The sequence below is a fragment of the Palaemon carinicauda genome, chromosome 31 (assembly GCF_036898095.1).
Source record: "Palaemon carinicauda isolate YSFRI2023 chromosome 31, ASM3689809v2, whole genome shotgun sequence".
Classification (NCBI taxonomy): Eukaryota; Metazoa; Arthropoda; class Malacostraca; order Decapoda; family Palaemonidae; genus Palaemon; species Palaemon carinicauda.
Window position 1 is genome coordinate 61,406,581 of NC_090755.1, and position 67,074 is coordinate 61,473,654.

Here is a 67,074-nt window from a genome sequence, read left to right on the forward strand (position 1 = left end):
TAGGTAAAAGTGAGAAAGTTTTCTATTTTGCTGAAATATGTAAGATAAAGTTTGGACTGCAAGTTAAATTGAGTTTGAGAAATGTAGATGTCACGAAGATCCTGCCCTTGGATTCTATTATCATCATTACAATCATCATAAAATAGTCCAACTAGATCACTACTGAGCTAAAATCATAGCTCTCACAGGGTTGGTCAGTTTTTTTTAATTCCTTATATCTTATTCAATCTATTGCAACTTCTTAAAATCCTAACGATTGAATAAATTCTAAAAGTTGGAGATGATAACGATATATGGTGTTTATTGCTATAGCCCAAGCACTGAGACAGAATCATTCAGCGTGTAAAAGATGAAGATAAGCACTGTTAATAGTCCAGAGATATATGAGAAATTACATATAGTACAAGAAATTGAAAGGTAAACCTCAGAACCTTTTTTCAATACTGAAAAGCTTTTTTTTTGTTATGAATGTTAAGCTATTTAAAGATATAAAAAATGGATCCGATTAATGTAAACTTTGAAGGGTGGATCCAATGAACATAAAGCTTTGAAATCTGGATCCAATGAATATAAACTTTGAAGGGTGGATCCAATGAATATAAAGCTTTGAAATCTGGATCCAATGAATATAAAGCTTTGAAATCTGGATCCAATGAATATAAAGCTTTGAAATCTGGATCCAATGAATATAAAGCTTTGAAATCTGGATCCAATGGATATAAAGCTTTGAAATGTGGATCCAGTTAGTATGAAGCTTTGGAGGGTGGACCCTATGGACATAAAGCTCTAAAAAGATGGATACAATGTATAATAAAGCTTTCAAATGTGGACCTAATGAAACTTCGAACGGTGGATCCTATGAACATAAAGCTCTGATGAAAAGTGGTTCCCATAAATATAAAGTTTTGAAAGGTAGACCTAATTAATATAAAGCTTTAATAGGTGGATCCAATGGATATAAAGCTCTGAAAGGTGGATCCATGAAGAATGGCAAGTAAGCTGAATTATATTGATATCATAATGCTTAGTCATGAATAGAAAGGAATGTCAAGTACTTTAAATGGATCGCAGATCCACAAAACTAATTATAGCTTATCTAACAGACTAAAGTTTCAATGTTTTATATTTATATAAAGATATCTTTAAGAGACTTATGTTCAAAACTGGTATAAACATTAGTGATAATACTATTGCTTTTTTATTTCCTTGAGAATGAAGCCTTGTCGTGAACATCCATATTAGGGCAAAGTGGTTTACGATTAGCTACTCTCCTGATGCTAACGAAAAGCTACCATTCTCAATGAGACAAAATCCTGGATTGAAAAATCTTGTTTCCGAAATTCTAATTCTAGTGAAATCTTACTTCTTCATAGTATAAAATAATTTCAATAAATTGGGTATTTTAGAAAAACCTCAAGAATGGGACACTAGTATATCTACTTCATCAATCCTTCAGCAATTACCGTAACTAACGTGAGTAATTTGAAATAAGATCAACTTACATTATTGTCAGAATAGAACTTTATTTTAATAGCCCAGAAGCTATATCGAAGACTTCCTTTGTTTTATCTTAGTTCATTGAATATCTATACAATTATTTACATTGTATGTTTTGCTAATGCTATTAATGTAACTGTACATGCAATAAAATGGCTGAGGACGAAAAAAATCATAATAGCATAACCCAATACCTATACAATAATTCCCTTTCATTTACTTATTATACAGCAAATGATTAACAAAATATTGTAATTGAGTAACTGATCTGGACAGTAAAATTAACCAGGAGTGAAAGATCATTACACCTGAATCAGAATCATTCACTGGCATGAAAGAATGACATTGCATAACATTTTAATGCCTAAAGTAAACAATGTAAAATCTAAAATAATAAAATTACTTGGTTTGAACAATGGTAGACAAAGAGAGTGGATGAAATGTGAAATGCATAAATATTGTCAATTGGGGCTGAAAAAAACATCAACAGTGAGCCACACAAGAAACAATGTATAAAATATTCAATAAGGTTAAAGATAACACATTTCATATTCAGGATACTAAATTTGTTATAAAACTGGCATTTGTAAGGCCTTCTCATATCAAAGCTTGAACATGTCTCCTGAGTTATAGAAACTTAGCTTGCTGTATTTATATTGAAACTTTGGCAAGTATAAGGGGCAACACCTTTTAAAAATTCAAGAAACATACTTCTAACCTATAAATACTGGAGTACTGTACTGTACTGTACAAACAAATAACTAAATTTCGTATTTCTCAATTTGCTCTTACCGTATTTCAAAAAGATTTACCAAGTAGAGACCAATTAGACAAGAAACCGTAAACCCCCTTGGGGAGATTAAACACTGAATGAGTTAATACTATGAGAAAAGCTATTGGACAAAAAGCATGAGATCTAAATCTCATAATTCATGGACACACTGAAGGATAAGGATTCAATGCAACGTCATCAAACGATAACCAAAGAAAAAGATTAGGGGCTCATCCAAAGATGTTGACCTTAAATGAGGACTAAAAATTGAGCAAGGTAGTTAAATATTTAGACAACTAAATAAGAAACAAAATGGATTGCTGTAGATGAAAAGTAAAAAAAATGTTATTTTCCTTAGTAAAATAAATTTTTGAATATACTTACCCGGTGATCATGTAGCTGTCAGCTCTGCTGCCCGACAGAAAAAACCTACGGGCGGAATACGCCAGCGATCGCTATACAGGTGGGGGTGTACATCAACAGCGCCATCTGTCGAGCAGGTACTCAAGTACTCCATGTCAACACAGAACCAATTTTCTCCTCGGCCCACTGGGTCTCTATTGGGGAGGAAGGGAGGGTCCTTTAATCTATGATCACCGGGTAAGTATATTCAAAAATTTATTTTACTAATGAAAATAACATTTTTCAATATTAAACTTAGCCGGTGATCATATAGCTGATTCACACCCAGGGGGGTGGGTAGAGACCAGCATTATATGTTAACATTAAGAGCTAAGTATTTTGTATTTCATTTTAGCAGTTATTCAAAATAACAAACATAAAATTAATAAGTACCTGGTAAGGAAGTCGACTTGAACAATTACTCTGCCTTTTTAAGTACGTCTTCCTTACTGAGCCTCGCGATCCTCATAGGATGCTGAGCGACTCCTAGGAGCTGAAGTATGAAGGGTTGCAACCCATACTAAAGGACCTCATCAAAACCTCTAATCTAGGCGCTTCTCAAGAAAAGAATTTGACCACCCTCCAAATCAACCAGGATGCGAAAGGCTTCTTAGCCTTCCGGACAACCCAAAAAACAACAATAAAAAACATTTCAAGAGAAAGATTAAAAAGGTTATGGGATTAGGGGAATGTAGTGGTTGAGCCCTCACCCACTACTGCACTCGCTGCTACGAATGGTCCCAGGGCGTAGCAGTTCTCGTAAAGAGACTGGACATCTTTAAGGTAAAATGATGCGAACACTGACTTGCTTCTCCAATAGGTTGCATCCATTACACTCTGCAGAGATCTGTTTTGTTTGAAGGCTACTGAAGTTGCGACAGCTCTAACTTCATGTGTCCTTACCTTCAGCAAAGCATGGTCCTCCTCATTCAGATGGGAATGAGCTTCTCGAATCAAAAGTCTGATATAATAAGAAACTGCATTCTTCGACATAGGTAAAGAAGGTTTCTTAATAGCGCACCATAAAGCTTCTGACTGTCCTCGTAATGGTTTAGTAAGTCTCAAATAGTACTTAAGAGCTCTTACAGGGCATAGTACTCTTTCTTGTTCATTTCCAACCAAATTAGAAAGGCTTGGAATATCGAACGATTTGGGCCAAGGACGAGAAGGAAGTTCGTTTTTGGCTAAAAAACCAAGCTGTAAGGAACATGTAGCCGTTTCAGATGTAAATCCAATGTTCCTGCTGAAGGCGTGTATCTCACTGACTCTTTTAGCTGTTGCTAAGCTGACGAGGAAAAGGGTCTTCAAAGTGAGATCTTTAAAAGAGGCTGATTGAAGTGGTTCGAACCTTTCTGACATAAGGAATCTTAGTACCACGTCTAAGTTCCAACCTGGTGTGGCCAACCGACGCTCCTTCGAGGTCTCAAAAGACTTAAGGAGGTCCTGTAGATCTTTGTTGTTGGAAAGATCTAAGCCTCTGTGACGGAAGACTGCTGCCAACATGCTTCTGTAACCCTTGATCGTGGGAGCTGAAAGAGATCTTTCCTTCCTTAGGTATAAAAGGAAGTCAGCTATCTGAGTTACAGAGGTACTGGTTGAGGATACTGATTTCGACTTGCACCAGCTTCGGAAGACTTCCCACTTCGACTGGTAGACTTTAAGAGTGGATGTCCTCCTTGCTCTAGCAATCGCTCTGGCTGCCTCCTTCGAAAAGCCTCTAGCTCTCGAGAGTCTTTCGATAGTCTGAAGGCAGTCAGACGAAGAGCGTGGAGGCTTGGGTGTACCTTCTTTACATGCGGCTGACGCAGAAGGTCCACTCTTAGAGGAAGTGTTCTGGGAACGTCTACTAGCCATTGCAGTACCTCGGTGAACCATTCTCTCGCAGGCCAGAGGGGAGCAACCAACGTCAACCTTGTCCCTTCGTGAGAGGCGAACTTCTGCAGTACTCTGTTGACAATCTTGAACGGAGGGAATGCATAAAGGTCTAGATGGGACCAATCCAGAAGAAAGGCATCTATGTGAACTGCTGCTGGGTCCGGAATCGGTGAGCAATAAATTGGGAGCCTCTTGGTCATCGAGGTTGCAAACAGATCTATGGTAGGCTGACCCCACAAGGCCCATAGTCTGTTGCATACATTCTTGTGAAGGGTCCACTCTGTTGGGATGATTTGACCCTTCCGGCTGAGGCGGTCTGCCATGACATTCATGTTGCCTTGAATGAACCTCGTTACTAGCGATATGTTTCGATCTCTTGACCAGGTGAGGAGGTCCCTTGCGATCTCGTACAACGTCATCGAATGAGTCCCTCCTTGCTTGGAGATGTACGCCAAGGCTGTGGTGTTGTCGGAGTTCACCTCCACCACCTTGCCTAGAAGGAGGGACTTGAAGCTTCTCAAGGCCAGATGAACTGCCAGTAGCTCCTTGCAGTTGATGTGCAACGTTCTTTGATCCGCATTCCACTTGCCCGAGCATTCCCGACCGTCCAATGTCGCACCCCAGCCCGTGTCCGATGCGTCCGAGAAGAGAATGTGGTTGGGGGTCTGAACAGCCAGTGGCAGACCCTCTCTGAGGAGAATGTTGTTCTTCCACCAAGTCAGTGAAGACTTCATCTTCTCGGAAATAGGAATCGAGACCGCTTCTAGCGTCTTGTCCTTTCTCCAGTGAACAGCTAGGTGAAATTGAAGGGGTCGGAGGTGGAGTCTCCCTAACGCGATGAACTGGTCCAGTGATGAAAGCGTCCCTATCAGACTCATCCACTGTCTGACTGAACATCGGTCCTTCTTCAGCATGTTCTGGATGCATTCTTGGGCTTGACTGATTCTGGGGGCGACGGAAAAGCCCGAAAAGCTTGACTCTGAATCTCCATTCCTAGGTACACTATAGTTTGGGATGGGACGAGTTGGGACTTTTCCATATTGACCAGGAGACCCAATTCCTTGGTCAGATCCAGAGTCCATTTTAGATTCTCCAGACAGCGACGACTTGACGAAGCTCTTAGAAGCCAGTCGTCCAAATAGAGGGAGGCTCTGATGTCTGCTAAATGCAGGAATTTGGCAATATTCCTCATCAGTTTCGTAAAAACAAGAGGTGCCGTGCTTAGGCCTAAGCACAGGGCTTGAAACTGGTATACAACCTTCCCAAAAACGAACCTTAGAAAAGGTTGGGAATCTGGGTGGATGGGGACGTGAAAATAAGCGTCCTTTAGGTCTAACGAGACCATCCAGTCTTCCATCCTGACCGATGCTAGAACCGACTTTGTCGTCTCCATGGTGAACGTCTGCTTTGTGACAAAGACATTCAGAGCACTGACGTCTAGCACCGGCCTCCACCCTCCTGTCTTCTTCGCCACTAAGAAGAGACGGTTGTAGAAGCCCGGGGATTGATGGTCCCGGACTTTGACTACCGCTCCCTTTTGTAGTAAGAGAGACACCTCTTGCTGCAAAGCTAGTCTCTTGTCCTCCTCTCTGTACCTGGGAGAGAGGTCGATGGGAGTTGTTGCTAGAGAGGGCTTGCGCAAGAATGGAATCTTGTACCCCTCTCTGAGTAACTTCACAGACTGTGCGTCTGCGCCCCTGTTCTCCCAGGCCTGCCAGTAGTTCTTGAGCTTGGCTCCCACTGCTGTCTGAAGAAGGTGGCAGTCAGACTCTGCCTCTAGAGGACTTGGAACCCTTCTTCTTGCTCCCACGTTGACCTTCGGCACGAGCACCTTCTCTGCTGGAGGCTCTGCCACGAAAGGGCGGAATGAACCTTGACACTGGAGTGTCCATCCTGGGTCTAGGCACGGAGGGCAAAGGGGTGGCTTTGCGTGCGGATGACGCAACCAGGTCATGAGTGTCTTTCTGGATCAAGGAGGCGGCAATCTCCTTGATCAACTCTTCAGGGAAGAGGCACTTCGAGAGAGGAGCAAACATAAGTTCCGACTTTTGACATGGGGTGACTCCAGCTGACAAGAAGGAGCAAAGGTGATCCCGCTTCTTGAGGACCCCGGACACGAAAGAAGCCGCAAGCTCACTAGAACCATCCCGTATGGCTTTGTCCATGCAGGACATAATGAGCATGGAAGTTTCCTTGTCAGAAGGGGAGGTCTTCCTGCTCAACGCTCCCAAACACCAGTCCAAGAAGTTAAAGACTTCGAATGCTCGAAATACTCCTTTCATTAGATGGTCCATATCCGAAGGAGTCCAACAAATCTTGGAGCGTCTCATGGCCAGCCTGCGGGGAGAGTCTACCAGACTTGAGAAGTCGCCCTGGGCAGAGGCAGGAACTCCCAAGCCGAGAACTTCTCCCGTGGCATACCAGACGCTAGATCTGGAAGCAAGCTTGGCCGGGGGAAACATGAAGGCTGTCTTCCCAAGCTGCTTTTTGGACTGCAACCAATCTCCCAGTACTCTTAAAGCTCTCTTGGACGAGCGAGCGAGTACGAGCTTCGTAAAGGCAGGTGCGGATGACTGCATGCCTAAAGCGAACTCAGAGGGAGGCGAGCGTGGTGCTGCAGACACAAACTGATCAGGATATAAATCCTTGAACAGCGCAAGCACTTTCCTTAAGTCTAAGGAGGGAGGCGTGGTCTTGGGTTCGTCGATGTCCGTGTGTTGGTCGTCAAGATGTGCAGCTTCGTCATCATCAGAGAGTCCATCGTCTGAATGTTGAGGAGGAAGCGGCAAAGGAGTAGGTAAAAGCTGGGCGGCTGAGTCCGGCAGCACGGGTGCATGCGTGGCTGCACTGGACCCAACGTCATGGAAACGTTGGTCAGTCTGTGAACTGGCAACAACCATAGCTGTGTGGGGACACAAGGCGTCTACTCCTGACTGCGGTCGAGTAGCGGAAACCACAGTGGGTTGCGGAGGTTGACGCACAGCGTCAAAACACGGCAACTTAACTCCACCCTCCTGTTGTTGTGGTAACACGCGAACGTCAACGGAGGGTTCCGTGCGTCGGTGAACGTCAACATGCGTCTGGCAGGGTCGACTGCGCATGGGTGGAGGAACTCTCACAGCTGGAGTGCGGGAGCAGGCAGCCTCAGCGTCTACTGGGCGCACAACCGTGGTTGGTTGTAGGCTAACGGGTGCAGCGTCAACTTTCTCCGCACGATACTCCTGCATGAAAGAAGCTAACTGAGTCTGCATAGACTGTAGCAAAGACCACTTAGGGTCTACAGCAGCAGGTGCGGCAACAGACGGTGTTACTGCCTGTTGCGGTACCACTTTGCCTCTCTTAGGAGGTGTGCAGTCGTCGGAAGACTGCAGCGAGTCCGAACTGACCCAGTGGCTACACCTGGGCCGTTGGACTTGCGCGGAAGGGACCTTGCGTTTAAGAGGCCGTGAGACCTTGGTCCATCGTTTCTGGCGTGAAACCTCTTCCGCAGACGAGGAATGAACGGGCTCACTCGTCTTCATGTGGGTGGGACGATCTAGGCAAGATACGTCCGAAACCACGGAGGGAACGTCTGTCCGCTGATTAAAGCCTGTCGAACCCTTTGGTCGTACGACATTGCTTCTCCCCTGGGCTTGGGAGCTTGCAAGAGGTCCCGGACTGGGAGGACGACAGGCACGAACAGACGCACCCTCATGCGTAACACTAACACTTTTCACTGCACTAACCACTTCACTTCCCACTGCACTTTTACCCTTCAACTCCCTGACGTCAGCCATGAGTTGGTTGCGGTCACTCGCTAATGACTCGACTCTCTCACCCAGAGCCTGGATGGCACGCATCATATCTGCCATCGAAGGTTGTTGAGTGCTAGAAGGGGGATCAGGAGCAACCACTACAGGGGAAGGAATAGGTTGTGGGGCATGGGGAGAGGAAAAATCAACTGAGCGAGACGAACTCCTCCTGACTCTATCTCTCTCTAGCCTACGTGAATATTTCAGGAATTCTTGAAAATCGAATTCCGAAAGCCCAACGCATTCCTCACATCGATCTTCCAATTGACAGGTTTTACCCCGACAATTGGAACAAATGGTGTGCGGATCGATAGAGGCCTTCGGAAGACGCCTTGAACAGTCCCTAGCACTACACTTCCTGTATTTGGGGACTTGAGAAGGGTCAGACATCTTGAATTAGTCAAAGGGGGAATTGAAAATCTATCCAAGTCGTTAACAATAATCCAAAATTCAATAAAAGAATGCAAGGAAGTATTGAAGATAACCTCTGCACAGCGAAAGCTAATAACCAGAAATTAATACTTCACCAAATAACGTGAAAATCAATCCAGAAAGCAACAGCGTATTTAGTAGGTCTTGCCAGTGGCACGACAGAGAGAAAATTGGTTCTGTGTTGACATGGAGTACTTGAGTACCTGCTCGACAGATGGCGCTGTTGATGTACACCCCCACCTGTATAGCGATCGCTGGCGTATTTTGTCCTTAGGTTTTTCTGTCGGGCAGCAGAGCTGACAGCTGTATGATCACCGGCTAAGTTTAATATTGAAAAAAAGGAAACAATACAGTTGTAGTTGAAGAGACACTGCAAAGAACACTTAGTTCTGCATAGCCTGTGCCACATAAAATTAAAAGGCTGCTCTAAATCATATGATGAAACTCAACAGAGTTGTAATATAAACCATTGGATGTTAATTTGCAAATAGAAACAGAAGAAAAACAACATAAACAGAAAATAAAAAGTCACTCACTCAATATTTCAAAGGGGATGTGACCTTTGAACACAAAATATAAACTTTTCAATAGTATAACATAATTCTCATAACCACACCCAATGCAACAGACATATAGCTTGTAACAACACTCCCACTGGAACAAGAACTGTACACAACATAATGCAACATCTACATAACAAAGTACATCCTACAGATTATAACAACAGACAACAAATGGACACTAACTGCATACTCTGTACAGGTATTAGTATACAGTATATTATGTTCCAATAATCAGCCACAAGACTGCAAGTTATTCTACTGTTTATACAATATTAGTATTAACTCTGCACATGACAATGGCTTACTTAATCATAAATAACAGCTACAGGTTATATCTTAGTTTCAGCTGCATCGTAAATATTATATATACTGAATAGGGTAACTACGCCTACACTTTTCAGTTAAATATCACTGTAACTATAACTATAACAAAACATTCATGGCCTCCAAATGAAATACTATCTTTGATATACAACCAAAAATACCAAGGAAGACCTTTTCGTGATGTAACAGTAGTTTACATTATTCAAATCTAGTAAAATATTCAAGATTTTAGCCAACATTAGTTGTGTACTATTTGGACTGAAAATCACCTACCTGACAATAAAAAAACAATTTACTGTATTCAGTTATATCTTGAATCAAGGCATACCTCTTTGATTCTTTTACTGTACTGTACTCGCAATCAAAATGGCGATTAGGAGAGGCCACAACAGTTCAAAGTACTTGAACTTTCATATAAAGAAAGTCTCTATTATTAAAATGCATACTCTCAAACATACAAACCAGACACCATCCACAGTAGAAAACACACTAAAGACTGAAACTAAAGTATTCTCAAACTTTGATATAATCATTCAAAGACAGATGATACTATGATGCACTTATGAAAATCAAAATTTTTAAAAGTAATTTGTATATTTCCTATTTATACAAACCTGAGTCCTTTAATTGGGGAAATTGATTCAGCATGAGCTTGAGACAATTGTTAAACTTTGGATAACGAATGGTTATTCAGCTGGTGAATGATGCAAGCGGAAAATGCTGCTCTTTTCCCACCCAGATTGGCTTCACTTTTGACCTTTTGGCCCAGGACTGAGAGGGGCGGTTGGAGGGAAGCAAAATTAGAAGACTTGGAAGTTAAGGAAAAATACAAATTACTTTAAAAATCTCATTTGTTCCTATGCGACATGCATACCCGTGTCCTTTAATTAGGAAGCCTCAATGTTTAATGTGTTGAAAGTCCCTTTAGAACCAAATGGGGTGGCTCTTTTTTTTCCCTGGAAGTGTCCACTGCTTGGTCCTGTACAGGAGCAAAGTGGTGACTCCAACAACCTCATAACTGTCTTTCATATGTATGAAAGACCAATCGGGCTTGGCCTGTACATGAGTGCATGTACACGATTATAATAAAGAAACCCTTCCCTTGAAGGGGATATCAGTTTGGAATCATATACCTGCATGATGATCAATGGGTCAAAATAAATTCCATCGTCCACCCTTGTAAGGGCAGGATGGAAGAGATACTTCTTTAGATATAAAGAATGGAGCTCTGATATGTAACTTACCAGTATCAGGTTCAATTTAGCATGTAAAGATTTGACCGTTTGGTCCCCAAAAAGAGGACAGAAGAAAGAAGGAGAGAAGACAGTCATTCTACTATTCATTCCAGACTTACTTGTACATATTACCATAGATGAGATGTATTCTGTCCCATGTGGGAGCTTGGCTGGTTACACAACTATTTAAGCAACCTCTACTGGACATAGCACAAAGATGTCAAGGGATTTGTGGGTATACTTCTGTAGATAGAAGGCCGTGAAGGCGGTCTGTTTTTCTCAGACTCTGGCCTCCATCACAAGCCCCACTTTCAAGGTTCTTTTGATAGGAAAGGGGGTTATCGTGAGCTCTGGTTGTACCCGGTCCCTCGACCCTTTAATTAGTTGAGGCATACGGTTAAAAATAATTTTACGAAGCCAAAAGGAGACAGTGTTCCTTGACACCTCTTTCTTGGTCCTGCCAGTGCTATGGAAAAGTTTCTGACACTCAGGCCTGAGGTGGTAGGTCCTTTTCAGATAGCAATGCACAGCCTCATGGATCACAAAAGCATCTCCTCTCCATCACCAACCAGCACTTCATAAAGAGAGGGGATGGAGGTCTCGAACTTGGGGTCATGCGCAGCTGGGTTCTGGATTTTGGCCACAAACTCTGGCACAAAACTGAAGGAGACCTCTTTCCAACCGAGTGGGGGTGACTAAATGCGTAAGTCCATGCAACTCGCTTAGTATATTTGTCTATAGTAGGGCAAGCCAAAAAAAAACAAGTCTTGAGAGTCAAATCTGTCTGGTGGCCTCCTCAAAGGCTTGTGAGGGGTACACGTAAGGGCTTTGAGGACAAGAGTAACATCCCACTCCAGAGGTGGGCAAGTAAGCTCAAAGCTCCTCATGAGCATAGACAACTCCTGCAAAGCAAAGAAGTTTATACCCCTCTGTCAACAGACTATGCTCAAGGCCATGCGGTTGTCTTTGACAGTCATGACAGAGGTGCTTCTCTTGGCAAAGGCAGACGAGGAAATTGGCCATCTGCTCTTGAGTTGCTCCGACCGGAGAAACATCCCTTCTACGACACCAATCATAGAAGATGGCACACTTTCCCTGGCAGACAGGTACAGATGACTATTGCAGGTATCCAGACAAATCCTCTGCAGGACTTCACAAAAAGCTTTTCACTCGGATGCGATGATGGATAGCCTCCACCCGTGAAGATCCAACGACTTCACGGACTGGTAGTTCCTCTGAAGCTGCAGCTGACAGAGAAGCATGGGCCACTGGGGTAGTGCTTTCAGAGCCTCAGTTAGAAGAATTACCAGATTGGGATACAAGTCATCACAGGGATATCTGGGAGCCATCAGGGTAATCCAGAGTCCTGGCATAATCAACACCCTGTTAATTAACAGCCGGATCAGGCTGAATGGAGGGAAGACGTACAAGTCAAAGTGATCCCATAGGTGTTGGAAGGCATCTTCAAACACAGCCCACAGGTCTAGAACAGGGGAACAAAACATAGAGAGCTTCCAGTTTTATATTGTGGCAAACATTGCTCTTGCCCGGAATATGCCTTGCTGATAACTCTATGGCATGTAACACCACCCAGATGTTCATCCAATTTGTCAGCTCGTAAAGGGGCGCAAAACCATTCCCCATGCTTATTGACATAGGCTACTACGGTGATATTATCGCTCATCAAGACAACCAAGTGCCTCTTCAAATGTTCTTGGAATACAAGCAGCCTTAGGAAGGCTTCTTGCATTTCGAGGATGTGTGGATGCCTCTAATCTCAGGACCAAACACCTCCTTCGACACATTTGAGAAAAGTTGAATGTGTGGAGGCGGAGAGTTGAGTAAGACTCCAATGGTGATGATTTCCTCATTGAGCTACCGGTAAGATTACCCCTAACCTCCTACCCCATTGGAGGAGGAAGAACATTATGCATGCTTCTGCCTCTTCCTGGCTCTTGCTACAGGCTCTGCAAAGGGGTCCAAGACAGTCTGAGCAACCAGTGACAATGATGCTCTCCCCATGGTAGAAACCACACAGGTTGCTCCAACAGGAGCCACAACACTGGGAAACATTGTCGCAGGGGAGAGAGAAGGCACACACAACGCCCTGTGACCCTACAACAAAATACGCCGGAGGCACAACCACAGACACAGAGGGAGCAGGTAACACAAGCTCCGGAATCCTCAGGCAAGGGTTGGGGTGACGAGAACAATGGAAGGATTGGGATACACTGGGATTGGGGTAACGTCGGGCCCAAGGGCAATGTGCACTTTGGCCTTGGAGGCCTTCTTATACCCACCATTATAGCCAACACATGATGGCAGCACTATTTCCACAGGCACTAGAGCCACTTTACAGACCTTTGTGGCTGGAGGCGCCACCATAGTACCTGAAACAGGGGGTAGCACCACTCCTTTCACCACTAGTGTCACCAAGAACACAGGTGACACCGGCAGAGGAGGAGAACCTAAGGAGAAGTAGCCTTAGCTACAACCTCCCTTAACAATGCCTTAGAAGGCTTACCTGAAAGACCGAAGGAAGCCCAAGACATCCTTAGATCAAACTTGCTGCCAGCAGTCTGCATTGTAACAGGTGAAGAGCTTCTAACTTCTGAAGGGATGCTATAAACAATGTGGGTAACCCACAAACCACTAAGACCTTGAAAGCCCACCGAAGCAGATTCGAAAACTCCTTGCTCCTAATACATACTTCCAAGGAACCAAGCCGGGGCATATGCACTGGGCTGGCGGAAGTAGTTGTATCCTGAGGAGACTGAAGCAGTAAAAGACTTCTTTGGTGTCTTCTTGGGCAGTGCTAAGACATACACCAGCAAAGGTTTAGCTTGCTTCTTTCCTTTCAGGGAGTACACCGGCCACTGCACAGTAGGCCACAGCATTCACTCGGCACACAGGAATGATTGCGAACAGTTATGCCCGACGATTGAGAACAGTTATGGCCCCAATAAGATGCACAGAGGGAGTGTGGATCTACAGCCAGTTTACTCATAAACTGGTTGCAGCGTCCACCTTTCCCCCAGAAATCCAAGTCAACAACTGCATTCACTTCCTGAAATAGAACAAGAAAATGAGAAAGTTTGGTAAGCTGGTGGTCGTAAATGAGTACAGTACTCAAAAGCGGCCGAATCAAAAAGAGTTACTTCGGCTGGGAAAGGGAGCAGGCTCTTTACACCCACCCTTCACCAGCTAGATAACAGCTCATTATCTAAATTTTACCGACTGTCTCAAGCTCGGGCTCAATCAATCTTGCTAATTAAAGGATAAGGGTTTGTATGTCACATACAAACATCACATTGGCAAAAAACCTCTTTCTGGGCTCGAACCTGTGCCGCCCAGTGAATAAGCTCCATTTAGCACTTATTCTTAGGTAATTTACTGCTAAATATACCAGAGAAAAAATGTAAAGGAGTGCTAGGTTAACTAGCTCGCTCACCTATTGGTGTCGGTATAAAATTGGGCGTATATTCCAGAGGTCCCGCACTATTTAGATTAATCCACGACAGAGAACCCCAATAGAGGAGAGCCGTTCAACCTCACTCGGTACTACTACAATGCATCCGCTCAGAACTCAACTCCTTTTAGCACAACGTTCAAAGTAACCCGCTTTTTTCTGGTGCTCTCGCTTTTGGATATTTTCTAGTGAATTATGGCTTCTTCGTCGGTTTCCCAGGAGACACCGTCTAAGTTAAGTACCAAGCTGGATTTTACTGTGTTTTGAGCAACCTAGATCGTTTAATATTTATATTATAGGAGTTATTCTCTTCGTTCATACCGATCTTGCTTGATTTCACTACAGTTGGTACTCCTGTTTTTGAGAGCTTTTAATTTTCACTTGCGGGGTTACTATGTGTATTATTTTTATTATCAAATATTATTTGTTATTGTGAATATTCATTATTTAGCGTTTAGAATCCTCGTGGTTCAATTTTTGGGCCGATATCATTTACGTATCGCTATGGCTGCCGACCGTGCTAAGGCGGCAATGTTATTTTAGCCATCAGGTGTGTCTTTTGTGATTTATTTATTTATGTTGCATGCCTTGCCCAAAAATTTTCTATGTGTTTATTCATATATTTAACGCTATTATTATTATTATAATGAATATTTGTGCCATTACTCCGTTTGATCTGTCTGATTGGGGATCGTCAGTTGGTAGCCCTGCTGCCTCGTATCACGTGATCCTCCCCCACGCTCCCCCTCTAGCTAGGTGGGAGGCTAGGCTTCTCCCCCCTCCACTAAGGGACCGTTGCCTTCCCTCCTTTTAGAGGGGGTAGTTAAGTGTTTATGGACTTTGTCCTCCGGGTGGCCCGGCGGTTTAGTCTCTGTCTAGTCTGGTTGGCCACCGGTCTACAGAGTTGGATCCCGGTGTACCCTATTTTATATTCACTTTTCATTCTGGCTTATGTTATACGAAACCCTCCGGGTTCGATTGGCAGTTCTTAGTTACAGTTCCGCCCCCCTATTATTTTATAACATTTCCTATGATGATTATATATGACAGATCACTACCCCGGAGTCCCTAAAGGAATTGGTATTGAATATACCTTTATTTCCCGGCCCGGGGTCTACCCCACCCGGGAAATCAGACACTATGTGTCTTAATTCCTTGTTATTGCATCCTTTTTTATGCTCCCGACTTGACCGGAATGGATGGTTATACTTTAGTTTCAAGTTAGACTTATGTTTAGGCTCAGGACCTCTGGTCCCGCCCCTATGTAAGACTATTACAGTTAAGCTCTAACCTTGCGTTAGACCTATGTTAGGCCCGGGTCCTCCGGACCCGCCCTAAAAAAAAAAAAAAAAAAAAAAAAAAAAAAAAAAAATTAAAAAAAAAAAAAAAAAAAAAAGTACAGTTAAGCTCTAATCTTGTGTTAGACCTATGTTAGGCCCGGGTCCTCCGGACCCGCCCCTACTTAAAGACTAGTACAGTTAAGCTCTAATCTAGTGTTAGACCTATGTTAGGCCCGGGTCCTCCGGACCCGCCCCTACTTAAAAGAATAGTACAGTTAAGCTCTATTCTTGTGTTAGACCTATGTTAGGCCACTTACAGAATAGTACAGTTAAGCTCTAATCTTGTGTTAGACCTATGTTAGGCCCGGGTCCTCCAGACCCGCCCCTACTTAAGAGAATTACAGTTTCTCATATACTATTCTTTTTACAGATGGTGCATTGTCTAACGCCGGCCTGTGCAGCTGTTCTGCACCAGCCTTGTGGCCACTCCGTCTGCCGATCTCACGCCCCTTGTGGGGTTCAACTGGAAGACGTTGTGGTATGGCACCCGGATAACTGTGTGATTTGCTTCGACCTCATCACTACCCTTGGATCTGACTCGGTGAGTCCCGTTGGCTATATTGCCTTCTTATTTTATTTACTATTAGTAAGATATCTATGGTCTTGAAGGACCATTGGGAGTCTCCCTTTTATAATTCCCACTATTATTTCAGGCATCCCCGGAGCAAAAGTCTGCGGCTCGGGCCACACTGAAGGTGTGGGTTGGTGGGTTTGCCCGGAATGTAAAGTCTAAGCGGCCGTACGTCCTATCTGAGGACTACTGCACCATGGTTTACCCCAACGCCAAGTCTTCAGCTGCTGTGGCTAGGCATGTGGCAGCTCCCATCATTGCCCACATTGATGCCACTATAACGGGTCTCATCGACCCAGAGCAAGATCCATCGGACGCCCACGGAGGTCTGGAGGACAATGTTGCCTCCATGAACCTGGACGTCGAACCAATGTTGCTAGACGAGCCGGATACAGGTAGGGTGGTAAGTGAGGCAGGTGTGTCCGGCGCTGAGATTCCTATCCTCAGCCCCGCTCTTTCTTCTTCTTCTGATCGCTCTTCCTTTCTTGGATTTTCTGGGGACCGTGATTCGTCTCAACGTTCATACCCGGTTCCCCCTAAGGATAAGTCTACTTCAAGGACCTTACCCAAAGCTCGCAAGCCTCACAAGACTTCTCATGGCTCTAAACATGGTACGAACCCGTCTTCAAAGACCTCTGGTTCCTCCTCTAAGTCTCATGACCCGGGAGTTCCTTCCGCCCCTCCTGCTGCTAGCCCGGGCCTTTCCGAATCAACTATGCTTCGCATCGTGTCGGAGATGCAGGCAAAGTTGGTTTCGGAGATGTAGTCGAGGATGGACACGATGTTCTCTAACTTCGGTCAGAGAATTGGGGCTTTAGAGCAAGGAGCTCCGGAGAGAGTCCAAAGCTCTCTCATACCGGATGCCTCTAAGCTCCCGCCGTTTGCCAAGAACAACCCCTGGCGGATGGCTCTTCATTCCCCGTTCTCAGACGGAATGTTGACTCTGGAGGGCCTTGGCACTCGTCCTCTAGAGGACTTTGAATTCTTTCCTCCGGGTCTGGCATTTCCATTTCATGGTTATGCCAGACTTACCGAGGAAGCTTTAGTCCGATTAGACAAGGTCCCCAAAGAGACGGTCATCTTCCCGAAGGAGCAAGCCCAATCTGTTTGGGCCAGATTTTTGAATGACATCGGCTGCACTAACACCATGCTGACGCCTTATAAAAGCTCCTTTACGATGTTCTTAATGGACAAGACCACCTTGACTCCATGCGTCAATAAAGTGGCAGAGCTTGCCTTTCAATATGCTCTGGAGGAGAAGCCCTTGCCTCCCATCCGAGAGGTGGATCCAATCTCCCTCCTTCTTCCCTCAGGTATTGAGTGTTGGGACAACGTCCATACCACCTTTACCTCCGGCAAGCTTGCAGCAGACTGTGCCTCAGTCTTGTTTAGTGAGAAGCTTCCCCGTCTCCCGGAATCCCTCATTAAACAGGAATATGATTCCCGCCTACGTGTGGGCCGTACTCTAAACCTGGCCACATCCACGGAGTCGATAGCCTTGACTTACGATACGGAGAGTATTTTTAAGTCTCTCAACAAGGCTACGTTACAGTCTTTGTATTATGACTTGTATGACTTCGCTACTGCTAAACGCAGATGTCGCAAGCATGTTCTAGCTGAGGCGACGATTAGGCATGAACCTAATAAACTCATCCGGTCCTCCTGTTGGGGTTCAAATCTCTTCCCCGAGGATCTCGTAGAGGAAGTCTTGGCGGAGGCCACTAGGGTTAATCAGAGCCTTAAAGCCCGTTGGGGTTTGACCCCTAAACGCAAGTATGACCCCGCAAATTATCAAGCCCGGGGTAGGAAGAAGCTTAGACCATATACCTCCACCCAGTTCAGGCAACAACAGAGTGCTTCATCCAACTTCCGGCTGCCTCTTCCTCCATCTTCTGTTGCCCCTGCACAGCCTTCCACCTCTCGGGCTCCTTCGGATGACTATGTCACCGTTCTGCTACCTAAGAGCCAGCTTTCTGGTGCCTCCGCCACTTCCCCTGCCTTTAACCAGTCCTACGAGGCTCATAGCTCTTCCCAGAGTTATGGTAGAGGTAGAGGCTACCACCGTGGCTCTAACCAGAACAAAGGCAGGGGAAGAGCCTTTCGCAGAGGAAAGAACTTCCGAGGCGGACGTGGAGGCAACTCCTCAAACCAATACTGAGGTTCAGCAGGTAGGGGGGAGGCTCTATGCCTTCCGCAACAAATGGAGGTTCAGTCCTTGGGCGTTCAGTATCATCTCCAAGGGACTAGGGTGGAGTTGGATTCAAGGACCTCCTCCTCCGAACAAATTTCGTCAACATTCCACTCCGGACCTGGTCGAATTTGTCCAGGATCTTTTACAAAAGAACGCCATACAAGAAACGAAACATCTGAAGTTTCAAGGTCGGCTGTTCAGTGTCCCGAAGAAGGATTCAGACAAGAGAAGAGTGATTCTAGATCTATCCCTTCTCAACTTGTCCATTCAATGCGACAAGTTTCGAATGCTTACCGTCTCGCAGGTGCGGACCTTACTTCCCCGTGGGGCCGTCACCACCTCTATCGATCTTACAGACGCCTACTATCACGTCCCGATAGCGAGACACTTCCGTCCGTACCTAGGCTTTCGCTTAGGGGACAAAAGTTACTCCTTCAAGGTGATGCCTTTCGGGCTCAACATTGCCCCAAGGATCTTCACAAAGCTAGCAGAAGTCACTGTTCAGGAACTCAGGAATCAAGGGATTCAAGTAGTAGCCTATCTGGACGACTGGCTCATTTGGTCAGACACCTCCCAAAATTGCCTAAAAGCCACTCACAAAGTCATCCATTATCTTCAATCTCTAGGCTTCCAGATCAACTTCAAGAAGTCCCGTCTTCTTCCAAAATCGAAGTTCCAATGGCTCGGCCTGCAATGGGATCTTATATCTCATACTCTGTGTCTTCCCAGACCCAAGAGGTTAGAGATTGCAAGGAACACCAAACGCTTTCTCAAAGACAAAGTAAGTTCCAGACGACTCCAAGAGAAGATTCTGGGGTCCCTTCAGTTTGCCTCAGTGACGGATCTTCTTCTGAAGGCAAAATTGAAAGATATCAATCGTGTCTGGCGTTCGAGGGTGAACCGGAAGCTCCGGGACAGGAAAGTCCGCCTTCCTCCCATTCTACGGGAAAGACTTCTTCCTTGGACAAGAGCAAACAGTCTGTCAAAGTCAGTTCCCCTTCGATTTCCGCCTCCGGAATTAATCATTCACACAGACGCATCCCTATCAGGTTGGGGCGGCTATTCTCAGCTCAAGAAAGTTCAAGGTCTTTGGACTCCCTTGTTCCGCCATTTTCACATCAATGTGCTAGAGGCCATGGCAGTTCTTCTAACCCTGAAACGTCTCGCTCTTCCCAAGAAACAACACCTTCGTCTGGTCCTCGACAGCGAAGTGGTGGTCCGCTGCCTCAACAGAGGCGGGTCAAAGTCAGGGCCTCTGAACCATGTTCTAGTAGCCATATTCTCCCTAGCAGCCTCGAACCGTTGGCATCTTTCAGCTGTCCACCTGGCGGGAGTCCGGAATGTAGTGGCAGACGCCCTGTCCCGGACCTCCCCTCTAGAATCGGAATGGTCACTCGATCTAAAGTCATTTCGGTGGATTCTCTCTCAGGTTCCCGGTCTCCAAGTGGACCTCTTCGCCACGGAATCCAACCACAAATTGAGAGTATATGTGGCTCCCAATCTAGACCCTCAGGCTTACGCCACAGACGCCATGTCACAGAATTGGGACAACTGGGAAAAGATTTATCTCTTTCCCCCGGTGAATCTTTTGCTGAAAGTTCTAGACAAACTGAGATCCTTCAAGGGACAAGTAGCCTTGGTCGCACCCAACTGGCCCAAGAGCAACTGGTATCCTCTCCTGCGGGAGTTGAGATTATACCCTCGCCCGATACCCAATCCGGTTCTGTCTCAGATAGTACAAACGCGCGTTGTGTACGCTTTCTCAAACATTCAGAGCGCCCTAACTTTATGGACTTTATGAAGTTTGCGGCTATGCATGGTGCCAATATTGATCCTCAAAACACCTTGTTCCTAGAATCGGATAAACGGGATTCCACCATCCGTCAGTATGACTCTGCAGTTAAAAAGTTGGCAAAATTTTTAATAGACTCAGACGTGAACTGTATGAACTTGAACCTTACAGTCACTTTCTTTAGATCTTTATTAGAATCAGGTCTGGCAGCCAATACTATCACCACTATTAAATCGGCTCTGAAAAAGATCTTCCTAGTGGGTTTTAACATAGACTTAACCGACTCTTTGTTAGCTTCAATTCCGAAAGCTTGTGCCAGACTGAAACCGGTTACTCGTCCTACCCCGGTGACCTGGTTCCTTAATGACGTACTCAAATTGGCTTCTGATACCATTAACAGTTCTTGTGGTTACATGCCCCTTCTCAGGAAAACACTTTTCTTAGTGAGCTTGGCTTCCGGGGTAAGAATTTCTGAATTGGCAGCCTTGTCGAGAGACCCGGGTCATATTGACTTTCTGCCTTCAGGAGAGGTCCTTCTTTCTCCTAACAAATTCTTTTTGGCTAAGAATGAAGACCCTCAAAACAGATGGACCTCCTGGAAAATTGTTCCCCTCACGCAAGATCCGTCGTTGTGCCCTGTCACTACTCTTAGGTCTTATCTATCCCGGACCTCCTCTAACTCCTCGGGGCCTCTATTCGTTAGAGAACAAGGCGGTACCATTACTATTAAAGGGATCAGGCAACAAATTTTGTATTTTATTAAACAAGCTAACCCTGACTCTTTTCCTCTTGCACATGATATCAGGGCGGTTGCCACCTCGGTGAACTTCTTTCACCACATGAATTTTACAGACCTTTCCAGGTATACAGGGTGGAAATCACCGTCAGTGTTCAAGAAACACTACCTTAAACATTTGGAAGCCCTAAAATTTTCTACAGTAGCCGCAGGGAGCGTAGTTACTCACGAGTAACTCTCAGGTTAATGCCTTGACTCTTTATCTCTCCCTCTTACCTGCCTCATTTATACCCTATTGTATTCGTTGGTCGCGCACCTGAATACTGTTATTATATTTGTAAATTTTATGCTCCTGAGTATCTGTATATATTATCACTCACGGCATTATTATACCTACCTTATTGGATTTATGTTCATATTTAAGATACCCTTATAATTGTTTTTTGGTACTCATCTCTGATTAAAGCATCCTGTATTTCTCTTACGCTTATGTTTTTTCCTTTATTTTGCAAGTTTGGTGACATTTTTCTCTTGTATAGATTCACTGGGCGGCACAGGTTCGAGCCCAGAAAAGGGATTTTGACGTAGGAAAAATCTATTTCTGGGCGAAGGACCTGTGCCGCCCAGTGAACCCTCCCAGCTCCTCTCCCTTGGAGTCCCCAAACTTTGGGTGCTAAGGAGTTGGGTTCTGAGCGGATGCATTGTAGTAGTACCGAGTGAGGTTGAACGGCTCTCCTCTATTGGGGTTCTCTGTCGTGGATTAATCTAAATAGTGCGGGACCTCTGGAATATACGCCCAATTTTATACCGACACCAATAGGTGAGCGAGCTAGTTAACCTAGCACTCCTTTACATTTTTTCTCTGGTATATTTAGCAGTAAATTACCTAAGAATAAGTGCTAAATGGAGCTTATTCACTGGGCGGCACAGGTCCTTCGCCCAGAAATAGATTTTTCCTACGTCAAAATCCCTTTAATAGACAAATCATCACATTACAAAAGCTGAGAAATATCAGTAAAAGCCTTCCAGTGTATTTGTGTTAGCTTAAATGGAAACAGTTTTGAATATAAGCTATTTGTATCAAATCCATTTTTACTACATCAGTTTGAAACTTAATACTAAAAATGCATCCTGTGTAATGCAACTTCACAAAAACCTTCCCTCCTGGAACTAGGTTCATTTCTTTTCATCCTTAAATTAGGTTACAATAAAAACTAGCAACCAACCTTAATCGAACCCATTACACCATACTCAATAAATTCCACTCTCAGATTATAACATCAGCAGTAATACCCCTCCTTAAGAAAAAAAGACTAAAATTTCTGAACACATTGAAAAACAAGTTATCAATAAAATGTACTGCAAATCATCCTTTGGGAGAAAATAAAGAAATCAAGGTGACAAAATGGTGTGCAGTACACAAGATAGTGAAATATAAATCAACCCTGAATACATTTAACCACATCCAAGGGATAAGCTTATCCCAACAAAGGAAATGTGTTGTAATACTGTACCATCAACTACATTTAGTAACTCCTAAAAAGCAAAATCCTGAGAGTTTCTGTTAACAGTTAAAGAACCAAATAACTAATTTTTATACAAAAATCTAATCCAATTTACCCTACAAAACTTATCATGTTTTAATACTTTAAAGAAACTACCCTGTCACCCATATGCATCTGAAAAGTAACTTGTTATATAATGCAATTGACAGTTACTATTCAGGAAGGTTCTGTTGCATACGCTACATTATATGAATTTTCCAGTCCCAGAGAGAGAAAAATTGTATAATCCCTTATGCAAGAAATCAGACAATGTAGAAGACAATTATTCTATAGTATTGTACTATACTTTGGTTCTAGTTACCTTCAACAATTAATTCGGTTTTAATGAAAGAATGGAAAATATTTTAAAGGAAAAATGTATAGTACATGTAATACATGTTTGAATTTACGCCTGAATATTACAATAAAGAGACTGATAGGAACTTAACACACCACCGGTACGCACCGTTGAATCACACGACAAACATGTAGGTTTCCCTCACTTAAAAATGTGAAGTACTTTTCTGTACTGTACTTTCATTACGCAGCAAAACTCAGATAGTTTCAAACTTCTGAAAAATACTGACTCCAGCAGGAGATACTAAACTGTGTTTCTGATACCCTGATATCCTCAGAGCTCTAATAAATCTTTTGTAATTTTCATAATATAAATCTACAACCTTTAAATAACGTTGTCTCGTCAATATATTTGATTTTCTTAAACTACAAACTTTGGCATTAATGAAATACTGTAAAATTCTAAGTTAATGCAGTATTGCATAAGATATTTCAGTGACGTCATCAATAATTAATGTGTTATCACATTAAAACTCTTGTGACTTGTAAAATATCACTGGTATCTATAAAATCTTACCTTATAATAGGCCTATACTTCAACATATAATTTGATATTCAAATAAACATTGAAAATTCTCCAGAATATAAAACCTACCACATTAACAACTACATAGGGAGGGTAGGTTAGCTTGGGGATAACAATCTAACAAATATCATCATATTTTCACATCAAACATTATTATAAAAACAATTGAGCATAATTTGAAAAAGCTAAAGAAGTATTAATTATATTTGTTTCTTATAATCATACCCAGTTCCTCTCTGTGCCAAATATAGGCAGTCATTTTCAAGAAACCTGAAACAAGACAAAAATTATTAACGACTGTGAAGTTTTACAAGAATAGCTTTACAACAACAAAATTTTACTTAAACATTTCATCTCAATACTTTGACAGGAATGGTAGAGCAACCTTCCTGAGCCTACTCATGCAATCGTCCGTTGGAAAGACACTCTGCTGCTGTGTCTATCGGCACACCCCGGTACTTCAACCTTTGCAAGGGTATGAGATTTGACTTCTCCAAGTTTACCAGAATTGATTTTCAAAACCATCGTTACTGTCCTCTCTTTAATTGAAGTGGCTACTCTGGCGGGTATACTTAGCCTTCCATGGTGTGTCAGCTCTGCCATGTTGACCAAGTTCAATCAATATCTTATCTTTAGTCTAAGAATTGAATGAGTTGCTTTATATATATTCATTTACATATTGTTTATGTTATCATTATTGTTAAGTCTGTTTTCAAATATGATGAGACCTTTTCATTGGTTTTAATTCTTATTCTGTCAGGAGATATTGAGCAAAATCTGCAACCAGTATGGCCTAGACTTTGCCAGAGTCATCTGATGTATTACAATATTTGTAGACTGCATGGCAATATTCAAGACCTCACAGTTGCTTCCAGACAATATGATCAGAAACTTTGGTTTCTCAAACAAGTCTCTCATCTGAGCTCCTTATTTTAAGTTTTAAGAAACTAATAATTCAGAAACAGGATTGCATTCCTTAGGCAAGGGGAATGGCAGTGTATACAGTATTAGGACTGAGTACCTTGGCTGACGTAAGTCCTGCTATGAATGTGGATGTCTTGAGATTCTGGTAATAGAAGTTTGTGGCAGACACAAACACTTTTATTTGTGTTTTATCTATCGGAATCCAGGCTTGAATTCTGTCTTTGATTGTTCTTTTACCAATATGGATAAAATAAAAGATGATACTTTTTTTTTTTGGCTTTTTGGTGATTTCAACACTTACCATACGGAGTGATTAAATTCTGTTTCACCTATTGATTGAATTGGCTTAAGAGCTTTGGACTTCCCTCTGAATCAGGCTGTGAGTAGATCATAAGTGAAGCTACTTACAGGTCTGGTAACTGCATAGACCTAGTATACAACTCCCTGGCTTTGTAACAAATAAGGTTGGTTCTCCAGTTGGAACGTGTGATCATACCTTGATTTCAATAGTAATTAAGACAGAGCAGCCTGTCCCTGATGTGTCATATACATGTAAGATATACATAAAATCTCAAGCATACCAGAATGGCTTTTTGAGTGATCATATGAATTTGAATTAGTCACAATTGTATAATTGTGCTGAGCCTGTCGTTTTCCTAAATGAGAATCTGGTAAATATAATTGATAGACCTATTCCTTTTTGTATGCTAAAATAAAAAGTTAAAGACAAACCCTGGTTTAATGAAAATTGTAGACATGCTTCTTTGGAGAAGCAGGAGGCTTACCATCTTTGGAAAGGTAACAGATCAGATCTGACTTGGAATAACTATACAGTACTCGGCTAAGGGCTGTTGCTCAGAGATTATGCTTCAACTGAAAAGGAATACAATTTAGCCATAAAAGAAACCCTTTCTGGTCCAGCCCAGGAACATAAATGGTGGGCTACCCTTTAATCTGAACCCTTTGGTAAGAGCTTAACAGTTCTGTCTTTACTTAAACCAGATACCTCTGTCACTAACTATCCAAGGAAAAAGGGGAACTCAAGGCTGATGTGATTGACAGTAAGCAAAGTAATGAGAAACTTGATCTTACTTTTTCCTGATATCCTGAGACTAAACTAACAGTAGAATAGTTTTTTTGTCCCGTATAATCAAAACACTCTTGATGGACTTTTGATGTTTATGGAGATGTAGACTCAAATGTAGACTCATTTGTTTATGAAGACCGCTGATTTCTTAGGTCCTAAGCTGTCTGTTTTTTCCTTAAGTTAGCAAGAAGAGGTTCTTTTAGCACTTGTTGGAGAATTGATAATGTTACTCCAATAGGTAACTGTGTTTGTGGTAGCTCTAGCCCTGATGGTTACTGCCCAATATATTCTCATGTTTCCTAGTTTGCAATTTGGCTATCACAAAAGTCTTGGAGCACGTGATGCTCTTCTTACAATCTCCAATGATGTACAGAAATCCCTTAATTGTTGCCAGGAAGTTCAAATGATTGGCCTTGATTTAAGTGCTGCCTTTGACCATGTTATCATGAGGCCCTTGTCTTCAAATTCTTATAACCCTTGTCTTCAAACTCTAACAGTTGGGGGGTAGGTGGGTCTTTTCTTAGCATCATTATTACATATTTACCTAACAGACTACAAAGAGCTTTTGTTGATGGGCATCATAGTAAGTATATGAATGTGATATCTAGTGTTACTCAGGGTAGTGTTCTTGGCCCATTAATTTTCATAACATAAACACATATGTGGTTTGGCCTAGAAAATAAGCTTGTATAGGCAGATGATGCTAATTTCTTTGCATCACTTCCATCCCATGAATGTAGAACTGGGGTGGCTGAATCCCTTAATAGAGACCTAGCTAAAATTAGTGCATGATGCAAATTACGGAACAAGAAGCTGAACCCTAACAAAACTCAAATTATGATTGTAAGTAGGTCAAAGACAATGGCTCCTCAACATCCAGATCTCTGCATTGATAATGTTTCTTTAACTCTTTACAACTTGCATGTTCTCCCGGGTAGTCACCCACTCGCGAGATATGCGGCTATTGATGTATCTCTAGGATTTGTTGATCCTGACCTTCTCAGAGAGGCAGTTGCTTCAAAATCAAGATTGGATCGTTGTGTTTTGCCACAATCTGGGGATTATTATTATCATTATTATTACCAGCTAAGCTACAACCCTAGTTGGAAAAGCAGGATGCTGTAAGTCCAAGGGCTCCAACAGAGAAAAATAGCCAAGTGAAGAAAAAAAATAAGGAAATAAACTATATGAAAAGTAACAAACAATGAATATAGAGTATCTTAAGATCAGTAACATTATAATAAATCTGTTATAAATTGCCTATGATGAGAGACATATGTCACCATGTTAAGCATAAAAACATTCATTGCAAGTTTGAACTTCTGGAAGTTCCACCAATTCAACTGCCTAATTTGAAAGATCATTCCCCAATCTGGTCGCAGCTGGAATAAAACTTCTAGAATACTGTGTAGTATTGGGCCTTATGATGAAGAAGGCATGACTGTTAGAATTAACTGGATACCTAGTACAGTACTACATAAAGGACTGTACAGTCTAGAAAGATCTGAATGCAAAGGATGGTCAAAATTATGAATAATACTATGCAATGAGCATAAAGAAATGACTGAATAACAGTGACTGATTAATATCTTGATCAGGAATAGGAAATTAATTAGACTAAGCTTTTGTATAATAAATTAAGATGCGAGTCACCATCTAAAGACCAGACTGGAAAACAATACTTGAAACAAGGCAGAAGTAAAACACTTCTTCAGAATAGATTGATCAAAAAATTTTTTTAAAGACTTTCTCAGTACAGTGAAGTCAATATTTTGTGCGATTTTAGAAGAAAAAAAACAAATTTGTCTCTCAAAATTAAATTTGCCAGCATGAATCTTCCTTAAAATTTTAATGGATTCATATAGAGCTAAAGGAATGCAACCAATACTGAAATCTTCTTGTTGAAGAGAAACTCTCCTTGACCTACTTACAATCATGCTTTGAGTTTTGTTAGGGTTCAACTTCATGCCCCATGAATTGCACTATGCAATAATGATAAAAAATATTTTTATCATGGTAGAGCTTTTTCATTGAAAAAAACAAACAGCACATGAATTTTAGGAAAGTTCCATTGAAATAATAAGGGCTCTAAATAATTGATAGCTTTGTCATACGACACTGTAAGTGAAATTATGAAAATAAACACTGTATCAAACTTACTTGTACCAAATAAACGGAAGAGGAGCTGTCGCTAAATGCCACAGTGCATGAGCATCCACAGCCCAGAACACAGGAGGAAAATCTCCAAGTTCCAGTAACATGGATGATAAAGCTCCCACAACTGTGAAAATACACCATCGAGCATACGGTCTTTTCTCTACCCGAGGCACGGCCCACGATATCCAGCCGAAGCCATTAAGCAAGCCTGAAATATACAAAGGACAAAATATCTTAAAATAAAGAACTTATATTTATATGTAGAACTGTATTACTTCCAAGCATTAATACAATACTAAGGTAATTTTCCTGTATGATAAGTCTAAGATTCCTATACAGAAGGTCCTTGACTTACACACTTGTAACGGTGCTGAGAGAAGGTTGTGAACTCAAAGGCAGGATGCAATCAACTGAGTTAATTTATTATGGAACTCTCTCCTTTATATACAAAACCTCAAGGCAACAGGAAATTAAATGTTCGAGAAAATGACAATGTTATATAGGCGACACGCAGACATGTTTATTCAGGTTCTTTTTAGTGCGAGGGAAGAGCGAAGAAACAAGCATAATATATACAAAAGGAATTATGTACAATTGTGTGACACACTGTTGGTACACACTTAACAGGTTCCAAAAAGCTGTTTGTAAGTCAAATTTTGTTAAATTTTGACCTAGGGTAGGCCTAACCTGAATCCCATGCCTATGACTTCCAACAAATAGTCACGTTTCATATGATATGGATATCAGGTTATTACAAATAATGTTTTGCTTACTGTATTAAATGATATATTGTTTGATTACAGAATTTCTTTATTTTATCTTTTTGTTATTTTCAGTTGGACTTGAGCATCTCCGAATGTTTTTAAGTTGGGGACCTTTTGTATTTATATAATCTTACGTAAAGATAGAGCTTTAAATACGTACTTGCCGAGTCATACTACAAACAGTTGCATCATGGTAGAAGTTGGAGTAACTATAGTCCATTTCTTTTAGCGATGCATATTTGCACCGACTCGCAGCGGTGCCCTTTTAGCTCGGAAAAGTATCCGGATCGCTGATTGGTCGGACAAGATAATTCTAACCAATCAGCGATCAGGAAACTTTTCCGAGCTAAAAGGGCACCGCCGCGAGTCGGTGCAAATATGCATCGCTAAAAGAAATGGACTATAGTTATGCTTATAAGTCAAGTAAAATCTAGTTTCTTTATTTACCTAACTGAACAGGATATGCAAGGTTAGGTCCTTCGAATATTGTAATATAAATCATGATAATTTGGGTTTAACATCATATAAGCAGTGTTTCGGTCAGACATCACCATCATACAGTGTTTACACGTAAGGAAGATTCTTCACAATATTATCATTAGAAAGCTATTTCTAAGAGTAATATTCATCTCGAAGCTTTGATTTCTTCGTTTTTACCCCTTTTCTGAGTACAAAGGCTGTCTCACATGATCTCTGACTCTTCAGTACCAAGGACTTCAGTTACTGGAATTCAAATTCTTGCCAAATGAAATTGGAATCGATATAGAAGAAAGGATTAAGAGTTCAGATATAGTATTCAGGCGTTAACTACTGGCCGTAGGTCAAGCTTGGGCTTTGTCAGGAGTTATTATTAAAGAAATGTAACCTTTGCGGCTCTTAAAATTAGATACATACATATACCAAGGCACTTCTCCCAATTTTGGGGGGTAGCCGACATCAACAATGAAACAAAACAAAAAAGGGGACCTCTACACTCTACGTTCCTCCAGCCTAACAAGGGACTCAACCGAGTTCAGCTGGTGCTGCTAGGGTGCCACAGCTCACCCTCCCACATTATCCACCACAGATGAAGCTTCATAATGCTGAATCCCCTACTGCTGCTACCTCCGTGGTCATCTAAGGCATCGGAGGCAGCAGCAGGAAATTAGATGATAAACAAAAATTCTATAACTCATAAAAAAAATCATCAAACTTACCTACTAAAACATTAACTTTCATATTGTAGCCATAGTCAAATTTTTGTCTAGTAAGATACCATACATGGTAAGTAAAGAACAGACCACAAATAACACCAATCATCTCCTTCCTGCGCCATCTCCTTGGTCCTGATAATCTGAAAAAAAAATGTTAGATATTAACTTTCCATTCATTAAATAAATTACTATTTGATAATAAAAATTAGATAAAAGTCAAGCTCCAATGCATTATTATTATTATTACTTGCTAAACTACAACCCTAGTTGGAAAAGCAGGATGCTATAAGCAAAAGGGCTCCAACAAGGGAAAATAGCCCCAGAGAAAAGGAAATAAGGAAAAACTACACAAGAAGTTTAAGAACAATAACAACATTAAAATAAATCTTTCAAAGTTTTTCCAAGAATTTCTATTATATACACTACAATCACTATTATCATAGACACTTGAATCACTTTAATCAATGCTTATTTTACCAATCAATGGAAACATATTCTATCAATAATTACAGTAAAATATGCATGTGTCCTTAAATCCCAAACAATATTCAGAGGACAAAACCTTATTGATATGCAATTTATATGCATGTGTAAAGGGAAAAATATTACCATTAAGATAATCAAAGGAATGCATTAGCACATTTATCCCCAAATGGATTGCATCTCAGATGGGAGAAAAACACTTGAAGTAGCATCAAACATTGTTAATGCCTTCCATATTGTGAGAAAGAACTAATCTGATGGGAGGAAATACAGATTTCTGTCAAAAGTGTCTTATAATTAACTCTGACACTAGAAAACTAGTGGGATCTCTCTTTCCCTTGATTGATACAGGTGTTTTAAGGTCACTTTGCAAAGCCCCTCTGACAGTGTTTTCTCCTTTTTCTTAGATTAATCACCAACATTAAGATTTCCGCAACAACTCTACATGAGACCCTAAACCCGTGGCTTTATTATTCATATGGAATTACTAGTTTTTCATAGGCATATCTATATAGAGAATGAGAACTTATGGAGTGAATACCAGGATTCCAACCACCAAATTGGCCATAACCTCCCATATCTGAATCCAGTCTTGCATTGTACAATCCTCAGTCTGCTACATTCCTATTTATTCATAGCCTTCTCTTCATGCAGACATCCTCATTACCAGACCCATAGAAACTGCGCATTACTACTGGTATATGGCATAGATTCCAAAACATTGTAGCAATCCCTGATATTTCATAACTCTCAGTGGTAGAGGTTATGCCATACCTGTAGCAATGTTCAATGCCATCCCCAGAAACATTGCTTTTGGGTAGCATACAGACCAAGTTTCCCTCTTTATCTCAAAGCTTAGTCAATAGTAGTTTTTTTATGACTTATCATGTCTTGAAACTATTGCTGGTACAAGATAACTGGACCTCATTCATCCAGGTAACAAACCAATATACAGAGTATGTGGTTAACCCTACATTGTTATCATCATCACTGAAGATTTGATTCTCTGCCAACATGAAAAGCAGCAGAGAATCAGGAATGAAGTACTATTCCCCTTCACACACTCAGTTGTTTCCATGGTAACAGGTATATAGTTAATTGGAAGCAAAAACACTTAAAAGTACACTTATGCTATGGAGTTTTCTTTACTGAAGTCACTGTCTTGAATTGGAACTGTGTCAGCTTTACCAACTTGTATATTGGGGTCAGGTATATACAACTACATTCCAAGCACTAATTCCTTTGGCCATGCAAATATTTTACCGATCATTGCCAGGAACTTGTTCTAAACCTCTTGTATGACACCTTGGCAGTATATTGGACCACCAATATAATACTGCTAATCATTATGATTATGGATGTGGTTTAAATCTTATCAATGACAGTAGCATGATCAGATTCAAAATGAAAGGGATGAGACATTTTGCATAGGAGGTTACTCAACCAAAAGTTCAGCCCTATAAGACTTACACATCGTCAAGAACTCTGTATATGAATCCTAAATAGAAAAGGTTGGACATGACCTGAGGGTCTGTATATTCAAGCTTAACAATATTAAACAGCATAGAATGCTGATATTCTTTCCACTAGTTAAGATCCATCAAAGATTATTATCATATATTAAATGACTAACTAAATGTCATCCATCATTTATAGTTTGTTACAATTCACTTTAAAACCAAAATTAAATTTTGCCACAAAAGAAGCCATTCTAGTATCTACCTACTGTATTTCACCCTTTACACAAAGATGAATATCACCCTTCTTCACAGAAAATTTAATTGAAATTATGCTTATGGAAAGAACATGAAGTAAGCTCAGCTACCTTATCTACAAAACTTATCAATACTGTATATGCTAATTAGATAAATGAAAATACTTAAGGAAACTCAAAATGCAAAAGCAAATACCTTCAACTTGGTTTGTTCAACCTAGAATATCAATTTATGTACATTATAAAACCATTTCAAAGTGGACAACAACATGGAAGATCATTTCACAACCATCATAATTTGCATTAACCACTATACCTGCAACTATTATTTCTTAAGATCAAATACATTACAAATTGACTGGGAAATGCATACCCTGTTTATTGATATGTATTCTGTAGGATATCACAATAACATAACAACTTAATATCTTTGTAAACGATGCAAGGTAATAAATTATACTGGACAGATGATAAAATTCGTACTTATTGATGAAAAGGGCAAATGCACAACATATGCCTTGCAAAATAAAATCTTAGGGAAATCAAATATCAATTGAGCCTCAAATAGTAAACATAAAATATGAAGAAATTGCATCGCAAGAGAAGAGAAACATATTATCCAAGCAAATCTCATTAACAGTCAGATTTGAAATATCTGTGCATCATAGATGTGACAACATTATCACAGATTTATCACACAGAGACAGCAAGTGGTTGTATGCAACATTAAAATCTTGCAAGATATCTCATGCCATAAAGCGCGAGGTTATTAAATACCCTTAGGGGATGCTGCCCTAAGCAGAGCTCTTAGTCCCTTTGATTTCTGCATGACTTCTTAATTTACCTTTTACTTTTATTCAATTTTCACCTGTCACAGAAGAACACCCCTTTATGGCAAGCTCAATTAGAGCAAAAGAAATGGGACTCAAGGCAGTCATTATGTTTTTACTATTCTAGAGTTTTTAAGTGCCCTTTTAAAATTGTGTTGGCATTTAAATGCATTATAAAATAAAGTCTGTTCCTGTGTATTTGCTAATAAACTTTTATAAACTCTACTAGCCTTACCTTACAAACAGCCCAAATAGTGAAAATAGAACCATGGAGAAGGCACAAAAATAATCCATCCGCTCTGTCCATGGTGTGTCACGTGCATGGAATATCACTGACCACGTCCAGGCATTAATACATATCTGAAAATATAAAATTATCCAATTAGTTGTACATTACTGAAAAAGTAAATTTTTAAATAAAAATTATTCTAATACTTACACAACATTTTGCAAGTGCAGTTTAGTTGACAAACTCAAAACGAAAGGACTAGTAGTGGGTTTGTATAACTAGCCCTTCTATTACGATATGTATTACCAAACATTTATGGTGGTTATTGCCACATTGTCTGGAAGGAGGATAATGGCATACAATAGGGGTGGTTATAGAAATCCACTCTAAATCTAAGAGATAAATACCCAGAAAGACCCTTACACTTGATTTAACTATGTGATAACTTGTCCAGTAAGAGAATTATTATTCTGCCACCAAAACATGACTGCCTCCAATTTCAGAAAAGAAAATGAAAAAAGAGAGACAGATTACTTGTTGAATCTAAATCATCTCCTGCTGCAGCCAAGGAACCTAATGAACAACATGAGCGCAATCGATATCCTAGGCTTGGGTTCCACATCTTGTCCACCATCTTTTATCCATCCTCCCTCATTCTCATACCAACTCCATCAGTCCCATCGTCAGATGTTGATGACATTAATGGCCCTTCAGGCATGAAGTTCAGGCTAGGATAGAAAGGACGTCTCTCCAAGCAGTGACAACAGTTCTTCAGGCTGCTTCTTGGAAGCTGGACACCAAATATAAACTGGCCGTTTCCGAAAGAACTTTCTCCTGTGGACTCTTTCCAATCTGGAAACAGCGCTGTCAAGCCCGTCTGCTCCGCAAAGGTACCCGTTATTTCTGGTACTCCATGTAGGGTAGTCTGGGAGGACTCACAAGCCTACCTCAAAAGGTAAAGAACTTTGTTAACGGAGCTTGGTGTAGGACAATCAATGATAGAAGGTATCACCTGATCTAACCGCGAGTCTAAACTCGGTTCTTCCCAGTCAGTCACCGACTTAGTTTCCTCTGTTGGGAATAGACAAGGACCTTCGACTGCAGTCCTATGCCAAAATTCTTTGTTAGGTGATAGCCTCTGAGAGTTGGGAGCAACGGCATCTGAATTTCTAGGGCCTGGTTGGCTCACCGAATGGTAGCCTGAAGGGTCCGAAGCTCCATTGGCATTACTAACACTAGTTTCTTGGCTCCACACTCCACCATAAGAACCATTCGTTACATAATTCTAATGACCGGCTCAAGCTTGTGCTAAAATAATCTCCCAAGTAAAGGCTGATGGTCTTTATGTCACGTAGGAACAACTAGCATTTTAACAAATTCAAAGTGACAAGAAAACCCAAATTCCTGACATAATCGGTTGAGGGAATTAAATTTCAATTAAAATAATCAAATGATTGCATGTCAGAAACAGAAAGAAGGTAAAGACTGTCTTGGAGGTAATGAAACTTTGTATATAGAAATCCTTCAACCATAAAACCCCAGATTGCACAACAAGAATACTAATAAAATGGCATACTTACCAAAGCATGAACTTGCCACAACCTATAAAGTGGTGCAAAGGGAGGTACAGACTGCCTGAACCTACGAAGGCCAATAATATGCGCTAGCAGATTAAAAACAGAGAAAATTACTGATGCAGGCTCTTGCATACCCCATACTCGTACAAATGGCCACTGAAACAAATAAAAGTCTTATATCAGTTATGCAATACTATACAGAACATACTGTATGTATAGTAACTTGGTCAATACAGTACTGTACTTCATATGTTAATGTAGCATGAATGTGAAATGAAACTTGTACTGTATCAGTTACATAATACTAAACAGCAACACATGTATGTACATTAATGAAGTCAATACAGCACAGTACTTTAAATGTTAATATATAACATCCATGTAAAGTAAAACTATGTATCAGTACTTCAAAAGGCTTTACAGTGATTTTTCCAATAAAATGTTATTTTTATTAATAAAATAAATTTTTGAATATACTTACCCGATAATCATGTAGCTGTCAACTCCGTTGCCCGACAGAATTCTATGGAGGGATACGCCAGCTATCACAATACTAGAAGGGGGTGTATTTACCAGCGCCACCTGTGGCCAGGTACTCAAGTACTTCTTGTTGACACCTCCTCAATTATTCCTCGGTCCACTGGTTCTCTATGGGGAGGAAGGGAGGGTCGATTAAATCATGATTATCGGGTAAGTATATTCAAAAATTTATTTTATTAATAAAAATAACATTTTTCAATATTAAACTTACCCGATAATCATGTAGCTGATTCACACCCAGGGGGGTGGGTGAAAAACCAGTGTACAAGACTAAAGGATAGCTAAGTATCCCGTATTTCATATAATCAGTTATCCACAATAACAATGAAATAATAAGTACCTGGTAAGGAAGTCGACTTGAACCGTTACTCTGCCTTTAATAAGATCGTCTTCCTTACTGAGCGCAGCGTTCCTCTTGGGAGGCTGAATCAACTCAAAGGTGCTAAAGTATACAGGGCTGCAACCCATACTAAAGGACCTCATCACAACCTTTAACCTCGGCGCTTCTCAAGAAAGAATTGACCACCCGCCAAATCAACAAGGATGTGGAAGGCTTCTTAGCCGACCGTACAACCCATAAAAAGTATTCAAGAGAAAGGTTAAAAAGTTATGGGATTATGGGAATGTAGTGGCTGAGCCCTCGCCTACTACTGCATTCGTTGCTACGAATGGTCCCAGGGTGTAGCAGTACTCGTAAAGAGACTGGACATCTTTGAGATAGAATGATGCGAACACTGACTTGCTTCTCCAATAGGTTGCATCCATAACACTCTGCAGAGAACGGTTCTGTTTGAAGGCCACTGAAGTAGCCACAGCTCTCACTTCATGTGTCCTTACCTTCAGCAAAGCAAGGTCTTCTTCCTTCAGATGAGAATTTGCTTCTCTAATCAGAAGCCTGATGTAGTAAGAAACTGCGTTCTTAGACATTGGTAGAGAAGGCTTCTTGATAGCACACCATAAGGCTTCTGATTGTCCTCGTAATGGTTTTGACCTTCTTAGATAGTACTTAAGAGCTCTAACTGGGCAAAGTACTCTCTCCAGTTCGTTCCCCACCATGTTGGACAGGCTTGGGATCTCGAACGACTTAGGCCAAGGACGGGAAGGAAGCTCGTTTTTAGCCAAAAAACCGAGCTGCAAGGAACATGTAGCCGTTTCAGATGTGAAACCTATGTTCCTGCTGAAGGCGTGGATCTCACTTACTCTTTTACCTGTTGCTAAGCACACGAGGAAAAGAGTTTTTAATGTGAGGTCCTTAAAAGAGGCTGATTGGAGCGGTTCAAATCCTGATGACATTAGGAACCTTAGGACCACGTCTAGATTCCAGCCTGGAGTGGACAACCGACGTTCCTTTGAGGTCTCAAAAGACCTAAGGAGGTCCTGTAGATCTTTGTTGGAGGAAAGATCCAAGCCTCTGTGGCGGAAAACCGCTGCCAACATACTTCTGTAACCCTTGATCGTAGGAGCTGATAGGGATCTTACGTTCCTTAGATGTAACAGGAAGTCAGCAATCTGGGTTACAGTGGTACTGGTTGAGGAAACTGCATTGGCCTTGCACCAGCTTCGGAAGACTTCCCATTTAGACTGATAGACTCTGAGAGTGGATGTCGTCCTTGCTCTGGCAATCGCTCTGGCTGCCTCCTTCGAAAAGCCTCTAGCTCTTGAGAGTCTTTCGATAGTCTGAAGGCAGTCAGACGAAGAGCGTGGAGGTTTGGGTGTACCTTCTTTACGTGAGGTTGACGCAGAAGGTCCACTCTTAGAGGAAGAGTCCTGGGAACGTCGACCAGCCATTGCAGTACCTCGGTGAACCATTCTCTCGAGGGCCAGAGGGGAGCAACCAACGTCAGCCGTGTCCCTTTGTGAGAGGCGAACTTCTGAAGTACCCTGTTGACAATCTTGAACGGCGGGAATGCATACAGGTCGAGATGGGACCAATCCAGCAGAAAGGCATCCACGCGAACTGCTGCTGGGTCTGGAATCGGAGAACAATACAAGAGGAGCCTCTTGGTCATCGAGGTAGCGAATAGATCTATGGTTGGCTGACCCCACAGGGCCCAAAGTCTGCTGCAAACATTCTTGTGAAGGGTCCACTCTGTGGGGAAGACCTGACCCTTCCGGCTGAGGCGATCCGCCATGACATTCATATCGCCCTGAATGAGCCTCGTTACCAGCGTGAGCTTTCGATCTTTTGACCAAATGAGGAGGTCCCTTGCGATCTCGAACAACTTCCTCGAATGAGTCCCTCCCTGCTTGGAGATGTAAGCCAAGGCTGTGGTGTTGTCGGAGTTCACCTCCACCACCTTGTTTAGCTGGAGGGACTTGAAGTTTATCAAGGCCAGATGAACTGCCAACAACTCCTTGCAATAGATGTGAAGTGTCCTTTGCTCCTGATTCCATGTTCCCGAGCATTCCTGTCCGTCCAGTGTCGCACCCCAGCCCGTGTCCGATGCGTCCGAGAAGAGACGGTGGTCGGGGGTCTGAACAGCCAATGGTAGACCTTCCTTGAGAAGAATGCTGTTCTTCCACCACGTTAGAGTAGACCTCATCTCTTCGGAAACAGGAACTGAGACCGTCTCTAGCGTCATGTCCTTTATCCAGTGAGCAGCTAGATGATACTGAAGGGGGCGGAGGTGGAGTCTCCCTAACTCGATGAACAGGGCCAGCGATGAAAGTGTCCCTGTTAGACTCATCCACTGCCTGACTAAGCATCGGTTCCTTCTCAGCATGCTCTGGATGCATTCTAGGGCTTGGAAGATCCTTGGGGCCGACGGACAAGTCCGAAAAGCTCGACTCTGAAGATCCATACCCAAGGAGACAATGGTCTGGGATGGAACGAGCTGAGAATCCTCAAAATTGACCAGGAGGCCCAGTTCCTTGGTCAGATCCATAGTCCATTTGAAAATCTCCAGACAGCGACGACTTGTGGGAGCTCTTAAAAGCCAGTCGTCTGACGGAGCCGGACACAAGATCATGATACTGCTGCACAGTCTGTAAACTGTCAATCATGGGCAAGCGAGGAAGTACAGTGACAACCCGAATCTGTCTAGACTGTCTGGGTCGTACAGACAACTCCTTAACGGGTTGCTGAGGTTGCCGCACTGCGTCACAACAAGTCACTTCTGTTGGTTGTTGAACGTCTTCCCCGTGACACATTGACTCCGTAAACAAAAAATCCTCTAACAAGGACTAAGCTTGGACTGCATGTCATGCAACACAGCTCAAGGTCTATGGGAGCAGGTGTGGTAACAGAAGGGATTAGCGACTGAAGTGGAACCATTACCTTCCCTGTAAGCATGTTATGCTTAAATAAAAGTCCATAAGAGGTTATGCAGCTAAAGGCTCCCTCCAAATGACAGAGTCCTCAAGGGAATATCAGAAGGAGGGAGAAAAGAACTTTCTCATCTACAGGGACCTTATCCTAGAAAAGCTAAGTTCTCTGAGTGAGGGTTCACTGGTGCAAAAGCAGCAGACTAGAAGGCAACGTTATGAAACTGCTTGACAGTCTAGTGAGTTGGCAACAACCCAAGATGTGTTGAGAAGCATGCGGTAAGGTATGCAGAGCATGATGTATGCAGAGTATGCTGTATGCAGAGCATGCTGTATGTAGAGCATGTTGTATGCAGAGCATGCTGAATGCAGAGCATGCTGTATGCAGAGCATGTTGTATGCAGAGCATGCTGAAGCAGAGCATGCTGTATGCTGAGCATGTAGTAAGCAGAGCCTGCTGTAAGCAGAGCCTGCTGTAAGGAAAGCAGAGCGTGTGCATGGCGTTTAACATTTCTCAGAAATTCCATGACCAGTGCTAGAGTGCTTTATGCATGCTTGCATGGGAACAGCAGAGTCAGAACGAGCTGGAACAACAATAGTTGTGGTTTCCTCTTCAAGACTCCGTTGAGGGAACACCTGAGGCTCAGTCTGCAAAGGCTGAATAAAAGACAAGCAGAAGGAAGGCGCATGGGTGGAGGAGGCTGACTCCTAGCATGAGTGGTTGAACCCAAGGGTTGCGCTTGCTGAGCGGTTGGCGGAAGCGGAGTAGCAAGTTCCAGTTCCTGTGGTGTGAGCGGAGCGCGATGAGGAAGAGGCTGCGCAGAACAAGGTAAATGTCTCGCAAGCTGAGGCTCCTGAGGCGCAAGGCTAAGGTGTTGTGGTGCTTGCCTTGTGGAGGGTTGAGCTCGCTGCAGCGAGAGCTGAGGAGACTGACTCATGGACGGGAGAGGTTGTTGTACCTCAACCGAGTGTTGCATCACTGGTGGAGCAGCAAGTGGAGGCGGAGGAAGAGAGGAATAATCCTCCTGATCCCATTGTAAAGGTTGCCTTAAGGAAGGCGGAGGCTGAACACCACAGGGAACAGCAAACTCAGCACGTGGCTCAACATCGTACGCCTGGCAGGTGGTACTGCGATCAGGCGGAGCGAGCGTAGGCGGAGGGAGTGTAGGCGGAGGCGGAGGAGTAACACTCTCAGCCCGACACTCACGCATAAAGTCCGAAAGCTGTGCTTGTATGGACTGTAGTAGAGTCCACAACATCGTACGCCTGGCAGGTGGTACTGCGATCAGGCGGAGCGAGTGAAGGTGGAGGGAGTGTAGGCGGAGGCGGAGGAGCAACACTCTCAGCCCGACACTCACGCATCAAGTCCGAAAACTGTGCTTGCATGGACTGTAGTAGAGTCCACAACATCGTACGCCTGGCAGATGGTACTGCGATCAGGCGGAGCGAGTGTAGGTGGAGGGAGTGTAGGCGGAGGCGGAGGAGCAACACTCTCAGCCCGACACTCACGCATCAAGTCCGAAAGCTGTGCTTGCATGGACTGTAGTAGAGTTCACAACATCGTACGCCTGGCAGGTGGTACTGCGATCAGGCGGAGCGATCATAGGCGGGGGGGAGTGTAGGCGGAGGCGGAGGCGCAACACTCTCAGCCCGACACTCACGCATCAAGACCGAAAGTTGTGACTGTATGGACTGCAGTAGAGTCAACTTGGGGTCGGCAGACACTAAGGTCTGCTGAGGTAAAGCCTTAACAGCAGAGATCTGTTGCGGCAGAACCTTACTCCTCTTAGGCGGAGTGTAAACAACTGATGACTGAGGAGAGTCAGAGCTAACCCAATGACTGCATTCGGGTTGTGAACTTTAACTTCGTACGTCTGGCATAGGTCTGGACTTAACGTTTAAGAGGTCTTGAGACCAGCGTTACTCTGCCTTTATTTTCTCCCCTAATCTCTTCTGCAGACGAGCAAAATAAGGGCTCAATCGTCTGCGGGTGGGAGTGACGGTCTCGGTAAGACACGCCCACAACCACCGAGGATACTTCTGTGCGCCGATCAAGGCCTGCTGAACCCTTATGCCCTTCGACATTGCTTCTCCCCTGGGCTTGGGAGCTTGCAAGAGGTCCCGGACTGGGAGGACGACTGGCGCGCACAAAAGTACCCTCACGCACTAATCACTTAACACTTTGATTTCTGTTTGCACTTATTTCACTGAACTCGAAACTTTAAGTGGTTTGTACCTGAAATACGCAATTCTATCCTTTCTCAAAGTTAGTAATTGCGAAAACAGAATTACAATGTAACAGAAAAATCTAATGAAAGATAATTCAGTGGCTGGAAAGAGACTAAGCACTAGATCACTCTAGAAACGTTTAGTTTCTTCCCCTAAAGAGACTAGGGAGAAGAGCAAAAACGATAACGACGTTACTCGTACGCCTGGCAGGCTTGAATGAAACGTTTATCCTCTTTCTCCCTCCGTCTCTATCTCTCTCTCTCTCTCTCTCTCTTGACTTAGAACCTGAGAGAAGAGCCCAATCATATATATCGTTAAAACATATTATTGTTAAAGGAAAAAACTGAAAAGTTCCTTTATTAGGATCAAAACCATTAAGTTAAGAAAGAATGAACAAAACGCTAGACACGGTTACTCTTACTGCAACGTGAAACCGTGAACATTCTTTCTCTATCGTAACGATAGAGTGCAAGTTGAACGTTCTGAACGTCAACAATTGCAGAGACAAAACAAAACGTTAGTTCAACTTTGAAAAGAGTACGAGACTATCAAAGAAATTCTTTCAAACTCTGTGGCGGAAATAGCATAATATGTTAACAGGTAAAACCGAAATGACGGGCTCAAAGTTTATTAACTTCGGTAAAAGACCGCCTACTATTAGGAAGGTCGAATATAAACAAACATAAAAATTAATTTTAATGAGTTTATAATAAAAGGAAGTTAATCGAAGAGGCCTATAAGAGGCGGAGAGATATAAAATAACTTTTGTTAAGCAAAATTAAGAAAGAGAGTCTATACTCTCTTAGACACCAACACTTCCGTCTAAGGGAAGGGTCGGCCATTGAAAGGTGAACGAGAGTTCATACTCTCTCGTCACCATAATTAATCAAATTAATTCCAAAAGCTAACTAAGCTAATATAGAAGTTTCCAGTAAGCGACAGCCGAAATCAAAGAGAAATACTTCACCAAAGTCGTGAAAATACTCCAAGAACATAAGCGTATCCCAGAACGTCTTGCCGGAAGCACGACAGAGGAATAATTGAGGAGGTGTCAACAAGAAGTACTTGAGTACCTGGCCACAGGTGGCGCTGGTAAATACACCCCCTTCTAGTATTGTGATAGCTGGCGTATCCCTCCATAGAATTCTGTCGGGCAACGGAGTTGACAGCTACATGATTATCGGGTAAGTTTAATATTGAAAAAGGAAAACTTGTGGCACCTTTCAACTTTTTCTGTAAATGAAATAAAATTGGAGAAGATAAGGCAATAGACACGCACTTCAAATAAGAAATAGCTTTAGATATTCTCGCCTAAAATTTATTCTTCTGGGTCGTAAAAACAGAACTTTAAAAATTTGGTTTCATCATCTTTTCATGCAAGTCACAAAAATTGAATGAAACAACTTACTATAAAGCAGTTTTGCTTATCCTTTATATCTTCATTAAGACAGTGATTCAATAAATTACTAATTAATTAGGTTTATTTGGGAAGATATAATTTTGATGCCTAATTTTGATAAGAGAAAATAAGATATATTAAAGATGATAAATACCAGTACTGCAATTAAAGTATGTCGTCAGTTAATTATAAAATCTACAATTAAATGTATCTGAAAGTTCGTAGTGTTGTGTTATGGACTAATTATTCTTTTAACAAATATTTGACTAAAGTATTACATGGACTACAACAAAGCATTAAAATTGTAGTGAACTCTACAGCACTATTTACTACATAAAAAATTCTGTTCTTATGACACATTGAAAAAAAAAAAAAAGACTAAAGGTTGCTCAGTTCTATATTTGAAAGGAATGTGAAGAAGAGACTTATACTATAAAAGAAATTAACATTAAGAGAGTATTCCATTTATCAAATAAAAAGAATAAAAAACCAATCTACCTTGCCAAAAAACTGAGGCACCTCATAACCTCGACTAACAAATACATTTGTTGTCTGCCACATACAGTTGTATCTACATTCATCATCACAGGTCCATTGGAGGACTTTTTCACTTAGACTCTGCGATGACTCATATACTGCAACATCATTACCTGTAAATCAATAAAAATCAGTAATATCAAAATTATGGCAATGATAATTTCTACAATAAGCATTGAGGATATCACTATAAAATGCCAATGGTATATCAAAAGTAATCTTTCAAAATGTTATTAGTCTCAATAAAATGTTATTTTCCTTAGTAAAATAAATTTTTGAATATACTTACCCGGTGATCATGTAGCTGCAACTCTGTTGCCCGACAGAAAAAACCTACGGGCGGGATACGCCAGCGATCGCTATACAGGTGGGGGTGTACAACAACAGCGCCATCTGTCGAGTAGGTACTCAGGTACTTCTTGTCAACAAGAACCAATTTTCTCCTCGGTCCACTGGGTCTCTATGGGGAGGAAGGGAGGGTCCTTTAATTCATGATCACCGGGTAAGTATATTCAAAAATTTATTTTACTAAGGAAAATAACATTTTTCAATATTAATCTTACCCGGTGATCATGTAGCTGATTCACACCCAGGGGGGTGGGTGGAGACCAGCATACATGTTAACAATAGAAGCTAAGTATCCCGTATTTCATTTTAGCAGTTATTCAAAATAACAAACATAAAATAAATAAGTACCTGGTAAGAAAGTCGACTTGAACAATTACTCTGCCTTTTAAGTACGTCTTCCTTACTGAGCCTAGCGATCCTCTTAGGATGCTGAGCGACTCCTAGGTGCTGAAGTATGAAGGGCTGCAACCCATACTAAAGGACCTCATCACAACCTCTAATCTCGCCGCTTCTCAAGAAAGAATTTGACCACCCGCCAAATCAACCAGGATGCGAAAGGCTTCTTAGCCTTCCGTACAACCCAAAAACAACAATAAAAAGCATTTCAAGAGAAAGATTAAAAAAGGTTATGGGATTATGGGAATGTAGTGGTTGAGCCCTCACCTACTACTGCACTCGCTGCTACGAATGGTCCCAGGGTGTAGCAGTTCTCGTAAAGAGACTGGACATCTTTAAGGTAAAATGATGCGAACACTGACTTGCTTCTCCAATAGGTTGCATCCATTACACTCTGCAGAGATCTGTTTTGTTTGAAGGCCACTGAAGTAGCGACAGCTCTAACTTCATGTGTCCTTACCTTCAGCAAAGCATGGTCTTCCTCATTCAGATGAGAATGGGCTTCTCTAATCAAAAGTCTGATGTAATAAGAGACTGCGTTCTTCGACATCGGTAAAGCAGGTTTCTTAATAGAACACCATAAAGCTTCTGATTGTCCTCGTAATGGCTTCGTACGTCTTAAATAGTACTTAAGAGCTCTTACTGGGCAAAGTACTCTCTCTTGTTCGTTTCCAACCAAACTGGACAGACTTGGAATCTCGAACGATTTGGGCCAAGGACGAGAAGGGAGCTCGTTTTTAGCCAAAAAACCAAGCTGTAAGGAACTTGTAGCCGTTTCAGATGTAAATCCTATGTTCCTGCTGAAGGCGTGTATCTCACTGACTCTTTTAGCTGTTGCTAAGCAAACGAGGAAAAGAGTCTTCAAAGTGAGATCTTTAAAAGAGGCTGATTGAAGCGGTTCGAACCTTGCTGACATCAGGAACCTTAAAACCACGTCTAAGTTCCAACCTGGTGTGGCTAACCGACGCTCCTTTGAGGTCTCAAAAGACTTAAGGAGGTCCTGTAGATCTTTGTTGGTGGAAAGATCTAAGCCTCTGTGGCGGAAGACTGCTGCCAACATGCTTCTGTAACCTTTGATCGTAGGAGCTGATAGGGATCTTACATTCCTTAGGTGTAAAAGGAAGTCAGCTATCTGCGTTACAGAGGTACTGGTTGAGGATACTGAATTCGCCTTGCACCAGCTTCGGAAGACTTCCCATTTTGACTGGTAGACCTTGAGAGTGGATGTCCTCCTTGCTCTGGCAATCGCTCTGGCTGCCTCCTTCGAAAAGCCTCTAGCTCTTGAGAGTCTTTCGATAGTCTGAAGGCAGTCAGACGAAGAGCGTGGAGGCTTGGGTGTACCTTCTTTACGTGCGGCTGACGCAGAAGGTCCACTCTTAGAGGAAGAGTCCTGGGAACGTCTACTAGCCATTGCAGTACCTCGGTGAACCATTCTCTCGCGGGCCAGAGGGGAGCAACCAACGTCAACCTTGTCCCTTCGTGAGAGGCGAACTTCTGCAGTACCTTGTTGACAATCTTGAACGGGGGGAACGCATAAAGGTCTAGATGGGACCAATCCAGAAGAAAGGCATCTACGTGAACTGCTGCTGGGTCCGGAATCGGTGAGCAATAATTTGGGAGCCTCTTGGTCATCGAGGTAGCGAACAGATCTATGGTGGGCTGACCCCACAGGGCCCATAGTCTGTTGCAAACATTCTTGTGAAGGGTCCATTCTGTAGGGATGATCTGACCCTTCCGGCTGAGGCGGTCTGCCATGACGTTCATGTCGCCTTGAATGAACCTCGTTACAAGCGATATCTTTCGATCTCTTGACCAGGTGAGGAGGTCCCTTGCGATCTCGAACAACTTCCTCGAATGAGTCCCTCCTTGCTTGGAGATGTACGCCAAGGCTGTAGTGTTGTCGGAGTTCACCTCCACCACCTTGCCTAGAAGGAGGGACTTGAAGCTTCTCAAGGCCAGATGAACTGCCAGTAGCTCCTTGCAATTGATGTGTAGTGCTCTTTGATCCGGATTCCACGTGCCCGAGCATTCCCGACCGTCCAGTGTCGCACCCCAGCCCGTGTCCGATGCGTCCGAGAAGAGAAGGTGGTCGGGGGTCTGAACAGCCAGTGGTAGACCTTCCTTGAGAAGAATGCTGTTCTTCCACCAAGTCAGTGCAGACTTCATCTCTTCGGATATAGGAACTGAGACCGCTTCTAGCGTCATGTCCTTTCTCCAGTCAGCAGCTAGGTGATACTGAAGGGGTCGGAGGTGGAGTCTCCCTAACGCGATGAACTGGTCCAGCGATGAAAGCGTCCCTATTAGACTCATCCACTGTCTGACTGAACATCGGTTCCTTTTCAGCATGCTCTGGATGCATTCTTGGGCTTGACTGATTCTGGGGGCCGACGGAAAAGCCCGAAAAGCTCGACTCTGAATCTCCATACCTAGATAGACTATAGTTTGGGATGGGACGAGTTGGGACTTTTCTATATTGACCAGGAGACCCAATTCCTTGGTCAGATCCATAGTCCATTTGAGATTCTCCAGACAGCGACGACTTGACGGAGCTCTTAAAAGCCAGTCGTCCAAATAGAGGGAGGCTCTGATGTCTGCCAAATGCAGGAATTTGGCAATATTCCTCATCAGTTTGGTAAACACTAGAGGTGCCGTGCTTAGGCCAAAGCACAGGGCTTGGAACTGGTAAACCACCTTCCCAAAGACGAACCTTAGGAAAGGTTGGGAGTCTGGGTGGACGGGGACGTGAAAGTACGCGTCCTTTAGGTCTAACGAGACCATCCAGTCTTCCTTCCTGACCGATGCTAGCACCGACTTCGTCGTCTCCATGGTGAACGTCTGCTTGGTGACAAAGACATTTAGAGCACTGACGTCCAGCACCGGTCTCCACCCTCCTGTCTTCTTCGCTACTAAGAAGAGACGGTTGTAGAAGCCCGGGGATTGATGGTCCCGGACTATGACTACCGCTCCCTTTTGTAGCAAGAGAGACACCTCTTGCTGTAAAGCTAGCCTCTTGTCCTCCTCTCTGTACCTGGGAGAGAGGTCGATGGGAGTAGTTGCTAGAGGGGGCTTGCGCAAGAATGGAATCCTGTACCCCTCTCTGAGCAACTTCACAGACTGTGCGTCTGCACCCCTGTTCTCCCAGGCCTGCCAGTAGTTCTTGAGCCTGGCTCCCACTGCTGTCTGGAGAAGATGGCAGTCAGACTCTGCCTTTTGAGGACTTGGAACCTTTCTTCTTTTTGCCACGTTGACTATCGGCACGGGTACCTCCTCTGCTGGAGGTTCTGCCAAGAAAAGGGCGGAATGAACCTAGACGCTGGTGTGTCCATCCTAGGTCTAGGCACGGAAGGTAAAGCTGTGACTTTACGTGCGGACGACGCCACCAGGTCATGGGTGTCTTTCTGGATCAACGAGGCGGCAATCCCCTTGATCAGCTCTTCAGGAAAGAGACACTTGGAAAGCGGAGCAAACATCAACTCTGACTTCTGACATGGTGTGATCCCCGCCGACAAGAAGGAGCAAAGGTGATCTCGCTTCTTAAGAACTCCAGACACGAAAGAAGCCGCAAGCTCGCCAGACCCATCCCGAATGGCTTTGTCCATGCATGACATGATGAGCATGGCAGAGTCCTTATCCGAAGGGGAGGTCTTTCTGCTTAACGCTCCCAAACACCAGTCCAGGAAGTTGAAGATCTCAAACGCACGAAAAACTCCCTTCAAAAGATGGTCCATGTCCGAAAAGGTCCAGCAAATCTTGGAGCGTCTCATAGCCAGTCTGCGGGGAGAGTCTACCAGACTTGAGAAGTCGCCCTGGGCAGAGGCAGGAACTCCCAAGCCGAGATCTTCTCCCGTGGCATACCAGACGCTAGATTTGGAAGCAAGCTTGGTGGGGGGAAAGATGAAGGACGTCTTCCCAAGTTGCTTCTTGGCCTGCAACCACTCTCCCATTACCCTTAAAGCTCTCTTGGATGAGCGCGCGAGTACGAGCTTCGTAAAGGCAGGAGCTGCTGACTGCATGCCTAAAGCGAACTCAGAGGGAGGTGAGCGTGGGGCTGCAGACACAAACTGGTCCGGATACAACTCCCTAAACAGAGCAAGGACTTTCCTAAAGTCTAAGGAGGGAGGCGTAGTCTTGGGTTCGTCTATGTCGGAGTGTTGATCGTCCAAATGAGCAGCTTCGTCGTCATCAGAGATTCCTTCATCCGAATGCTGAGGAGGAAGCGGCAAAGGAGGAGAAGAAAGCTGAACGGCTGAATCCGGCAGCACGGGTGCATGCGTAGCTGCACTGGATCCAACATCATGCCGCTGCTGGTCAGTCTGAGAGCTGGCAACAACAAAAGCGGAGTGGAGGTACGTGATGGGGACTGCCGTGGGTTGCGGAGACTGCCGCATTGCGTCAAAACACGGCAGCTTGACAGCACCTTCCCACTGCTGATGCGGAAGCTCACGCATGTCAACGGAGGGTGCCGCATGTCGGCTAACGTCAACATGCGTCTGGCAGGGTCGACTGCGCATCGGTGGTGGAGCTCTCACAGCCGGAGTGTGGGAGCAGGCAGCCGCAGTGTCAGCTGAGCGCACAACCGTGGCAGGTTGTGGGTTAACGGGTGCAGCTTCAACCTTCTCAGCACGATACTCCTGCATGAAGGAAGCTAGCTGAGTCTGCATAGACTGCAGCAAAGACCACTTAGGGTCTACAGCGGTTGGTGCAGTAACAGACGGAGTTATTGCCTGCTGCGGAACCACTCTACCTCTCTTGGGAGGTGTGCAGTCTTCGGAAGACTGCGGCGAGTCCGAACTGACCCAGTGGCTACACCTGGGCCGTTGGACTCGCTCGGAAGGGACCTTGCGCTTGAGAGGTCGTGAGACCTTGGTCCAGCGTTTCTGACGAGAAACTACTTCCGCAGACGAGGAATGAATGGGCTCACTCGTCTGTTTGTGGGTGGGACGATCTCTGCAAGATACGTCCGCAACCACTGAGGGTACATCTGTACGCTGATCAAGGCCTGTCGAACCCTTTGGTCCTTCGACATTGCTTCTCCCCTGGGCTTGGGAGCTTGCAAGAGGTCCCGGACTGGGAGGACGACTGGCACGAACAGATGCACCCTCATGCGTAACACTGACACTTTTCACAGCACTTGCACTCACTACACTTCCAACTGCACTTTTCTCCTTCAACTCTTTGACGTCGGCTAAGAGCTGATTGCGGTCATTCGCTAATGACTCAACTCGGTCACCAAGAGCCTGAATGGCACGCAACATGTCCGCCATTGAGGGTTGCTGCGAGCTAGTAGAAGGGTCGGGTGTAACCACTACAGGGGAAGGAATAGGTTGAGGGGCATGGGGAGAGGAAAAATCAAAAGAGCGAGAAGAACTCCTCCTGATCCTATCCTTCTCTAGCCTACGTGCATTCTTAAGGAATTCTTGAAAATCGAATTCCGAAAGCCCAGCGCATTCCTCACATCGATCTTCCAATTGACAGGCTTTACCCCTACAATTGGAACAAACGGTGTGAGGATCGATAGAGGCCTTCGGAAGACGCCTAGAACAGTCCCTAGCGCTACACTGCCTGTACTTGGGGACTTGAGTAGGGTCAGACATCTTGAATTAGTCAAAGGGGGAAAACCAAAATCTATCCAAGTCGTCAACAAATAATCCAAAATCTAATCAATAAAGCTTGATAAGGTATTGTGTACAGCGAAAGCTAATAACTAGAGAGAATACATCACCAAATAGCGTGAAAATCAACTCCAGAAACAACAGCGTATCAAGTAGGTCTTGCCGGTGGCACGACAGAGAGAAAATTGGTTCTTGTTGACAAGAAGTACCTGAGTACCTACTCGACAGATGGCGCTGTTGTTGTACACCCCCACCTGTATAGCGATCGTTGGCGTATCCCGCCCGTAGGTTTTTTCTGTCGGGCAACAGAGTTGCAGCTACATGATCACCGGGTAAGATTAATATTGAAAAAATGAACATCAGTATATCATATAGACCAGTGGTTCCCAACCTTTTTTCTGTTATTTCCCCCCTGCACCCAGTTCAACCATCCAGATTTCCCCCTTCATGCCCCGCCCTCATGCCCACTCACCTGCCTCAGAAATGGGTATGATATTCCAATTCTCCCCTTGAATATCATGTCAGTGAGAAATGATATGATCATATCACAATTGAATGGCTAACAACAAATTACCGTACGTACTATGTGGACATTTTCCGCCTGTTTTAGTTAGTAGGTAGTGTAATTATTACCCCCCTGGTAGCTTCAAATTTCCCCCCAGGAGAAAATTTCCCCCAGGTTGGGAGCCACTGATATAGACAGTTCTTACAAATAAAAAACTACTTAAACCTCACTTGAAGAACAGTTGTTAAAATGGCATATATGATAGCAGCCTGTGTATTCATTTGATGAATCCCCTCTTGACGCATGTGCAACTTGCACTAGGATGATTATCCCTGATAAAGCTGTTCCCAACATTTTTGCACCTGTTAAGTAGAAAAATAAAACTTTGAAAATCATACAGATTCTCTACAAGGATAAATTCAGTACAGGTATATGCAATTAAATATATTTGCTACATGCGATACTAAGGAACTCCTTTAGGGTGAGTATGATTTTAGCCAAGCTAGAACTAGGCTGTTAAAATTTTCAACAAGATATTGGTAGTTACTGGCCGGTGGCAGGGAAGTGCCACCCCTTCCCATACATTGAGTAGCCAGTTTGACCTTCACCAAGGAATTGGGGGGGGTGTGAATGAGGAAGAAATTGTAACTTAAAACTCTTGTTTGCATAGTTAAGAATACGGTAATACATAATCTTGTTTGTATAGTTAAAAAAATAAAAATGACAAATTCGTAGATAATTTGTATTTTTCCCAACTATACAAACCTTAGCTATTTACTAGGGGTTATACTTTCGGCGGAGCTGAAATCACGAGCCATTAAAATTTAGCGAGGGTTAACTACCCACACCGCTAGTTAGCGGGGGTAGGGGGGGTAGCTTGCTACCACTCCCGTTCACACACCTGTGATTTAGTCACTTTGCTTGGAGGTAGGACTTCAAGGGGGATAGGGATGGCGGGCAAGTTTGTATAAATAGCTAAGGTTTGTATAGTTAGGAAAAATACAAATTATCTACGAATTTGTCATTTGTTCCGTAACTGGAATACAAACCACGCTATTTATTAGGGGTGACTCACCCATTAGGAAGGGTGGATGTCCCTGCCAATCTGGCTTTTGGCTTTGCTAGGGGACTCCTTATCCGAGTAGGTTAGTAATAAAAAATAAGGAGTCCCTGCCCTCGCTAAACCTTGCTACGCAAGGTCCACGGCCTACGCAAGCTGTGTGTTGAGACGTGCAGAAGTGACTGTCAAGGTAAAGTTATTCCGAGTCTATGTAGGAAAAACCCGACGTAACCAAGACTTCCCAATACCACCTCACCAGGGTATGGGGACGCAACAGTATTAGCTTAATACTAGGTACACAAGGGAGCATGGTTTACCTGCAGTGGTTTGAGGTCAGCTTATGCAGAGAACCCAGGATGCTGCTTTCCCCACGAGTGGGTAGGATGAAGAAAAGAATAAGAGCCAGTCAAATCTTTTCATTCACGCAGATTAAAACCGGGTAACAGTGCCTTCAACCTTCTGCTACTTGTCCAATAAGGAGCTTGAGGTATACAACCAGCTGTTGTGCAGCCACCACCGGACCGATAGAGATCGTATCGAGTTCCTGTGGGTCACGTCTTGCAGGAGAAAGGTTGTGAAAGTCACATGGAGCATTCACATCCTTTCTTGTAAAACCTGCGTCACAGAGTAATCTGCTAAGAAGGACCAGGGGTATAGTTATGCCTCTGACACTGAGTCGTCATGTCGAGATGATGTTTCTGTGATCCTCCTCTAGTCTCTCCCAGTGCTGACAAGAGGAGGGACCCGGGCAGGCTGTTGCCATTTTCTTTAGGTAAAGTCTCATACCTTACCTTGGGTACAGTAAAGGATGATCTGGATCGTCCGTTACCGAGTTGGGACTTGTGTAGAATCCGTCACCTCTGGAGACTGTGTCTGGTGACATTCTCAGGGACAAAACTGAACATAGTCTTTCGCCCTTCTCAATAATGGGCGTCGAAAGAGAGACCATGAAGTTCCTTGACTCGTATGGTTGCTGTCCGAGTGTGTAGGAACATTGTGTTCTTAAATCAGGAGAAAATTTGTTGCCTGGTGAAGTGGAACATAAGGAGGTCCCTTTAGGGATCGGAGATTTGAACCATGTTCTGAGAGGAAGGTCTCAATTCCGACTGGGGAAAGGCAAGTTGTAAGTCCGTATGAGTTAGGAAAAGTCTATCGATGAGAGGGTGTCCCTTTCTTTCAGTTTGAAGGTGAAGGATCAAGGTTGAGTGATCATCTTTACCTGTCGGAACTGAATAGGGGGTCTTTTCCTCTTGTATACTGTATACTCGAGGATTCCGCTATTGCTGGAATCGAGGTATCGAGTGGAGAGACACTTTCACATGACACCAACCACACAAGACGTGATACTGCCTGGTAGACTGATGCTGAGGAATTCCTCAGATATCTAGACAACCTTTTTGCAAAGGTATTGGGTAGTCTCCAGGCGTAAACCATAGCAAAGCTATAGCCTGAGGTAGGTGTTGAAGTGAGTTGTCTGTTATGTGGAGAGAGTTCTCTTGGAGACTCTATCAGGAGCTGCAAAAGGTTTGGAGACCATTCTGCATAATGCCATAGTGGAGCTAGGAGAGTCCTTGAGAGGTTGACTGATGTTCTAGCCTTGTTGAGTGCCCTTCTCCAGATAAAACAGGGACGAGATGTAAACGTCATTGTTGTACACACCGTTGTTGCCAGAGAGCCTTGGGGTCTAGGGCTGGTGAGCAACGGTAGCCTGAGATTCAGGAGCGTTGCGAACAGACCCCCTAGTTGGAGGACCTCGTAAAGTCAGAACTTTGTTGGCTACATGGTGATCCAAAGTCCATTCGGTATACCTTATCTGAGATGCTGTGCACAGATTGTCGGCGAGCACGTTCTTCCAGTCTGGAATGAAGCGGGCTGATAGTGGTACCGAACGGACTTTGGTCCATCTTAGTATTTATACTATTAGATGGGAAGAGGCTACAAGCAAGTTCCTTCTCGCTTGTCGATGTGAGTCTCTATGTGGTGTCATCCATCACATCACTGAGTGGTCTGTTAGGAACCAATGAGGCTGGTGAAAGACCGGAAAGTTGGCCTTCATCTGTTAAGAGATTTAAGTGAAGGTACCTTCAGCCTCTGTCCAGAGGGCTGAGGTCGTGTGGTGCAGCACTATGGTCCCTCCTTTCTTCTTTTTTTCGACTCAAGTCTCTTGGAATGGAAGTCATTCTCGTTTTGAGGTTTTGTGGAGATTGGTGTCTATAATCATTCCCAGATACACAGTCTCCTGGGAGGGAAGTAGGGAAGACTTCCGTAGGTTTACCCTGATCACTGGATCTTGGTAAAAAAGACTTCAGAAGTTCCAGTGTTAATGCCAGGTTGCCACTGAGTCTGCTAAGGTCAGTCAGTCGTCCCGAGAGAGAGGAGACAAAAGCCGATCCTGTGAGACCAGGATGGGTGTACTGGAAAGACCGAAGCACAGTGCCTTGAACTGGTGTTTCCTGTTTGTCTAGACTGAATCTTCCAACTTTCCTAGATGGATGGTTTGGGCCTGGGAGTAAGTGTCCTTTAGGTCCAGTGTGCAAATGAAGACCTGAGGTCTTAGCCCTTGTACGAACTCCAACATGGTGTGGACATTGACCCAAAGGGACAGCTCCTTGCTGATCCTTTTGCATGGAAGATTGTCGACACTGGAGTCTTGACTCGTGTCATAAAGGATCAGGCACGATAACCAGTGTAAGAATTCTTCTCTGAGAGAGAATTTCTTTAACTAACAGAAAGAAGGCAACGCTTAGCCTTACCATGAGCCCTGATGGGATTGATGCTATTCCTTAGAATAGAATCAATCTGGCGAATGTTAATCAATGGTTAACCGTTGGGTATCGTGGTTACTGTGCAGTTGGAGAGTGCTCGCAAGTAGTTCCATGTCGGCAAGCCATTGATGAGGGTTGTCGAACATTTGCCAATCACTTTAGTGTGATGGCGAACGGCCAGTAGCGAGAGGTATGTTGTATACCTTCTGATCTAGGAACCACAGGAAGCGGTTGACTACTAAGTTCGAGTCACGAACTGCTGGCAAATTGCCGATGACCGATGAATCGGTGGTCTGTGAGCCGATGGTGAGTTCGAGATGAGCAAGCTGATTATGGTCCCCCCTGGTTGGTCAGAGATGAGCAAGCTGAAGATGGGCTGGTCAGAGATCAGCGAGCTGAGTTCAATGATCAAAGAAAGATGAGCTGCTCATCGGTGATCTAGTGATCAGCAAGCTGATGACTGGTTATTGACTAGCAATCAGTGATTGGAAACGCTAGCAATTGGAGATCGTTGGTCATTGGTACACTCTGAACTAGCCATCAGCAAACAGTGATCTAGAGATCAGTCTGTTGATGCTTTCCTGTTTTCTGACGGTGGTCTGTCAAGGAAAAAGAAACTTCAGAAGAGACAGGGACCAAGGATTCCCCATTTTGATTCCCCTGGTAGGATGGAATCTTCGGGATCTTGAAACCTTCTGTGAAGCCTTATTCCTCTTTTCCCGGTGGCAATGTTTATGTTTGCGGGGAGGAATGGGGCAATGGTGACCTGTCCAAAAAGCTTTATTCCCTTTTACTGACAATTGCGCGAGTGTGTAGGAGAGTACTGGAGCGATGGCACACAGGATAATGCTGGTGCTTAATATCTGCCTGGAGAGCAGGCAAGCGCTGGTTCTTAGACAAGAGCTGGTGCATTGGATCTGCGAGCCTTGACTCTTTGGCAAGAGCTGGCGCATTGGATCCGGGACTGTAACTGTGCAGGAGGGCGCAGGAAAGTGAGGGAGAGCGCTGGCGCGCAGTAAGACACGGTGTAGTTTTGTGCATTCTCCCTAGGATGCGCCGAATCGTGTGACTGGTTGCACAAGGATGGGTGCATTGGCGCGTGCGTGAGAGTACTACATGGAGACTGTTGGCGAGCTCACGCGCCCGCAAGACTGTTGGCGCGCGTGCAGGAGACCATCGGCGCCCGCGCGCAGAAGAAAGTCGGAGCGCACGCACGCAATGCTGTTGGTGTGCGCACGGAACTGTTGCCATGCGAGCGTGCAAGACTATTGGCGCGCACGCAAGAGCATTGGCGCTTGTGCGCTTGGAAAATCATTGGGGCACGCGCGGGAGACAATTAGCGCCCGCGTGGGAGACAATCGGCGCTAGCGCGCGGAAAATCACTGGCGCGCGCGTGGGAGACCATCGCCGACCCCTCGCGGAAGATCATCGGCATGCACGAGCAAAAGACTGTTGACGCACACACAATACTATTGGCGCGCGCACGCCAGAGCATTGGCGCTCGCGCTCGTGGAAAATCGTCAGTGTGCACGTGCAATACTATTGGCACGCGTGCGGAAAATTATCGGGGTGCGAGCGGGAGACCATCATTGCCCCCGCGCACGCAAGACTGTTGACGCGTGCGGAAAATCGTCGGCGCGCGCGGGAGGCCATCGCCGCCCGCGCGCGAAAGATCGTTGGGGCTAGAGCGCGTAAGAATGTCGGAGAGTGCGCGCGCGCGAAGACAGCGCTAGTAGGTTGGCAGGTCAGCTGGTAGGATGACCAGTGGCAGGATGATCAGGAACTGGAATGTGCCCTTTAAAAAGGGCGAGCATCCACCGATGGGGACCATAAGCAGGTCTACGTTACAGTCCAGGACCGAAGTCCCGTTGCAGCGCAAGGTTGCGCTGGTAGATCGGTAGGTCAGCTGGCAGGATGACCAGGAACTGGGATGTGCCCTTTGGAAGGGCGAGCATCCACCAATGGGGACCGTAAAAAAAGGTCCGTGTTAGAGTCCAGGACCGAAGTCCAAAGGACTACGTTGCAGCACAAGGTTGCGCTGGTAAATCGGTAGGTCAGCTGGCAGGACGATCAGGAACAGAGATGTGCCCTTTGGAAGAGCGATCATCCCTCGATGAGGTCCTGGTAGGTCTGCTTGATCCTACGAAGAGGTGTCTCTATGAGTGGCCTCTCTTGCGAACGAGAGAGGTGAATACTTCGTAGAAGAGACTTGAAGACACCCGTGAGGACGCCCATGAGGGTCGGTGGATCAGCAAGCTGACCTTTAACAGTACCGATCCTCTGAAGAGAAGTCTCTATGAGTGGCCTCTCTCGCGGACGAGAGAGGTGAACACTTCGTAGAAGAGACTAGAAGACGCCCATGATGATGCCTCTTGAGGGCCGGTGGATCAGCAAGCTGACCTTAACAGTAGCGATCCTCCGAAGAGGAGTCTCTATGAGTGGCCTCTCTCGCGAACGAGAGGTGAACACTTCGTAGAAGAGACTTGCAAGTCCGTGCTCAGCCCCTGAAGGAAGAGAAACTCAGCAAGGGGGGAGAGAAGTCTGAGCGAAGGCAGCAACAGCAGTCGGAGACAATAAATTTATTAAGATGTAGGAAGTTCTCCCTCTGAAGGGAGAAACAACCTCACACCTGGGGAGGAAGCTTCCCTCGGAAGGGAAGTTGTCCAACCCCCGGAGGCGAACCTCCTTTAGCGTTCTAAGATGATCTGAAGTGCTGGTCATGTTGTCATGGGAGTACTTCTAAGAGAAGGGATGACGCCCATGACGACGTCCTCTGAGGGATGGCAGTGACCGCAGACTCCCCACGCATGAACAGAACTGCTCTGCTTCGTTGGCACTCTTAGTCGAACGAAGAAAAACTGCATACAGTAGTTAACTGGGAAAAAATAAAATCAAATAATTAAAATTAAATAATTAACAGAAATTCCCTATGGAGGAACTCTGAAGAGGAACCCCGAGGGAACAACATAAAATAAGTATTGCGCCGACAAAAAATTAATTATTCAAAAAATTCCCCAGGAGGAACTCCGAAGAGGGGAAAGCATAAAATTAAGTATTGCTCCCTTCCTTCCCAAGTCGACATCCACGGGAGAAAGGGGGAGCGGAGTAACTGTAATAAAACAGAATTACAATTATTTAAATCAGCTAAGAATATTCACTAATAATGAGAACCACTGACCCTCCAAAGGGAAGTGTTCCCCACGGAGAGCGCTGAAAAGTTAAAATACAATTATATTTTCACTAAAAATAATTGAGACAAACAATCGGAAGAGTAACTTAACCCGCGCACGGGAAAGGAGCTTCCCCAATAGTACGCTGTTGTTGTAAAGGTGAACGACCTTGAGAAGAGAGAGACCGTAGCAATCTTTGAAAAGCCACATTCCTTTCGCTCAGAATCCATGTTTCCCGTAGGAAAAAAGGAAGAGGCGAAGACAATAGTTGAATGAAGAGGGTCCAGGCGATGACGATTCCCCTGTGGCGGCTGAGTTAACGGTTATATGCCGACGGGAAGACCGATGGACCAGAGAGGGAGAGGTCGTTCCCCACGAAGTGGAACTGTGCTGGCCTTGCTACTACGCAAGTGTTGTTGTCGTATATGTATCACACACACAGCACAAACACTGAAAAGGAAACTCACCACATTTCTATACACATATATATACATAAACATTAAGAATGTTTTCATATATATACAAGTATAAGAAAAAGTAAGTTAAAAGACATAAATTAATGGCAGTCCAGAATAGGCGAGGAGGGAGAGAGGAAACAACTGCTCTCGATCCGAGCCAAAAGTAAAGTGACTAAATCACAGATGTGTGACCGAGAGTGGTAGCAAGCTAACTAGCGGTGTGGGTAGTTAACCCTCACTAAATTTTAATGGCTCGTCATTTCAGCTCCGCCGAAAGTATAAAACCTAATAAATAGCATGGTTTGTATTCCAGTTACAGAATAAATGTGGCTTTTCAATCTTAACTACTAGGACTTCTAAATGTCTATAATTTGAAAACTATGGATTTCTGTCAAGCATTTTCATCAAAATCGTTCAAAGTACCTATAAATATACCAGGAACACCTATTTTTTTCATTATACCAACATATAATTCTACCTAATCATGTTGTTTCCAATCTCATATAACTAATATCATATTAAGGTCAAGCAAAACCTAGGATATCTCTCCGTTTAGTAAAATGGGAGTAAACTGCCACTTATCTATTATACCAGAGGTGATTCTTGTCCATTGATCTACAAAGTTTTAAGACTAATCTTACAGTTTAAAATCTATTTGAAAATGTAATAAGCTTAACCTAATTTGTGGAATATAAGCTTAGCCAGACTACTTGGCTTAGGAGATATCACCCAGTTTAGCCTATTCTATTCGGACAAATTACCATTTGGAGCATTTGTATATCAGTGGCCAGTTCCTCCAGCGTGCATAAAAATGGACGCCAACTAACATAAACTTCTCCCCCTTAACCTAACCTACAAGCCGTGTCCTTACCTCTCACCTAGCGGGGGGACCTAACAGCCCCCTGCGACCCCCCTTACACTGCCGTATTCTTAGTCAGCCATCATCACTCATACAGGTAGCTGTTATCATACATACACCCGCCTCAAGTTAATCCAATTAAAATTTTTGTAAAGTATGCATGCACACTGGTCCGACGGTACAATGAAGGATAGGCATAATAATCCAACATGTACTTGAATGGCATATTCAGCCCACCCAATGTCTAGACAATTAGCAGTAAGTCTATAACTTAATAATTAGGCTAATCAAGTTTTTCTACAGGTCAATAGTACAAAAACAGTAGTGCTGGATGTCAGCTAGTTATTATTAAACTTACCCTATGGCAAGTAGCCTAATAGGTCATAGACTTCACTGCTTACAGGTTAATAAACCTAAATTCAACAGGGGCAAGGTTGAATAGATCTGTCTGGTCTCGCGTGAAAGAAAGATAAATCTCAGCATGACGAATGGTATTCTCAAATTTCTGCTTTGAAAAATATACGAGTCACCTGAAATTTTAGGAAGCCCTATAAATCACTGATCTACGCCTCTACGGTAGCTTTTAGCCAGGTTTCAATAATGCTAAAGTAGGTTGTAGCACAATTACTGTAATTTTCACAAATAATACATATTATTACTAGCAATACCTTAAATTCGAAAGTATATCATATACACCATAACTCGTCAACTACTAAAGCCAGTCCATAATGTACAGAGGAGTATTTCAAGCTGATAAACGTCACTTATCACCTGTGAAGAGGATCAAAGTTCTCCTCTAGAGTTGTTTTCCTCTGTAGTTTGACCGTTGTCTAATAGATGGCGCGGACAATACAATAACAAACCAAAATCCAGTCTCGCGACTTTCGTTCTTTTATATTATTTTCCCCTTTTCTCCACATCAGGTTTAAAATTTATTTTCAATATTCCATATTTTTCACTAAATAGAAGTTAATAATTAACTTAATCGGCAGAATTCCTGGTTTCTAACTGTTCACTCCGCAAAATATGTTCGCGGGCACTCTATTCTTTTAATAGATAGGCTCAAAGCTTCTTAGCTTTGGATAGGAATAATTAACGATGGAAGAAAAAAATTAAAGAAGTTACTTTATGACAATACTGTACATGGACTTCAGTGATATTTCTTAAAGCAAGAACCAATACGTTAAAACTAACCATTGTAAATAGACACAATGGGGGGAATGTAAACTTTAATTTTTGTGAAAATGAGGAGGAAGATTTGATACATTTTTTGTTTTTCCAGGAGTATAGAAAAGAAAGGAATGAAGTAAATGAGCTACAACAACCATACGAGGAAGACCTAAAGAAAATATTAGGATTATTCTTATTTATTGTAACAAATATAGAAAAGAAAAAAGAACTATTAAACCTGATGTGGAGGAAAAGGCAAAACAGTATAAGAAGATAAACTTTGGAGGCGCCGTTGCAAAAGTTGTGCCTCACCCCAGAACCTGAACCTAAACCATCTAATTAAAAATTGCATATCATAAAAATTATAAAACTATATGGCGATTAGTGGCAATTAAATATAATTCTATTTTTAAGTTGATTATTTTTTATTAATCCATCGTCAGGAACTATCGTTAATGTCCATTTTATTATAGTAACATAAGCCTACTTTCTTGTCAAAAGCGTTTACTTGTTTACATTATTTGACACATGTCGGGTTTTGTAGGTGCACGTGTTTCCAAATTTCAGTGATTTGTGTTATTTATCGATAAGTCATCTTTTTAAGTAGACAAAATCGTGATTTCATCTCCACTTGTGACATCTGGGTTTGCCAGCAATCGTGACAATGTAGAATACAGATAAGGATTAATGTGTCCCTTCATTATCATGGCGAGAGGAGACGAACCAGTAGGCCTACACGCTTCGTAATCAGTGAGTACTTGATAAACTGCATTATGGTTCATTCTGCCTTAGTGGGTTGCCGTAGGCCTGGAATTAGTGTGACAGTGCTGCTGATTTTTGAGTGGGTGCTTGATCAAGAAAATTTGCTAACTTACAGGACTGAAAAGTTATACACTTCCTGAGTGAAGGTCATGCCTTTATATTACTCAAGGACAATGATGCTTATGTAGGTGTGGACCCAATTGGCATTTTCCGGTAAAGTTGTATTGTATTACAGCGTGTGATTTCGAACAGAAAATATTTGATTTCCTATAGTAAATAACGTGATTTAACCGAATTTGACCTTCATTTCAACCGCAAACAAACAGATCAACCAATTCGACTAACTTTAAGTTGCCGAATTGGTTGGTGTTATTACGGATGAAATGAAGGTGAAAACCGGTTAAATCACGTTATTTTCTACAGGAAAACATACATTTTATGTTAAAATGGCTAAATATAATCACTGTTGTCATATATGTTATGTTAAAATATTTAAATATAAGCACTTTTTCAACGGTGTCACTTCACTCACGAATGTACTGCGAAGGATAACATTAGCAACGTTACCAATGATACACAATGTTACCAACGATGTCTGGGATTGTTACGGTAATATTACCGGTTATTATTATTATTATTATTATTATTATTATTATTATTACCAACCAAGCTACAACATTAGTTGGAAAAGCAAGATGCTACAAACCCAAGGGCTCCAACAGGGAAAAATAGCCCAGTGAGGAAAGGAAATAAGGAAATAAATGATGAGAATAAATTAACAATATATCATTCTAAAAACAGTAACAGTGTCAACAGATATGTCCTATATAAACTGTTAACAACGTCAAAAACAGATATGTCATATATAAACTATAAAAAGACTCATGTCAGCCTGGTCAACATAAAAACATTTTCTCCAACTTTGAACTTTTGAAGTTCTACTGATTCAACTACCCGATTAGGAAGATCATTCCACAACTTGGTAACAGCTGGAATAAAACTTCTAGAATACAGTGTAGTATTGAGCCTCATGATGGAGAAGGCCTGGCTATTAGAATTAACTGCCTGCCTAGTATTACGAGCAGGATAGAATTGTCCAGGGAGATCTGAATGTAAAGGATGGTCAGAGTTATGACAAATCTTATGCAACATGCATAATGAACTAATTGAACGACGGTTCCAAAGAACAATATCTAGATCAGGAATAAGAAATTTAATAGACCGTAAGTTTCTGTCCAACAAATTAAGATGAGAATCAGCAGCTGAACACCAGAAAGGAGAACAATGCTCAAAACAAGGTAGAATAAAAGAATTAAAACACTTCTTCAGAATAGATTGATCACCGAAAATCTTTTATGACTTTCTCAATAAGCCTATTTTTTGTGCAATTGAAGAAGACACAGACCTAATGTGTTTCTCAAAAGTAAATTTGCTGTCGAGAATCACACCTAAAATTTTAAAAGTCATACAAATTTAAAGAAACATTATCAATACTGAGATCCGGATGTTGAGGAGCCACCGTCCTTGACCTACTTACAATCATACTTTGAGTTTTGTTAGGATTCAACTTCATACCCCATAATTTGCACCATGCACTAATTCTAGCTAAACCTCTATTAAAGGATTCACCAGCCCCAGATCCACATTCAGGGGATGGAATTGATGCAAAGAGAGTAGCATCATCTGCATATGGAACAAGCTTGTTTTCTAGGCCAAACCACATGTCATGTGTATATAGTATGGAAAGTAATGGGCCAAGAACACTACCCTGTGGAACACCGGATATCACATTCCTGTACTCACTATGGTGCCCATCAACAACAACAACTCTTTGAGATCTATTACTTAAAAAATCAATAATAATGCTAAGAAACGACCCACCCACTCCCAACTGTTTGAGTTTGAAAACAAGGGCCTCATGATTAACACGGTCAATGGCAGCACTAAAATCAAGGCCAATCATACGAACTTCCTGACCACAATCAAGGGATTTCTGTACATCATTGGAGATTGTAAGATGAGCATCGCATGCTCCAAGGCCTTTACGAAAACCAAATTGTAAACTATATGATGAGCTCTATGCGGGGGAACAGTCAATCGCAAGAGTGTATGCACAGGGATTACAGCGTCAACATCTGGCATATGAACAATGAAAGGCCCCCACTAATATGACACATTTAAGATTGAGGGAAACCTTTTATACAGAAAATACCATAATGGTGGTGTCGAACAAAATATAGAATGATTAAGAATACAATTATGGAAATATAGCACATCAGTTTATATAGAGACAAAGAGAGAGAAAGAAAGACAGAGACAGAAGGTAAGGAGCTGGAGCAGGGTTGGAGAAAGAAATCAGACCAGTGAACTGTGGTGATGTCATAACTTGGGGAATATCTTGAAAACTAGGTGCCCTTCTGTGTCGGCTCTTTATTGCTGCATTGAGTATATAGCATGCAATGCACAGAAAACAGTTGTGTGATGCCTGTATGCCAAGCATGCAGCATTCAACAGATTTTTACTCCATTTTGTTTTGCATTAGCGCACATCCCCCTCCCCCATTCTCAGACTTTAACTGTTCTACTTTTTGACCATCAAGTTAACAGTACAGTACAGTGTTTAGACTTTAGACAATAGCCCCAAGATAATTAGAAAAGACAGTAAGAAAGAGATGATTACTTTAAAATGGAAAAATAAATTATCAAGAAGCATGGACAAGGTACGTGTGTGGTAGACCTGGCAAAAATTTAAAATTTCTCAACATCAACAATTTGTATGATTCTCAAGAAATAAATGAAATTAAATCAATTGATGTTATAATAGGGGTGGTGACATTGATAAAACAATTGTCACATGTTCGTGATAAGAAAGAAAATTTGCTGTTTATCTGGATCAATAAAAAGCAGTTAGCAGTGGATACATTTACTGAGAACATTGTTTGTGAAAAAGTAAAAGTATTGTATGCTGACCTTTGTATGAAATGAGCCAGGTACATCAGCAAAAAAATAAAAAGAAGCATTCAAGGCAAGTAGGGCTGGATTGAAAATTTTAAGAGAAGAACGGGCATCCATAATGTGTTGTGACATGGTGAGGCTGCCAGTTCTGGTGTCAAGACAGTAGGGGCATTCATTGGAAAATTTAAAAGGTTCGTGGATTTTTAGCCTTATATGCTGCAGCAAGTGTTCATTTGTGATGAGACCTGTCTGTTTTGGAAGATGCTGAGGAGGACCTTCATAATATCTGAAGAAAAGGCAATTCCCAGTTACAAGCCCAAGAAGGACCATCTAATGCTACTGTTCTGCACTAATGCCAGTGGGGATTGCAAAATCAAAACTCTTATGATTTATAACTCGAAGAATCCACCAGCCTTTAAAAAGTACAGGTGGGAGAAGAAGCAACTGGACGTCATGTGGAGGTCAATTAACAAGGCTGGGGGGATTAGCATCATTTTTGTGGAATGAGTCAATGAGGTTTTGGGTCCTGAAGTCAAAAAGTACCTCATGGAGAAGAACCTTCAACTCCAGGTCTTGTTGCCTATCCTCCAGCCATTGAAGATGACCTAATGGAGGAGTTTAAATTCCTTAGAATCAAGTTCAAACCACCCAATACTCCAACCTATGGATCAGCAGGTGATCTAAAATTTTAAGAGCCTTTACACAAAAGACATTTTAAATTAATGCTTCAAGATTCCCGGAAGAACCAAGCTCACCCTCCGAGAGTGTTAGAAAGAACATTTCCATATTGTCAGCTGCCTCATAATGATTGACAAATCCTGGGAAGGGGTCACCAATAAAACCTTCAATTCTGTGTCTAGGAAGCTGTGGCCTGAATGCATTCCTGAATGCAAATTCAATAGGTTCCACCCCATCCAGGAGGCGGTCCATGCTGAAATTATGTTCTTTAGAAAGTTAATGGTGCTGGAGATGAAGTAGGAAGACATCAGTGTTCATCTCGATGAGCATAGCGAGCAACTAACAACCAAAGGAGCTGGTGCAGTTGCATAAAGAAGAGCAACAAGAGGTTGTGGAGGAGATTCCATCGGAGGAGGGGGAGGGAAAGTTTAAAATAACATCTTGGTTTGAGCGAAATAAGAGAAATGCTAAAAATGTGGAAAACCGTGCAAAATTTTGTAGTAATGCATCACTCAGAAAAGGTTTTTGGCAGGGCAAGCAGTGAATTAATTTACTGACAGTGAGATGTTACATTTTCAAGCAATCTTAAAGAAAAGACAAAAGTATTTATCAATAGATAGGTTTCTTGCAAAAGTTTAATGTAAGAATGTAAAAAAGACGACAAAGTGTCCAAAAAACATAAATTAAGACCTTTCTGGTCTCCCTCATGCCAGCCATGGCTCTCCTCAAAGGTAAAGTGAGAGTTAATTTATCAATATGTCTTTTTTTATTGTGAATTATTAATTTGTATTCATTTCTGATGTCAAGAGTTATAATTTGTTCACTACACTCCATTACAAACCTTTAAAAATGAGTTTATCTGTGTATTTATGGAGGAGTGGAAAGCATCAAGTGTATTTCCTTTATTTTTTTATAAAAAAATCATTATAGTTTACAACAATTTTAGTGTGCGACCTTGTTTCCAGGACGAATTAAACTCTTAAACCAAGGTACCACTGTATATATATATATATATATATATATATATATATATATATATATATATATATATATATACATATACAGTATATGGGATACCTTAATGTGGTGAAAGTGTTTGTGCATTACCATGATCAGCAAAACTGTACTAGTCAAGGTTACCCATACCAGATAGGTTTACTGTGAGCAATCAGACGAAAATCTCCCACCATCGCTAATCTCCACTGGCCAGCGTAGTGAAGAAAACTGGCCAAACCCCAACATGAATAAGGGCATGTCTGAGCCTTTGACATACAGTAGACTAAAAACGGCTGCATTTGCTTTTGTAATATATACATGCATACGTATATGAATACAGAAAAAGCAACAATGCGTTTTAACTGCTGAAATTTATACAATTTTGATTTCTATATGATTCCGATTTGTTTTCATCTATTCGGGCGGGGAGAGGGGAAGGGTAATTTGAAATAAAAAAATTGATATGAATGAGTTCGAGCTAGAATATAATATCGTCGGCCATAGATGTTATTAAATAAATTATTTGTGGCAATTTTCGCATGTCAGAAAATGACTAGTGTTTTAGTGATGATTATATACGTATTTCTATTCATTTTTATAGTGATATTGTCGACAGAAATAAAGTAAAATTATAAGAGAAATTAGGATCAAAACTGTCACACAGGGCCTAACTAGAAAATGCCAAGAACAAGCTTCTTAAAGACTGTTCATACGAACAAGAACTTGCTTTGAAGCACGCCATAACGAACTGCTCATACAAGCAACAACTCGTGATGGCGCATGACAACACAGGATTAGCTTGCTCTAATAACAAGACAAGCTCAATTTGATAACAACAGCAACACCAGATTGGCTTAACCTGACTGCAATAACACAGGTCAGCTTAATTGAAGTGCAACAGCTCAAGAACTTAAGAGGAACAACAAGAAAACGGTAGATTTAAAAGTAACAACACAAAGTTCGCTTTCCCTAGCAAGACATGAAGTCAGATTAAAACAACAGCACATCGTTAAACCCAACAACAACAATAGGTCGGTCATTTTGATATAAGAACAATAACAACACAGAATCAACTCAGTTTGTGAGCAGCATAAATGCAAGGACAACAAAAATACATGGACATTTCAAGTTATAACAGCAAGAACTCTTACTACTCACCAACATCATCTCCTCCTACGCCTATTGACGCAAAGGGGGACAAATAACCAGTGAGAGAAAATGATTTTGTCGGTTTTGTTGTTTAATGAAAGTTCCCTTCAGACGTAATTTTGTTTTTCTATTTGATTTTGTTTGCAGGAAGACGAGTTTTTTTTTTTTTTTTTTTTTTTTTTTTTGAGAGAGAGAGAGAGAGAGAGAGAGAGAGAGAGAGAGAGAGAGAGAGAGAGAGAGAGAGAGAGAGAGAGAGAGAGAAGATTTCGGGTTATATTGTTTAATAGTCAGGCAGATTGGTCTGGTAACGTAAGGAATTTGTTTCATAACTTTCAAGTGGATTTTCTTAGTAAATAAGATGGTTATTAAACATGTACAAGTGCGCGTTTTCTTAAAATTAAGACGGTTATCAAAAATGTAAAAGTGCGTATTTTCTTAAAATTAAGACTGTTATCAAAAATAAAAAAGTGCGTATTTTCTTAAAATTAAGACTTATCAAAAATATAAAAGTGCGTATTTTCTTAAAATTAAGACTGTTATAAAAATATAGAAGTGCGTATTTTCTTAAAATTAAGACTTATCAAAAATATAAAAGGGCGTATTTTCTTATAATTAAGACAGTTATAAAGATATAGAAGTGCGTATTTTCTTAAAATTAAGACTGTTATCAAAAATATAAAAGTGCGTATTTTTTAAAAATTAAAACATCAAAAATATAAAAGTGCGTATTTTCTTAAAATTAAGACGGTTGTTAAGCATATAAATACGCTAATTTTCTTAAAATTAAGACTTATTGAAAATATAAAAGTGCGTATTTTCTTAAAATTGAAACGGTTAAGCTTGTAAAAGTGTGTATTTTCTTAAAATCAAGACGGTTATTTAAAAATATAAAAGTGCGTATTTTCTTAAAATTGAGATGATTATTAAGCATATAAAAGAGTATATTTTTAATGAAGAAGATTAAAAATATAAATGTGCGTATTTTTTTTAAGATTAAGACAGTTTTTAAGCGCATAAAAATGTGTATTTTCTTAATATTAAGACTTATTAAGCATGTAAAAGAGCGTATTTTTTTAATATTAAGACTTATTAAGCATGTAAAAGTGCGTATTTCCTTGATATTAAGACTTATTAAGCATGTAAAAGAGCGTATTTTCCTAATATTTAGACTTATTAAGCATGTAAAAGTGCGTATTTTCTTAATATTAAGACTTATTAAGCATATTAAAGAGCATATTTTCTTAACATTAAGACTTATTAAGCATGTAAAAGAGCGTATTTTCTTAATATTAAGACTTATTAAGCATGTAAAAGTGCGTATTTTCTTAATATTAAGACTTATTAAGCACGTAAAAGAGCGTATTTTCTTAATATTAAGACTTATTAAGCACGTAAAAGTGCGTATTTTCTTAATATTAAGACTTATTAAGCATGTAAAAGAGCGTATTTTCTTAATATTAAGACTTAAGCTTGTAAAAGAGCGTATTTTCTTAATATTAAGACTTATTAAGCACGTAAAAGAGCGTATTTTCTTAATATTAAGACTTAAGCTTGTAGAAGAGCGTATTTTCTTAATATTAAGACTTATTAAGCACGTAAAAGTGCGTATTTTCTTAATATTAAGACTTAAGCTTGTAAAAGAGCGTATTTTCTTAATATTAAGACTTATTAAGCATGTAAAAGAGCGTATTTTCTTAATATTAAGACTTATTAAGCACGTAAAAGTGCGTATTTTCTTAATATTAAGACTTATTAAGCATGTAAAAGAGCGCATTTTCTTAATATTAAGACTTATTAAGCACGTAAAAGTGCGTATTTTCTTAATATTAAGACTTAAGCTTGTAAAAG

The 67,074-nt window shown here is 42.3% G+C and overlaps 1 protein-coding gene across 3 annotated transcripts; it reads right to left on the minus strand.

Moving 5' to 3' along the window:
- Nucleotides 1-21,959: 21,959 nt before the first annotated feature.
- PGAP3 (Per1-like protein PGAP3) lies at nt 21,960-58,329 on the minus strand. 3 transcript variants are annotated; one of them, XM_068355183.1, is made up of 9 exons: nt 58,186-58,322; nt 57,876-58,047; nt 49,436-49,567; nt 42,306-42,457; nt 34,379-34,531; nt 32,805-32,929; nt 29,546-29,682; nt 27,589-27,793; nt 21,960-23,687 (listed from the first exon to the last, which is right to left on the minus strand). In XM_068355183.1, the coding sequence occupies exons 3-9, from the start codon at nt 49,557-49,559 to the stop codon at nt 23,618-23,620; spliced, it is 966 nt and encodes a 321-aa protein (XP_068211284.1). In that variant the 5' UTR covers nt 49,560-49,567; nt 57,876-58,047; nt 58,186-58,322; the 3' UTR covers nt 21,960-23,617. The 3 variants fall into 3 exon arrangements, with proteins under 3 accessions (XP_068211284.1, XP_068211285.1, XP_068211283.1); XM_068355184.1 differs by lacking the exon at nt 57,876-58,047 and having other exon boundaries at nt 58,289-58,329; XM_068355182.1 differs by lacking the exon at nt 57,876-58,047.
- Nucleotides 58,330-67,074: the final 8,745 nt, after the last annotated feature.

Coding starts and splice junctions, on each gene's coding strand:
- PGAP3 (XM_068355184.1), bottom strand. CDS start 49,559: ATGTTGGGAACAGCTTTATCAGGGATAATCATCCTAGTGCAAGTTGCA. Junction 32,930..34,378: donor TGTGGCAAGTTCATGCTTTG/GTAAGTATGCCA, acceptor TTATATTTTCAG/ATATGTATTAATGCCTGGAC. Junction 29,683..32,804: donor CTATTTGGGCTGTTTGTAAG/GTAAGGCTAGTA, acceptor TTTTTTTTTCAG/ATTATCAGGACCAAGGAGAT.